This window comes from Anastrepha obliqua, chromosome 4 (assembly GCF_027943255.1).
Source record: "Anastrepha obliqua isolate idAnaObli1 chromosome 4, idAnaObli1_1.0, whole genome shotgun sequence".
Classification (NCBI taxonomy): Eukaryota; Metazoa; Arthropoda; class Insecta; order Diptera; family Tephritidae; genus Anastrepha; species Anastrepha obliqua.
Window position 1 is genome coordinate 4,614,424 of NC_072895.1, and position 72,089 is coordinate 4,686,512.

Consider the following 72,089-nt stretch of genomic DNA (forward strand, 5'->3'; position numbering starts at 1 on the left):
AGGTGGCAAGAGACACCAAACTCGTTCGTAGGTACTTTTGGTTGTGTGGCAGCATGTGGGTGTTGCATGTTCTTCACATTCGCAATACCGCACTACTAAGGAGAACAATACAACTTTTTTTCGCTTGTTTGTTGGGTTTTTAACTTATTGTTGTTGTTGTGAAATATTGACTGCGCGACTGTTATAAGATCGCTTTGTAAAGTCAGTCTAGGACAGCAGGCAGGCAGACAGGCTGGCAAGTAGAAGGCAGGCGGTGATATGTCAGGGTGGTGTTGCAGAATGACTCCCCCTCGTTGTAATGAAGTTTTTCATTTGAGTAGGGCGCGAACAATTGCCAGACAAGCGTGTTACAAAATGTTGAGTAGAATGCACCGTAGGAAATTTTTTGAAAAAAGAAATTAAATTAAATAAAATATGAAAGTTTTTAAAGTAAATAATTTAAATGGGCTGAAGTAGGATGGCTTCAATGCGATGCATTCAAAAATGAAATGGAAGTCGGAAAAGAAGTAGAAAAGCACTTAAATATAAAAGCACTTAATATGAATAATAAAAATTTAAATGTGGAAAAGTATAAGAGATAAGATTTTATAAAAATTTAAAAGTAGTGGTAATAGGTAAATAATACAAATACTAAAATAAATAAGAAATAATAAATATATATATACTATAAACAATAATATATATATGCAAGGGTAGTGATGTGCAATTTGATAGCTGCTCCTACGAAATGTTGCTTATCACCTCTCACTATCAATCTCCTAGCTTTTCTTTAACGTTGGTGGAGCTTTTCTCGAGGCTGAGTAAGCCAACATCGCATAAAAAATTCCAGTGGAGAGTAAGGGAACAAAGTAAAGTAAGGTCAACACCGCCCGGAGATGGACTAGGGTCTCGAGGCCGACAATCTCCTACCCCAAACTAATTGTCGTGAAACTGCAAAATTAGCCTCGGATTGATAATCGAACCCAACGATGCAGACCAACGCAAAAGCTAAAGGCCAATGATTACAGATTTTCAACATAGATTGAAGGCATGGAAAACCGTCAGAGATTGCAGATGAGCGGAAGCAGCGCCTCGATATTTTCAACAATTGGAGGAACCTACAGTTTTAAGCCGACTCCGAATGGTACTTAATTTTTATGAGCAACATCTTCTATCGATCACTACTTTTTTTCGATCAGTGTAGCTAACTACCGAGAAAATAATGTATTTCTTTTTTCCCAAAATAATATAAAACGCACGCACATCCTTTGTTGTCTTGAGAAACGAGCTAGCAGAAATCGGTTGCCGAGGGTTCTGTGACGTGGCAGCCGAAGTTGCTTGCACAATTTTGTTGTAGCTTATAGCCAAACCTGGTAAATCTACCATCCTTGGGATATTTGAACATATAATATATTTTATTATAACCTGACTCAGTTGCATTCATTTGCTTAAAATTTTCTACTGGACCCACCAAATTTTATACTACTTCTCGCATAAAAACCGCAAAGCTTTAGAAAAATGTTAACTCGGCAGATTTCTATAAATTTTTACAAAGGTACACCAATCAAAGTCTATTTTGAGAAAAACAAAAGTAACATTTTTGATACATAGAAACATACATAGGTATGTTTATGCATATTTAGGTTTATTTAATATCTGAATATATTTTAGTAAACTCCATTTAATTACTAAGTTTCTTACTTGCTTCATTTTTCAAAGTGCAATATTGTCTGTCAAAAACATTTGCATTTCCTTGCAGTCTACTTAATTTGCATGTTAACCTAATAACCTCGGGCAGAAACTTAGCTGAAAACGCCCTGAAGTACAAGAGCAAAAAGGAACTCCCTCGGATGGAAATAAAAACAAAAAACTGACCTACTCGCACCCAGCAAGAAAACTAAAATAAAAACAAACAGCAACCAGCACACAGCTGCCAATAGTGACAGCATGAAACCGGGTAAATAAATATGACTGGAAGAAAAGTGCAAAAAATAGTCAAGGCATAATTAAGAATTACAACTTCGTCAAATGTCAACATGTATAATTAAATACAGTTTTATGCAGCTTTCAATGTATGTGTGTGTATATATATATGTATATGCTTGTGTATATGTAAAGGTAGTGTGTGGCGCAAGAATGAATCCAAAAAAAAACCTTGCCAGCAAGGCTTCTCCCTGCCTTTAGTTCTTGTCCATCACAACGACGAGCTAATTATCCGCGGACAGTCGCAAGAAGTGCAGAGCACCTCGAAGCGACAACTGAAAAATCGCTTAAATCAATAATTTCTTATTTTTTTGTGTGAAACTCCCATTGCTCTGACTCATTGAAATTTTCGCTGCTCTACCGTTTTTTGGCAATGTCTCATTTCATAGCCGCCAGGCGTTGAAGGTTTTAAATGCAACTAAAAGTACCAAAAGGGTCTAAAAACTAAAAAAAAAACAACAAAATTAAACAATACAAATAGAAACAAAAATTAATTTATGAGTGCACAAAGGGTGTAACTGCAATTTAACTGCAACACCAGCACCAGCAGCAGCAGCAGCAGCAACAGCAGGAGCAGCTCCTTCTTGTGCACTCATCAGCATGGCTTATTTGGTGGCTTCACTTTGCGTAAATTATCGCGCCCATTGCACGTGCATTGTTGTTGCTTGGTTTGTTTGGTAGCGCGGTCACTTTCCAAACGCCAGCCAGCCGTCAGCCAGTCAGCCAGTTGGTGCTATTCACTTTATTTATAGCTTTTACTTTGTTGTGAATAAAGCAATAAAGAAAGCTACTGCAGGCGATAAGCGTCTTACTTACATACATACACGCACACACACACATACACATACGCATTTATATTATCATTTGACCGCGCGAAAGCGAATTCCTACGATCGATTCGACACTTTCTGTTTAGTTGAGCTGAGCGTTGTTGAATTGCTTCCTCATTGCACTGCGCTCTTCTTAGTGGCTACTGTTTTGTGATGGTGGATATTGTTGTTATTGCAGTTAGTTTATAGCCTCATGTGGCAGTAATTAAAACCGCCCTCTTGGTTAAGCGAAAGCGGAAGTCGTTTATTGATTGTTTTTTACTTTCGCATGCGAAGGGCGGACAAATTTATATGTATACCACCATGCCACGCACACACACACACACAAGCACGCATACTACAGGACAGCTATGAAAATGTTGCAGTTATAATTTACTATTCGTTTTTTGTATACTTAGTTAAGTTTTTTCTATGCCACTCGTACCTACCGTCAATATTTGCCTAGAGTTGCTCAGGCAAATAAAGTTAAGCTTAAGATTTGTGTCGGCGCGGGACATTGGCCTTCAAGAGGGCGTGTCTACTGCTTCTGCGCTTTTGTTTACATTGATTTAATTGTTTTGTTAACGCTTACTGCAGAGACTTTAATAGTACTTTAATACACACACACATGCACATGCATGTAAACATTTTCTTTAGTTTTGCTGTCCTATTAAATGCTTAATTGCGGCAGACTTTGTTTTGTGGCAGCCCAAAGACCGAAAAATCCATAGCGCATAAATTGAATTGGTTGCTATCCGCCGATTGCTTGAAAACATTTTGCATATTTTTCAGGTTTCACGAGTTTTTCAATTTTCTTAATCTGTGTGCACAGAGCACAGAGAGAACACATTTTATATGTGCAGATGTACATTAAGGCGTGGCAATTTTTTGTTTCTGCATTCTTTTTATTAGATTCGGGCTCAGCATACAATTTTTTTCGACATCGTTTCTAGCAGATTCGGTTTCTACATAGAATTCTAAGAAAAAAAGTCCATTAGAGCATAACTCTAAAGTTAATTTCGAGTGCCAGAAATTTCAAAAGAAACAGAGAGCTTCAAATAATCGGTGTTAAGGGGACAGATACCTTTAAAATTTCGAAAAAAAATTTTTTTTTTTCATAAAATGTTAATATAACCCTTTAAGAATATGTCAACCAATTTTTAGAACGTAAATTTAAGTATTTCTTATATTATAGATCGTCAACCGTGATGACTCTATTCATTGCGTTCGAGCGCTGGGAAAGAAATTTTCATGTATTCAAACTTTAGACGCGTTTTTCTCAAAACTATATTTTTCGAATTGGCGTACACGATAACTCGAAAAGTTATTGACCGATCTCCCTGAAATTTTGCACACATCTTTTTTAATATATGATATTACTTTCTATTTTAATTTAAAGTTTTCGAGAATTTTTCGAAAAAATAATTTTTTCGAAGCAAAAATAGTAGGAAAATTCGCCCCAAAATTCATTTTTTTTTTGTTTTTTTGAAGCATTTTATTCCGCGATTTTTTTTTTTTCATTTATTGTTTAATTCATATAGAAATTATGACATTAATCAACAAAAACAATTTTCGTTTTTTGTATTCAGGTCACTGACGCCGATGCTACAATGCCCGCCGATTGAGAAGCCCCGCTGCGACTTTACTGGAAGAATTGAGTGCACAATCGCCATTTTAAATGATTAGAAAGAAAAAATGGTTTACATTATTTTAATGTATAAATAAACTGTATGCCAATTTTGAAAAAAACATATCGACTTCTTCATTTTAATAATTTTAATGAAATTCACCTAAAATATGGCCGTTTACAGGTATCTGTCCCCTTAAGATGAAGATTAATGTTGATGTATTATGAAAGCTCGTGTTTTTAATAAAATTTTCATTTGATATCTATTTGTTTTAAAGAAGCCCATGATGGCGCGAAAAACAAATTATATGAGATTTTTTAATATTTCAATAAAAAAAGGGGCTGGATGTTAAAACAATTAAATTTTACACAAATTTTTTATATGGACAATTTTTTATATCAACAATTTTTTTATAACATTTTTTACCCATCTTCCATTTTTGTTTTTTTTACAACTATCAACATATTTAAAATTATTTTGATTTTAGATCCCTTTTACTTTCAACTCGAGACATCTCTTTTCTATTTTATATCTTCATTGCAATACCTCCGCCTCAAATTTTCGATTTTCCTTTCAAAAAATTTTCCTTAAGGGGACCTGGTGGTCTAGAAATTTCAAAAAATCGATTTTTAGGTTTTTCGATATGTCGAAAGTATAGTATCTTAAGAATATTCTGTGAAATTTTCATGCGGAAGTTCCCAATATTATAGCTTCTACATCCCATTAACTAGGTAGAGAGCGGTCCGCGCGCTCCTTTACCTCAAATTTTAAACTCATTGATCTCGAAACGTCTTTTTTCGGCACGGCGGCAAAAAAACTATTCAACTGAATCACTTGAAATTTGGATATGTTGTTTACAACATGTATCGCTATCGTTGGAACTAGAATCATAATTTTATTTAAATAATTTCCTATTTTTTTAAACTAAAAAACTAGTGAAAAAAATCCGATTTTACGAACTTTTTTTTTCAAAAGTGCGCCATTTTGTCAATTTTTCATTTTTTCGATTTGTTCTAGTTCCGACCATAACTGCACTCTTTCTGATTAAGAATCTTCTTGAATTTTGTGTTTCAGATGAGTAGAAGTCTCGAAATCATCTACGCCGTCCGGGTTCGATTTTTCGAGAGGGTCATCTTCAGCGACATTTTTATAATAATAAATATTGTTTCAAAAGTAAAAAAAAAATTTTTGTATGCTCAATAAACGTACTAATTAGCCCGAAAATTTGAAACATCGTTTTTTAAATTTTTAATGGCAAAAAAAAATCGTGAAAATAGGTGAAATTTTCGTGCTCTAGACCACCGGGTACCCTTAAAAGCTCGAAATAGACTTTAAAGTTATCCTCTAATTGACTTGTTTTCTTAGAATTCTATGTAGAATCAATGGAAGCAGTTATTCTAAGATCAAAGTTTGCTCAGGAATGCCTGGCAGTTCTAAATGATATTAGCACCGTCTTGCAGGTCAGCCTTATATGAGTTCCGGGACATAGAGATATTAAAGGAAATTGCAAGACCGATGAGCTAGCCAAAAAGGGTACTAATCTTCCACTACTTGAAAACAGAGGCAACATTGGAATCCCTATGGCAACTTGTAAATTAAATATAACAAATGATAATCTCCAGGAGACCAATAGGTCATGAAGAGAAGAAAATACTTGTGTTACAATGAGGCTAATTTGATCGCAAGTAGATAAAACAAAGCTCAGGAGAATTGCTCAAACTCTCAAGAGAGAACATCTCGAAGGTCGTGGGTTGTGCTGGCTATTATAGGATGTTAGGTGGGCACTCTTCTAGTCTAGGAGTATTTTCGTATGAATACTACAGAAGTTGTAGAGACGAGGAAGAGGAAGAAACAGCAGAACAAATACTTTTTTGACTCTCTTACGGAACTATCCGGACTAGGGATAAAGCCTATCCTACGCTTTATAAGAAAATCTAACTGGTTCTATGAACAAAATGGACAGTAAGGTTCCCTTGTTACACAGTTTTACCACAACGGCCAACAAAGGCTGCCACAAAGACCTAACCTAACCAATGTGGAATCCGCGTCTACTAGGAGCGATGTCGACAAAAATCGTTACATGGAAATTGACCCACACTAATGCATATACATACGTATGCAAGTACTTTTGATATTGCTTTTCTACTCCATTACTTATTTATGGAGTTATATCCAGATTTACCGGAGGCTTAGAGGTCGACCTATGCGATATGCAGAACTTAAAGACACTACTTGAAGCCGGCGAAGCAATGCAATTTTGGCCGAAATGTCGTATTCGAATAATTTTATTTTTATTATCAAATTTTGTATACCATATGTGTATATATATATATATTTTTTTTTTTTTGATTAAAGCAATGGCGTACGCTTCCAAAATATGTCGAATTCTCACGAATTAACAGAACATTCTGGTCCCACTGACAAAATCTACTCAAGAATTTTCCATTTCCATGCCATTTCTTCAAATTTTGAGCTTTCTAATTGCATTCATTGTGAGTAGAAAGTGTTTATGTAGATTGTAAATAAACAATTCATATTTTGATTGGAGCCACTCGAATCACCCATCTGAAATGTTACCCATCGATTTCCGATTACATATGGCATATCAGCAATCAGCCACTTTGTGGGTTTCATAACCCATTCAGTTTTATTATAATTGCATGAAAAAACGTAATAATCAACAATTTCCACATACCTGTGTTTGCGTGAGACCCAGACTCGCCGCTAATTCGGCTCGCTCTGGCAGCGCTAAATACTGGGTACGCTGGAATCGTCGGTTTAATTGTTGTAATTGCAATGAACTGTATATTGTGCGCGGCTTGCGCATTTTCTTGCCTTTACCATTGACGCGTAAACCGGAATCTTCGCATTTGTCGGATATGGAGAAATCTGCGAAAGGAAATTTAAAAAGAAGAATAAAATTAATTCAACAAGTTAAAGAAAATCTGTTTTATGAAAGGTTAAGAAAATGTGTATTTACATATGTAATTGATTGTCAATTATATTACCAACATTGCTGGAGATTTTTCCGATTTTAGGAGTGGAGACCAAAAATTACATTTAAAATTTCACAAAAATAAATTTTTGAAATTAATAAATATTTAATATGATAAAAAAATCGTTAAAAAAAGTATAATAAATGTATGCCATTTCATTTAAATCCTAATTACTTATATGTATTTTATGTATATTAAAAATCTGAAACTGGTTGAAAATCACTAAAAAAGCCTAGAATCACCGTCAGCTTCCACAACTGTAGATGCGTTGAATTTATGTATTTAGGTATGTGAAACTCGCGATCAAGCACCTCGGTGTTTTTAAGTGCCGAAAATCGTAACTATTATTACTTGAATAATTCATTATTTTGCCAAATTATAGTGTGGCAAAAATTGTGTCGTAAATATTGCAAATACCCGGCTTTCACTGCCCTGTCGTTAAGGCAAGGCATAAACGAAACAGCAGATATAGGAATCTTTGCTTCGCCTCCTAATTTTGGTCACTGTATTAGATCTAGTGGCTTTTTACGTTGCAGTCTTGTTTTCCATTGGGTTGGCTCAGTGAGGATTTTGAAAATTGTATGCATTATTAATTGCTTGCTGCTGTTGTGCCGTAGACTGTTTTCCCAACTGATAGGATGACTGTGTCTGAGGTCTGCGAATGTTACAGTGGTGCAATTTTCATTGCTGGGAAGGTCATAAGTGATGAGCAAATACAGCAGAGGACCTAGCACGTAGCCTTGAGGGACTTCAGCGTTTATTTCTTTGAGCTCAGAATATCCGCAATCTCGTTTGACACGGCAAAATCGATTAAACAAGTATAATTTCAAAATATAATAAAATTGTTTTGGTAGAATTGGGCTGATTTTTCGGAGCAAGCCATCATGGCACTCCTCATCATTATTATTATTATTATCTCACGCCAATCTCCGCCCCGCATACCGCGCGAGACGGGGTCCATTTGCACCAAGCACGACGGCCGCTCCGAACTGCAAGTCGTGTTGGCACTTTTATGTTTAGTGTTTTTTTTTAATTTGGTTATTTTATATAGAATTATAAAATATTGCTGTTGTATGGAGGTTATCTCACTTCTCTTTTTAATTAAAACTTATTATATTTTTTATTTGCTATATTTCGTTAGAGATTTAAGTTTTATCTTGCTATTCTGCATGTTTTAAGAATCACCGATTTTTGAATTTTCTGATGAATATTAGGGTATATTTCTAAATGTTTCAGAATGGGTATAAATGCTTTGTGTAATATCCCATTGGCTGATATTATAAATGGAATGGTTCGAACATTTTTTTGTTTTCATACACGTTTTATTTTTGTGTAAGTTCACTGTATTTATATTACTATTATTATTATTTATTAGGAAAAAAATATAGATATTAAGCCAAATTGCATATAAGAGTGCAAGCTACAATGGCCATCGACTCCGAATATATAAGTAAGTACTTAGTATTAGAATTATATTAAATTATGCAAGTTACATTCTACTAAAAAATTAAAAATTCTCAAAATATAACATTTACATAGGATGGTGTTCTTAGCAATTTTTGATACTGATTGATAATTAAATGTTTTTGCCTTATACTCTCTTAAACCAAACAAGTGTTGAATATATGATCGACGAACACAATATTGCTGCAAAAAGGCATGCTGGTTTTGGACTTCCGGTGAGAAGATGTTGGTGAGTTATTTGCGTATACCCGAACCTTAGTCATGTGAAAATGGTTGCTTGTAGACAAGTGACATTGCTGGGGTAGAGAAGTTTATCGCAAGTCGGGTTAAGGTCGGAGTATCGATGATGGTAATTTCTCCATTCTGGGAGTCTCTTTTGGTGGGAGTAATATTTTCTTCACGTCATTATAACCGTTTGTCTCATATTGAAAAGTAGGTGCTAATCCAAAGTATTTCGCTGCAGTATCAGCGTGTTCATTAGCAGGAATGCCGACATGGCCAAGTACGCCTTATCAAAAGCCTTCGATACGTACAAAAAGACGACCGAGCAAATTTTCTCTTCTCCAAACGCATTTTTGATCGTGCGGGTTACCCTGTACACTCGTTCGAGATGGTTGGATGTTTGGAACGGAATCCAAATTGGTGTGTTGGCATTATCTTTTTATTATTATTTATTAGAGAAATATAAAATATTGCACTGCCTGCATTGGCTTTCGGTGTGTCTTTTTATTTTCAATGATGTTGTTAATGCGCTTTATAAGTTTTGAGAGCGTTGGTAGTAATGAAATTAGGCGATATGATCTGACATCGATGGCTGGCTGGCAGGGTTTGAAAAACAAAATTACTTTTGCTACCACCCAATAGATTGGGACGTATTTTAAAATAAGAATGAAATTCATTATATGTGAGTTGTTAGTGTGGAGATAGTTTTTAAGGGAAGCAGTTTTGAAAATTCTGCAGTGATTAGATCGAATCCTGGTGAATTTTTAGTTTCATTATTTTTATTTCGGCGTCTCTTTCTTTGTATGTAGTTAAATAGACCTCATCAATCGCGTTATAACGCATCTGACTGATGTGTGCTACTTGTGGCGCTTTGTGGTGCATTTATTACAATATTAATTTTCGACAAACTTTAAGTAACTCGCTTAAATGCTTTTTATTTGCTTGAAAAGTGGTAGGCTTATTTAATTTCTACTGAATTTAAGATTCCGATTCCACATTAGAAACATCCCGAAATCTTGGAAAATCCATTAGCTGAAAAAGCGTTTCAATATTTTATTGCCAATGTGGAACACAAACATCTTCATGTCGAGTCGTAGGCTCTATGAAAACTAATGAACAATAAGTGTATTGCATTTACCTGAAGGTACATCAGTTGCCACAATAAGGAAAAATAGCCCACAACCACAACCGAAACGCAGTTGCTATAATTGCACTCATTAAAACCAAAGTTCAAAGCACTTGAAATGTAAACAAACGAGCATACACATACACACGCAAAGCAAACTAATAGTTTTACTTTTTATTTTTTAAGTAGTGTGCGTGGCATTAACACTTAAAATTAAAAAAAAATAGCAAAATAATTTAATAATTGTCAACAAGATTGCCTCGCTCAGTAGTTCGCTTGAGTTGAGTCGCCGAAGCACCACGATTGCTCTCCACACTACTACATTTCGCAGCAATACTCGTAATTAACCGTTATAGCGATATGTAAAGCTATTATTATACAAATCGACAGCCACTTAACAATTAGATGAACAGCCAAATTGGCTGGCGGACAGAGAGGAGCAGACAGGCAGCGGCGAGGTATATATATGTAGGTAAATTGTAATTGTGCGAGTGGATTCGTGCACTTTTTACTCGTGAAACAAATACTCCATGTACGAATATGTGAGCTGTTCGTTTACAGCTGTACAGCTTTATTACATTCGGCCTTCAGAAATTCCACATTGCCGCCTACGAAAGCAAAAGTCCGCTACAGTTCTGTTAGCCACTTGCAGAACGAAATAATTAATTGTGGCAAACAAAAATGTACAGTAGGTTCTGTTTTTATGCGGCTTTTTTTTATGCGGTTTTGAAATAGTGCGGTTTTTTTTTTTAAATTACAAAATGCATGTCGACTTATCGGGAATTGTACATATAAACAAGATTCTAAACCAGCTAAGCAAAAACTCATCACAGATTCATGCGGTCTATGGAACGTATCTATTGTTATAATATGGGACTAGTGCCCTTTTTTATGCGATTTTATTACATTATTTCAGATTTATGCGGTTTTAGCATTTGAAACGTATCTATAGTTTTACTATAGAACTAGTAGCTTTTTTTATGCTGTTTTTTCTTTATGCTGTTTCTTGCGGAACGTATCTACCGCATAAAAAGAGAACCTACTGTATTTACATTTACATTTATAATTACATAGACAAACTTTTCAGAGTGATAGAGGTGAGTGTATAATTTTGCAGTAATTCAATATGAAATGCAAGTGCAGAAGTAAACAATTCAATGTCTACAGAAACAAAACAAATTACATAATATGTGTTTTTTTTTGGAGACGCATATATTTGCATATAATGTATGTGTGTGTTTTCGCACATTTTTCTTCAAAAGTGGAATTATATGATGAAGGTAATGATAAAAAATGGGTTCAAAATATACAATGGTGCCAAAACGATTGATGATTTGTAATCAACATTTGAAGCTGAAACGATATGTTTAAAGTCCAATTCTTTTATCTTTTACTAATTCGTGCTTAATTTCATTGCTATTGATTTTTTTATTAGTTATTAATTTTTATTTACTTCACTTCATTTCGCCATATTCATTTTTTAATAAATGAATTTTATTTATACCAAAAAACTGGTTATAAATTCATTCATACACGACCAGTTGGAGGCATTCAACCACTTTTCTTTTTATTTGCAACTTCGAATAAATCAAACTGCCCACAAAGCAACATCCAACACTTGTTTACTTAGGCATTCAAACATAAGTTGGGACACCTGAAAACCCACGAAAAATTAGTAGCTGACATTTTTATGTGTATATTGACAGTAGCCCACTGTGTCGATCACAGCGGGGTGTCCACCTTTAATGTGCAACATGAACAATAATTCACTCATAACAGCAACAACAGCGGCTACACAAAGTAGTACGTACAATAAATTAAAACAACAAACCACAAATTCATTCAATAAAAATGAAGTACGGAAAATGCGAGTATGATTGCATAGGAGTGTGTGTGTGTGTGTTTCAAAAGAGTATTTGGTGCGGCGGCAATACTGCGCAGTAGCAAAAGTAGTAAAAAGTTAAATAAAAAATATTTGAAATTTTCAAAAACAATTTAAATTCATTGAATGATACTCTTTTGATATTAACGATCTATGAGTTAATAATTCATGTAAAGGATTTTTCAATGGGTGCATGACACAACTTAGAGTGCATGACACACAGAGACTTATGGGAGAAATTTCGGCACGTGAAATGTTAAGACTTCACTTTTGAGTTCACTTGGCGTTGTAAAGAAATAGATCAAGATTTTTAACCAAAATTCGCCGCAGGGTAATGATTCGTATTCTTAATCTAGTTTGTGATATTTAGAACCGCAGCACTAACGGATGCGCGATTTTCGAAGCTTCGATTGGTGTGTTTCAGTAGCGCAGCAATATTTAATAATAAATATTTTCACTCGAATTTATCATCCATTTATTTATTGTCCATTGTAGGGAGTAAGTCCGTCTGGCACGGCGTTTATTTTGGTGGAAAATTGCCATCACTGTTTGTCATCATTGCAACTCAGAATTGCGGCAGTAATTTTTCCAAATGTTGCTCGGAAATTTTATGAAGATAAGAATGTGAGCTTTGAATCCGGTTGTAGCATTGCCATAAAAAATTTAAGGATTTTTAATCCCTATTTAAATATATAAATTCGGACATTCAAACACCTGCACAAGTGCGCCAAAATTTATGAATAATCGAAAAATAATATAAATATATACCTATAGTATAATTGGCGCGTACACCCTCCTATTTGTGGTGTGCATCTTTATGTTGTTCCACAAATGGAGTGACCTACAGTTTCAAGCCAACTCCGAACGGCAGATATTTTTTTATGAGGAGCTTTTTCATGGCAGAAATACACTCGGAGGTTTGCCATTGCCTGCCGAGGGGGGGACCGCTATTAGAAAAATGTTTTTATTAATTTTAGTCTTTCACCGATATTCGAACCTACGTTCTCTCTTGGAATTCCGAATGGTAGTCACGCACCAACCCACCAAAAAATAGTAATACATTGTTAAATCCACTTTTATGCGGGTTTTAAGTATCAAATAGAGACTTAAACCTCAGTTGGGCATCCGGATCTGGCCAGACTTTTTCGGCATTGGACGTGAATTTAACATATTTCTATTATAGCAAACGACTTGAGCTTCCAGGTAGCTTCCTGAAATTTAATTTTCTATCGATTTATGAATATTAAAAGGACAGGGGGACCAACCGAAGGTCTTAAAAAAGGTGTCCAACGGAGGGTTAAGTATGATGTGTTTTTTTATTATTTGTATTCTTTTTTTTATTATTTTTACTATTTTCTTTTTATTTTTTTTATTATTTTTTTTTATAGTGGCAAAAAGCCTTAAAAGCCGAAAAGTGTGAGACTTGTCTTTCGATTCACCCACTAAAAACCCACCCCAGCTCCGTTTCCCTCCCGCGGGACGACCGTTAGGTAATACTTCACGGGAGGGACTATGTGCGTGATGTGGAAATATGTAAATGCGTTAACTAGCCGCCAAGGATGTGATTTCAAAAAGGTGCTAAGCTAACCACAACTTTATTCAAAAGCCTTATTTTTACAAATTTATTCCCAGGCTAGCATATTTTTAATATTTCGAAAAAATCGAAATTTTAATCGAGCTCGAAAAAAGTTGATCCCTGACTACAATTGTGCTACCGTACTATAATTAAGCCACTCTATTTTTTTACAATATTCGCAATATTTTTCGTGCTAAATTGTTTTCGTTAACTTTTTATAAAAATATAATTCATTGTATAACAAAAATCTTATAAATCAAACCTTCCCGAATAGAAGGCTAAAAGCTACTATAAACGATCTAGCGATCTTCTATGAATTCCATCATCATCTATTAGCGTTACAGCCTGGGGTGAACTTTAGCCGCCTCAGCAATCTTCCTCCATTCAACACGATCCAGCGCTAGAGATTTCACGTTTTTGACGCCTATTTTTAAGGGGTTCGTTGACGTTATGATGCCAAGTTGTATTCGGTCGGACGCGGGATATTGAGAATAAAGGATTAGAGTCCAGCAGATGTGGTCTACCGTCATTCGTGCGGATGATATGGTCTGCCCATCTGATGCCTTGCGACTTGATAAATATTTACAATATCCTTGCCATAGCGAAGACTTAGCAGCTCTTCATTGTGTCTGTTTCTGTACTCGCCATCTACTTTGCGTACCGGGCTAAATACTTTCCACAATATTTTGTGCTCAAATGTTGTTAGGCGCTCCTCGTCTGCAAGATTCATGCTTCAAATTTCTACGCTGTAGATTAGCACGGGTCAAATGAGTGATTTATAAATAGCGAGTTTGCACTTACGTGAGAGAGATCTTGATTTCAAGAAATTTATGTTAGCGTAGTATACACGATTCGCCGCCTTCATCCTGTCATTTGGACACTTTCTCAAAACTGAAGGCTTGGATGTCAATAACGCCAGACGCTTTCCTTTTCTTTTTTGAGACACTCATATATTTGGTTTTGTTTATGTTTATTGCCAGTCCTACCAATCTCGCATTTTTTTCCATCGCTAGGACGATATCGTCTAGGTAGCGTCTGTTACGGGCGACATGGCTAAATCTTCTGCGTATGCTATAGTCAGAGCGGACCCAGAGGGTTAACTTTTAAGGGCCTATGTTGAATGTGAACCACAACTAAACGTCAAGTTTTTTTCTGCATTTCATTTGACATTTTTCATTTTCAGACTAGACTTTACAAGGTTCAAGCGTCGTCAATGGTCAGAATGGTGGCTGGAAATGGCAACAGTGAATGAATGACCAATTTTCGAAGAAAATCATCTTCAGTGATGAGGCACATTTTCACCTCGGTGGATTCGTCAATAAGCAGAATTGCCGCATTTGGGCGAATGATAACCCAAGAATGATTGCCGAAAAACCAATGCACCCACAAAGAGTGACTTTTTGGTGCGGTTTATGGGCCGGCGGCATCATTGGGCCGTATTTTTTGAGGCGGTCAGGCAGTTACTGTGAATAGTGTTCGCTATTGTGAGATGATAACGAACTTTTTATGGCCCGAATTGGAAGATATGAATGTGGACGATACGTGGTTTCAACAGGACGGTGCCACTTGCTAACGAAATGGCTCTTTTGCGCGAAAAATTTGATGGCCGAATAATCTCACTTCGCGGCGATGTCAATTGGTCGCCAAGATCATGTGATTTGACACCGTTGGACTTCTTTCTTTGGGGTTATTTGAAAGAAAAAGTGTACGTCGATAAGTCAGCAACAATTCAAGAGCTAAAGGATGAGATAATTCGGCACATTAACGGCATACAACCTCAATTATGCCTCAGCGTCATCGAAAATTTGGACCATCGGATGGAGGTGTCCATAAGTAATTGAGCAGTATCAATTTTATCATAGTAAAGAAAATAACAATAATTTCCTAAAAAAATTGTATTTTATTCAAAATCAACTCCGGCCCTTAAAACTTAACCACCCTTTAGAAAATAGATGCCCCGATCTCGAGAAGTCTTTAATAGGGTAATGCAAAACTAGATTGAACGTGGTTGTTAAAAGGGAAACTCCAAGGCTTCAATGGGAAACTTCAAAGGCTTTCATGTAACAAAACTTAGTATCTCGCTTCGAGTCTCTCTCTATGTTGAAAATACTATTTTTCATTTAGCTGCGACAATATGAGTCTAAGGTACGAGCGCGCATTTGCGGTGACAAAAACTTTACTGACGCCCACTCCCACCCCAACAGCGCTATGATGTCATGCCACAGCCATGAACAGCGCTCCATATACTTGCGAGTGTGTGTGTACCTGTATGTACTCGTCTTTGACTTTGAGCAAGTAATGCATGTGTGCATATGTAGGTGTGTGTGTGTCTGTGCATACATATGAAAGTAAATATGTATAGGATTGTATGTAAGATGTGCTTATGTACCCTGTGTTTAAGTGGCTTTGTCCACGTTCACCGTCAAGGTTAATTGTTTCGCGATTGCCAAATCGTCAATTCGTGTTGGCGGTAACGACGACGACAATGTCGATTGTGAATCTCACGCTGCCGTTGGTGTTTTTTTTTTAGTTCAAGCAAAACAAAGCGTTTTTTATTTGTTTTTTGTCCGACTGCCTGCAATACTTTTGCGAAATTGCAAGTAAATTTTAGACAAAAATGTAGCCGAAAAAAATGAAATCAAAGCAAAGCAAAAACAAAAAATTGCAAACAAAAAAGTCGTCAAAGCTGCTCAAGCATGTAAAAATACGCGCACACTTTGTTAGAAATACAAGTATATCTGCAATTGAAAATGAGAATTAAACTAAACTAAACAATAAATATACGAGAAAAAGTAAAAAAGTGCAGCTACCTATACACATACACATACATACATACCTATATTATACGAGTACCTACATCCATATCAATGTATCTACGCGTGAAATCGAAAAACAAAAGACCAAAAACAAAACTAAAAATGTCACAGTCAAGCGCGCAATTATGTCACTACAAAAACGTGGCACATTCATATCTGTCTACATACATGTGTATGTATGTACACAAGTGCTGCTTACAAAATGAAAGAAAAAATAAATAAAAAAAAGTAATAAAAGATAAAAAATAAATAAAAAGACTTTTACAGTAAATACCTTTCACAAACAAAAAAAGAAAACAAAAACACCAAAAACAAAACCTAAGCGCCGATAGAAAAGATGAATCGTTTTTTCTAATCACAACGAATTCATCTTTCCACTTGAGAGCTCATCGAATGGACAATGCAGCAGCAACAGCAGTTCGGTGTTTGCACGTACGGAAGGACGTTTGTACCTAAGTATGAGCGCATGTACATATGTATGTATGTGTGTATGTAGGTAGTAAAATGCAACGCTTGACTAAATTCCCGATCAGTTAGACACTAAACGCTCGATTATTATTATTTGGTGACAACTATTAGGAACCTTTTAATGCGAGGGCAAACCGTTACCAGGCATTGCCGGTTGAAGAGCAGGTGAGCTAATCATATTCGGGTGTAATTAATAGGGCCGTTTACTGTTTGTGATCAGTTAAGCGTTCAGAAGCCTTTCAAACGCATAATTTTTTTTATTTTGCATTTACTTATGATAATTCATATTTTAAAACAAAATAATCTACGCATCTAAATGGATCTTACGAATCTAAAACGCATTGGAAAAATTCTCAAAATAAGAAATGTTACTGATATTTCTACTATAGCTTGAATAGATGTTTGTTAACTATTTTCAAAGAATAAAAATAACCACTGGGCGATAAGGGGAAGTGCTACATACTAGAAATACGAAATATCCTAGGTTAAGATAAATTGCTGCCCTTGCGAGGTGCCCACTTGGCAAAAATTCAAAAGTTTCCCCTTGTGATATCATACAGTGCGAGGGAGGGGTAATGAGAAGGGTTGGAACTAGACAGAAGTAAGATGGGGTTTTGGATTAGAGTATAGTATGATGACCAACAGTGGCGATTTGCACAATAGCCCAGCGCTCGCTGAGTTAACGTGAGACCCATCTTTCTGGTAGCAGACAACAGGCTCTCAAAAGGCAACCCCAATCCTCTCATTTTACGATGAAAACGTCTCTAGGGTGCCCTGTCCAGCCAGCTCATCAGCACAACAGCTTCCCTTTATGCCGCTGTGAGCGGGTCCCAAATAAGTCAAATATCGAAGTATTCGGATGCAATCTAGAGAGAAGTCCGACATTCCCCCGACCAATTCCGAACGCACAAGCAACGAGCCCAAGGTCCAAATTACTATTTGGCTGTCAGAGTAGATATTTACATCCAATGCTTCCTTAAACGGGGCTGCATCCGCTTGAAAAACACTACAGTACGCCAAAAACCTAAACTCGAGCTTGATGGGGAGCTCCTTGCAGCATACACCGCCACCAGTTCTTCCGTCCAACTTCGCGCCATCTGCAAACATGTTTGCCATGCTCATCCTAATGTTACACCCCGCCCACTCTTCTTCTTGAGGGAATTTGAATGAAAAAAGTTCCACTCGGATCTAGTGAGGATGTACATTGATTCAGCTCTTTGGGGATGAACACAAAGTTTTTAAGAATACTAGAGTATCTGCAGATTAAGTCTAGCTTATAGCTGGAACACCTCAATCTGCTTGCGGCGCCTGTATAGGCAGTTTTTCCTGCAATGTTATCGGGTACTATATTCAGTATAGCGTTAAGCGCTAGAATAAAAATGGCTCCAGCTGCTTAAATGATGTCATCCTTTCCAGTGATTTCCACCAGACAAGGACTCCGTGCAACAAAATTATAAAATAAAGACAAGCTATATAATAATATAAAAAGAATTATAAAGCCAAAACGTTACAGTAGGCGAGAGGCCTCTACAACCATGCATAAGAGGCGGCTGTTACATTTCAAAGGCAATAACTTTAGGCTAATTTTAAGAAATAAATTTATAGTAAAAAGTTTTCATCAGATAAATATAGGGTGGGCCATGTATAATTTGCTTTTTGAATCGGCTATAAAAAAAACTAATCAATATTTTTTCAAACTTTTTTTTTTATTTTGAAGATTGAACATTGTAATTTATGAATGAAAAATAATATCGTTCAAATGACTGCCACGACTGGCTTTACAGTAGGCCATTCGATCAACCCAATTTTTAAGCACATTTTCGATTGTTTGGGCTCCAATTTCATGAATGGCAACTTCGCTTTCGTGTTTTAAAGCATCAATCGTCTCTGGATGGTTTGCATAGCATTTGTCCTTAACGGCTCCCCACAAAAAAAGTCCAACGGGCTTAAATCACGGCTCCGAGGCAGCCAATTGATATCGAAATTCAAAAACCGTAGACAAAAGTTCGAGTGTAACTTTGGCAGTGTGACAAGTTGCACCGTCCTGTTGAAGCCAAATGTCGTCCATGTCATCCTCTTCAATTTTTGGAAACAAAAACTCCTTGAGCATGTCACGGTAACGCCCCCCATTTACTGTAACCGCGGAAGAAGAAGACGACTCACCACTTTGGAAATAGGTTTTCAATATTTCCCAATTTTGTTCAAGCGTGTAGCGTCCCATTTCGTAAATGTCAAACCGTTAAGTAAATTATGAACACATTTGACATGTCGTTTGTGTTACCATTCTCAAAAAAATAGGTGGTTCAAGAGCTTTTATTACATCTGTGGTCACTAGCAATAATCGCCTAAGTCAACTGAGAAAGATTTGAGATTTATGTAAATATAATATATTCTACCAATTTTTACACCAAAACTGTTGTTGCACTTACGTGAAATATCTACGGCACTAATAATGCCTTTTAAAATCATAATTAAAGTTATTCTAGATTATGTTTGATGTTTGCAGTGTGCCCTCTACTCATCAGTAGGGTATGAGTTTTCTAAGCCTCGCAATAGGGATTTCGCCTACCGTAGCCGCATTGTTTCGTACCAATTAACCTCCCTTAGCCTTAGCTCTTCACTCCTGAGCTTATCCTACTCCTGAACTCGGGCGCTACTAATAATGAGGCCAGAGAGGGTGCCAATGCATTTGCTACTTCGTTCCCAGTGTCCTGGGACACAAATTAGTGCGCTCCTCAAAAAATCATAATTTACTATGTATTACATTAATTGAATTTTTCATTGAAAGTTAAATTGTCTAATGTTCTAAAGGTCTTTGTGTTCGTTCGAGTGTATCCACTTAGGTTTAAGGCATTAATTCTACAAGTTCAACCTAGCTTTATTCACATAAATTTAAATTATTAACCATAACCCACCAGGTAGGCCAATTTTGCTCAACCCAGCGCGGCAAAATCAAAAAAGTGGAGATCAACGGGTTTGGATTACAAAATAAAAAATAATGCCCCCATTTTTGCGCATATTTCAAGTTCATAAAAATGGCACAAAACATATTAAAGCACTCTGAAAGTTCATAACGCCAGGTGCATCTGACTAAAACCAGTTTATTTCCTCATCAGGTTCAGCAGTTTTCTAGTCAATATTTGGTGCATTCAACTACTACTATCATACTACTACGGCTATAATCTTCTCCTAGTGGAGCATAGGGCTTCAGATGGTTTAAGTCTATTGTAATTTTTATGTCTTCCACTCTCCCTTCTTTTACAGGGATCTTCGTAAATACCCTTAAAAAATTTTATATTTTACTCTTTACCTTCATTCCGTTTTTTTATACTTATACTTTCAGCAAGTTATATATTTTAAGTCCTTTATGGAAAGTGATTTCGTCGAGAATAATTTAACCACAAATGGTTTGACACCCGCAACAACAACTCGGGTAACAGCATTCAAATCGAGACGAATACGCTTGCAAAAAGTGCTCAATGCAGAAGTTCGCTTGTTTGGGCGTTTTTGGCAATCTTTATTTATACGTTTTATGCATTGATACATATAAAGAAATGCACCGTGCAAGACAAAGCGAAGTGAAGCAAACGAGTAAACGAGTAAAAAATAGTCGTGCCACCACTAGTTTGGCATAATAATGAGAACTCCTTCCCAAATGAAACGAAGGCGACTTATGTACAGGCAAAATAACACTAAATCTGGACAAATCGAAATGATGGAAAAAAATGTTCTTCGCCAACGAACCACTGAAGAGGAGTCAAGCATGTAGTTCAAAAATTAAGTCGGTGTGACATAAAGAGTAAAAAAGAACGTCAGTTTCGAAGTATCGAAGATTAAAGCTGTTGAACTGTTGAGTACCAACATTTCACGCGTTTTAAGTTGTAGTTTTTGATACTTTCATTGTAAGTTTGAGATACCTTCGGTGAGTTTCGTTTTTTGTAGTTGTTGTTTGCGTTTTCTTTTTATTTTTTATTTCTTATTCTCGCTTATGTTTGGCGTCATCTTTAATTCACTTCATTTCGCCTTTTGTTAACGTGGCGCGCACTCGAGAATCACCCGCTAGCAGCAGTCGCAGCTTCGGCAGCAATTGAATAAAGTTGTCGACGTTGTTGTTGTACACCTTCAACCACAATCGTTGACAATCGTCTTTATGCTTTTGGTTTTGTGTGTACGGCAAATGTTCGACTAAATGGCACTCACTTCCAATTTCTTTGCTCTTCTATGGAGATTTGTGTTAAAATGCATGTCATTGTCATTTGCCACTCGAAGCGAGAAACAAACAAGCAGACAAATGCATAAAGCCTCGTAAGAAGCAACCTTTAAAAAAATAAACAAATAAATTCTCACCCAATCGCAGATTTCGATTATAGGATTAATCGAAAACGCTCAAAATTAATAAGAGAAAATTAAATGTAAGTAAAAGTTATTGGGCTGTGAGTGTGCGGAGAGAGTAACTGACAATGGCCGCACGATTAACCAAACGATTAGCACAATTGCTGCCACCATTTTTTGGAATCGGGTATTATAGCAACAAACATGCAAGTGAATTGCATGAGAATAAGCCCTATATGTATGTGTGTGTGTGTGTGTGTGAACGAGTGCTTACAAAGGGCACAAGAGAGATACATACGATATGACAAAGAAAACAAAAAAAAAACAGTAAACGTTGGGGAACATAAAAACAAATATAAAATATTAACAACAACTACAACCACTGAAATTGTCAACACAATGTCCCATTGGGCCGTGGTCGCTGAAGCCTTACATAAGAATATACAACCGTACATATATTTCATGAGTGATATTTGTAAGTGTGCATACATACGTCTCAATCGATCATTATGCAGGCAAATAGTATGTTTTTACCCAAACACAATGCACAAAAACTACAACAACCAATACTAAAAGTGCTGTACATTACACCAAAAAAAAACCATCTAGATAAAAATCTTGTTTGTCCTTTTCTCGAGTGTGCCAGCAACCCAAACTAAAACTGAACGGAATGGAAATGCAGACAAACTAAAAAAGTAAATGAAATAAAAATGTTGTTTTTTTTCTGTTGTCTACGAAAAGGGCGGCAAAATACGAACTAACGTGACACATTTGTGCAGCGCTAGAGCAAGCATAGAAACGAAAATGTATGTGCATTTATAACTTCATTTACACATATACATGTACACACACATACATATGCACCTTTATTACTTTATAAATATATGCATATGTACACATGGAACATTGAATGGCGGCCTGTAGAGTACTTTGCAATTGTCACCCAAACGCAGATGTCGCTCTCGGTTGTCCGCTGAAGCACTAAGTTAATTCCTTGGGAAATCGCGTGTCTGCCATTCGATTTGTGTTTTTATTGGTACAACAGAGGTCAATTGTTCGTTTTGAGTTCGCCTCACAAGGCTGTATTTTTTGAGTCACATTCATTTACTATGTAGTTTAGTGTATATTTGTTTTGCTACGTTAATATTTGTTTATTTGCGCTTATTCATCGCATTGCAGTTTGTTTACTGCTGGGCCAGTGTTACTAAGTATTTGTTTAATAAATTTTTTTATTTATTTATTTTTTCATATTGCTATATTTTTACTAGGTACTATTTAGTATTATATATTTTTTGTTTAATTTCTTCAATTATTATTTGGTTTGACCACTGACAAAAGAGGCTATGTAAACCTTCTTCACTGTTTTCATACTCACCATCTTTTGGTGGACTCGAGCAGGGCGGCGCATAACTGCCTAAATGATAGCCGGAATATGAGTTCTGATGCATGGGCGGGAAAGGATAACCTAAGGCGCTGCGTGGACTTGGAAATCCAGAGTCCTGTCCACCTTGTGGTCCAAAATGTTGATAACCACCACGTATGCCACCGTAACTGTAAGAAAAAGTGAAAATTGAGAAAATATTAAAATTATATATAAATTTTATATTCATTGTACATAAATTGCTGCGAAAGCTATAAGACACACTAGACAAAAAAAAAAGAAAAATAAAAAAAAATGTATATACATACACATTTGAAACCACATTTTCTGTAGTTTCTAACAAACAGATTTGAATTTTTTACATTGCTGTCACAAGCCCGAACAGAAAACTGTCGAACTTACTTTTAAAAATTGGAAGAAATGACGTTCAGTTGAAGAAATGTTGGCCATGACCAACATTAGAATCATTGAGGACCCAATTTGCCTGTCTTGTTTAGATGAGGCGGATTGCACTGAGCAGTTTCTCTGTGAGTGTCCTACCTTTGCTAGAGCAAGGCTACGAATTTTAGGTCCCAATGCCATGAGAATCAGTCAAATTCATTCTCTCAAACTTGTTTTTTTCAGATTTGCCAAAGAATCTGGAAAATTCTCACGGGACTAGCCATCTCTTTCTATACGTGGCTTCTCTCCTTTCCATCTTGACTATCTACCCTTTTACTTGCCAGAGCTTTGAATACAATTGGCTTTTTAGACTGAGTGTTCTAGGAGTTACTAATCTCCCAGTGCTTCTTGGCTCGCCTTTGTCAAATTTTAGTTTCAACCCAGGCTTCTTTGGCCTTAAAAAACACCAAATACCGGTACTCTAACTAGTTTACATTTGCACGCTAAGATAATATACATTAATCCGGTGATGATAAGTTAGCACAGACAGAAGTAAAGAAGGAAATATCCCGTCCTTTACAACCTTTGGTCTCATACTTTGCATTGCTCAATACTAATTTCAAAGGACACATGGCACAGATATTTGCCAACGCAGATAGCACGGCACTGTTTTTTTATTTACGGAGACTAGTGGAACCCCTAAGCATTGTTGACGAGACTGCAATGAAGATTGGCTTTAAACAGATTCTATCTAAGGCTAAGTACACGATTCTGTCGACATCCGAGAGCAAAAGAAGGCCACTGATTACAAAGTGGCTACAAGTTTGAAGGGTTAAAAACATTTGTGTATTCGGGAACAGCTCTATGCAATGAATAAAAAATTCAAAGCATCTATTCATCGATTTATGTTGAGACCTTGCTACGGCGCTTAAACGTTGGTAATGGCGACCAGTAAAGAGAAAGACTTGAGGAGGCTGGAAACTATAAAAAAAATAAATGGACGTATGAAAAAAAAAACACTAATGATATTACAGAACTAGTTCCAGGAGGCGATATGAAGAAATTCGTGTAGTTTTACGCGTGACGGGCTATGGGGCAGCAATAGTGAAATGAAGACTACTGAAGCCGAAATCGATGGTGCTACAAGAACAAGGGAGACTCGAATTGAGATGATAATGGCGAGTTTAAATAGAACCAACTTTAATATCGTCTTTCAAGAAATAATATTTCGCATCATGAATTAGAAAGTATTTTCTTGGTTGCTTGTTTATTATTCTTGTGGCGCCGAAATCACTTACACTACGTTTTGTCCACAGTCATAGAGAAGTTACAAAAAGGTTTTACCTATTCAATTTTTTTATACTAAGCCCCATTCTGTTCTAGCCAACTTAAAAGGAATTTTGTCACAAAAACAAAGTCTTTACTTTAAAATAAGGACAATGTGGTTAATTTTAAAGTAATGTGCGAAAAATTTAAAGTAATTGGCACGATCTTATTTAATGAAAAAAAAAAATTTATAATCAGGAATATTAAATGGTAAAGAGAATTCAGATGGTGTGGCCAGCATCAAACCGTTAACGTCTATTCTTTCCTATCACTTTCTCTGATACTTTTCTCCTTTTCTCCTTGACTATCTACCTTCTTTTTAGAGCTCTAAATACAATGGGCTTTTTGGCTTGGTGCTCCTTTGCACGACCTATTCAAATTCAAATTCAAACCGTTAACCGGTTCCCTGCGATTTTGAAGGAATGAACTGATTTGCTGACGTAACCAGGGTTATGACAGCGGTTTTTTCACCACAGAGGTCGGAAAAACCCGAGATTTCTTTGGTGATATATGTACGAAGAAATCAATGTAGCTAACGTTCATTACTTAGTTCCTTACAGTTTAGACAACGATTGATTGGACGAGCATAAGACTCCTAAGAGAACCCTCTATGACATGGCAGCCAAAGATACTCTCACAATTTTGCTTCGGATGACCAAACCTTGTAGTCTATCATCCTTGACTTCCGCAGGGTTTACTTATATTATTACAAAATAATAATTCGCGCATACACTTACGTTAAGCAAATGGTTCTTATGAGTAGCTTTTTCATGGCAGAAATACACTCGGGTGCTTGCCTTTGCCAACCGAGGGCCGACCACTATTAAAAAATGTTTTCTATCACTTTAGTGTTTCATGTACGGAGATTCTAACATACGCACTCCCAAATGGTGGTCACGCTCCAACCATTCGGCTACGGCGGCCGCCTTATGATGGCAGCACTCACCCACGTTATCATAGTTCCTTTCTGTTTCCCGTAGAATACACAAAATTGAGTAACACTTTTTCCCGTAGAAAACAGCTGATTTCCTTGGGTTACATATTTACGCAATACATCGGTTTGTGTGTGTTTGTGTTTTGTGGAAGTGACACAATGTTGCCATGTTACATACATCCGCGTGATCAGTTACAACATTGTTTTTAAGTTATTGTAATAAAAATTAAAATTTTTCTAAATTTATTTTGTAAATGATTTCAAAATGTACTGTTGGCAACACTGTGTGGTAAGACGGTACGGAACTGTGGTAATTTTTCATGTACATGGGGCTTTCATAAGGTTTTCGTGTCAGCTGGCACGGAACGTACGCTTGCGTTGGTGAATGTGAGCACCATTAGACTTACTGCCTTTATAGCATGTAGGCTGAAAAGTCCCGGTTCTAACAAAGAAAACACGTTTTGTTTGTTCAAAATTAACTTTATTCTTCAACGTAATTTCCATCAAGAACAACGCAATCATTCCAGTGCCGCTCTAACATTTCAATATCACTTTTATAGAACGATTTATTTTTTGCCCCAAAATAGGCCTCGGTTTCAGCGTTAATCTCTTCATTTGAGCAAAAATTCTTACCGGCGAGCATTTTTGGTCTGCGAACAGCCAGCAGTCGCTGGGAGCCGCCAAATGTTGCGATATGGCAGTCAATCAAAACAACGGCGAAACTACATGAATTTGACTTGTGCCACGGCGCGTTGTCTTGATGAATCAAAACAGTCAGCAAACACTTTGAACAGAGCTTTCTCATAGCCAAAAGCGCATGCAATAGCAAGCCAACCCATTCTTTTGGTATATTTACGTTTTCAGCTAACTCACGCAACTTCACTTTTAGGTAATTCAAAACGATTTCGTGGATTTTGTGATCGTTTTCCGGTGTTACCGCCTTATTTGGACGTCCACTGCGTTGTGCATCATCTCCGTGTGGTGTCTCTACAACCACTCTCGAACTCGATATACCATCGCTTATTTGTAGTTTCTCATGGAGCGGAGTCCCCACAACATTTTTCAAGCCATTGCTTCGCTTGAACTGTATTTTCCCCGTCAAAAAGTAGTATGAAAATAAAACCCCAAATTATTTTGATCCATTGTTTTGAAAATAACAAAAGTAGCGGCACTCTTAGCACAATAACTCACGCCCTAATGAATAGAATATCATGAAATTTCAACAGCTGCCTTTTTAAGGTTAGTACGAACTGGAAAACAGGTGAATGCAATAAAACTAGTGTCGTCTATGGGTTAGGCCCCACACTTTTCAGGTCAGGTCTTATGTCTGATTGTTAGTTTCTAGTTTTAAGTTTGCATTCTGTATTATAAATGTTGGAACTTTCATTCTTTACATGTATTATAAAAGATTAAAAAAAAGTCTTACATATACGCCCACACATCTTAGCTGAATAAATATGTAAATAAAAATCAAGTCCCTTTGGAGCGATACAAGGAACTTTCGTATTTCGATACAAATTTTGTAATTTTTCTCGCTACCTTTGATTTGGGCTTAGTAAACATATTAAATTCCATTTATGTTGTCCTACCATTGCGGTCTACCGGAGAATGGCTTGTGGGTATGTAAAAAGTTTTGTATAAATTCATACATGATTCAGTATGAATGTAAAACTTTTTTATGACTTCATCAAACTGGCTCCAAGCCGTCGGATTCACACACGCAAATAGTACATGCGTACATACATACATACATACAAATATACATGCGTATGTAGATACACACATGCATATGTGCAATACATACAAGTGGCCTATCGAACTTCTACGCTTCACTGCACGCTTTGACGAATTTTAATATTATATATGTGCGTATGTGTGTACAGGAATGATCGCGGCGAAAAATCAATATATATGCATATTCTTACTATATACACTCCTCACAAAAATTAAGGGAGCAAGAAAAAAATTCAAATTTTTTCAGGTTTTTTGACGGACTGTATCTATGTGAAAAATGATCGTACCAGAAATTTAAAAAAAGCATTTTGAAGCTCCAGGGCTCTACTTTTCGAATCCGTGGAGCAAAAATTTTGCCAGGCCACGGTTTCAACGCAATCTGAAAAAGTATGACGAAAAAAAAATTTTCCAAATTTTTATCTTTCTTTCTTGGGCTCCACGGGCTCGAAAAAAATTTTTTCGATAAAGCGATCATATGGACCAGAAAGCCTGATTATTCTGCTTCATTTTCCTTTTTTTAAATTCTTCCTACGTCCATGTGTCACGGAGATATCCGGAATTGAACAAGAAAGGACCCTTTTGTCCTCAAGCAGCGATATCTCGACAACGAATGGTCGCATCGGAAATTGGAGGACGGTTTTGGAATCTGCAATAAATTCCCCATAAAATTCCGTGTAGACGTTTCACGGCGAAATTTTTTTTTTCTTTCAGTACTTCCCTGCAAAAAGTGGAAAAAATTGAATTTTTCTCTTGATTTGGAAAATCGGCTGTATCACCGCAAATATTGAGCATTGAGCAACGGTTTTCAGGGTTTTTTTCACCTTAATGTATCCCTAATAACCCTGTAAATTTTTAGATTGATCCACTGAACCGTTTTTCCGGGCCGATCAATCAAAATTTTTAAAAAAATTAAAGGAACAAGATGTTTACCCTTAAACATTTTGTAATTTTTTTGAAATGGAAAAATCTTTTTTTCTCTCACTTTTTTTCTCAATTCTGCACCAGATACTGCATTAGTTCAAAAAAAGAAACACAAAAAAAAATTTCGAAAATTTTCGAAAAAAAAATTTTTTTTTTGAAAAAATTTTTTTTTTAAATTTAAGTCAAATACTGAAATTATTCCACATAAAAGTGGATTGGAACATCCACCGCCGGCATTTGCGTTACCCAAAGCGCACCACGTGGAGGTTGCTCGGTCGGATTCACGCTTCTTTTGTGCTTACGCACGTGTATGTGTGTGGTTTTCTCAGAGAATGAGACCCCGTGGCTCGTCACTTCCACAGTATTTTGAGACTCCAAACTCATTCTCTAAAGATTGTGTGTGTGTGTGTGTGTGTGTGTGTGTGTGTGTGTGTGTGTGGGCTAATACCGCGTATTGCCACCTCTGTTCCTCTTAACAGCCTGCAACCTTTGAGGCATATTCGAAATGCAGTTTCGAATCATTCTCTGCGGAATCCGTCGCCACGTTTCAACTAACGCCCGCTCTAATGCAGGTAAGGTTCTAATGTTGGGGTGAAACCGGGCGACAACGTTTGCAGGAATAAACGGTTCTTGACGAACACGTCGAACGATCGTTCGATCATCGCGAGGGGTGGTCACGCGACGACGACCTTGTCCAGCTCGTCGTTCATAGCCATCCGTTTCCAAATACCGATTATAAGCCCGAGATACGACAGAGGAGCTAACGTTCAGTTGTTGCCCAACTTCACGATAAGTGTGACCTTCTTCTACAAGAGTCACTAATCGAGCGACTTCTGGCGCGGATAAATGCCGGCGAGGCATGATGAAAAATTAAAAAAAAATTAAGTTTGCGAAAACTTTGAATTAATTTTTTTTTACCAAAAATTTAAAAATCTCGAGTTTTGACAAAAACTGTTGTTTGGTTTTTTTAACCAAGAAAGCAGGATAGTCTTAAAAAAACTGTTTTTTAGACACTTTGTGTAACGCAGAAAAATTAATTGCTCCAATATTCGTAAAACGAATATTCGACCTGCCTTGGGGGTATCAACTTTTAATTTGTTCGATAAATTTTTTAATACGAAAATTAAGGTGTAGACCTTTTTTTATGCTTTGTTGATAGGCTATAACTTTATGAAAAAAGAAAAAAAAAAAAAAAAATTCAAAAAATTTTTTCAAAAAAAATTTTTTTTTCGAAAATTTTCGAAATTTTTTTTTGTGTTTCTTTTTTTGAACTAATGCAGTATCTGGTGCAGAATTGAGAAAAAAAGTGAGAGAAAAAAAGATTTTTCCATTTCAAAAAAATTACAAAATGTTTAAGGGTAAACATCTTGTTCCTTTAATTTTTTTAAAAATTTTGATTGATCGGCCCGGAAAAACGGTTCAGTGGATCAATCTAAAAATTTACAGGGTTATTAGGGATACATTAAGGTGAAAAAAACCCTGAAAACCGTTGCTCAATGCTCAATATTTGCGGTGATACAGCCGATTTTCCAAATCAAGAGAAAAATTCAATTTTTTCCACTTTTTGCAGGGAAGTACTGAAAGAAAAAAAAAATTTCGCCGTGAAACGTCTACACGGAATTTTATGGGGAATTTATTGCAGATTCCAAAACCGTCCTCCAATTTCCGATGCGACCATTCGTTGTCGAGATATCGCTGCTTGAGGACAAAAGGGTCCTTTCTTGTTCAATTCCGGATATCTCGGATAGGAAGAATTTAAAAAAAGGAAAATGAAGCTGAATAATCAGGCTTTCTGGTCCATATGATCGCTTTATCGAAAAAATTTTTTTCGAGCCCGTGGAGCCCAAGAAAGATAAAAATTTGGAAAATTTTTTTTTCGTCATACTTTTTCAGATTGCGTTGAAACCGTGGCCTGGCAAAATTTTTGCTCCACGGATTCGAAAAGTAGAGCCCTGGAGCTTCAAAATGTTTTTTTTAAATTTCTGGTACGATCATTTTTCACATAGATACAGTCCGTCAAAAAACCTGAAAAAATTTGAATTTTTTTCTTGCTCCCTTAATTTTTGTGAGGAGTGTATTAAGCGTACACAAATGGCCTTTTATATTTACTATACCCGTGCATATGTATGTCTATCGTATACTCTTTACCGCAATGCTTAGTCCGTCTATAAATAAGCAAGTAAATATTATTCCAACACCTCGTAGATGTAAAACAAAAATTATGGGCGTCCAGAAATGAGTGGCTCCTGCAGGATAAACGCTAACATGAGAAACACTTGAGTTCACCACACGAAATTCTCAGCGACATTTGACGGCTCGCAGCGAGTAGTTGCCGCACACAGATGGCGTACAGGTGGAGGTGATTGCTTGTGGTTTTCGGTTTGTGGTCAGTACAAAAGTACTTGTATGTATTATATATAGCACATATGGGAAAGGAAATAAAGTAAAATGGTGGCGAAAAAGTAATAATAGAAAAACAACAACAACGAAAAAACAAAAAGTGAGCCGAAACAAAATCAAGAAAAATTAAACACTCAAAACAAACAGTCAAGAACCGATGTAGATACACACATACATATGAATAAAACATGTATATATTTACCATCATATATGTACATATATACATACATGTGTATGTACATTAAAATATATATTTGCATATTTGTTTAAGGTCATTAATTTTTGGTTGGTTGGCTGCTTTATTGATTAGTCGGTTTTTGGTTTGCTGTTTTGGCGTTTTGACGTTTAGAGAAATATATACAAATGCATATCTATGATATAGGCGTTTTAAAGGCATGAATCAGCCTTGCTTCGTCTTTGTCAGTTTGCAAACTCTATGCCTTTTATTGTGCTCGAATAATTTCCGACATACGAGTATATTTGTACTTATATAACTACCCAAGCTAGGTCTTATGAAAACCCAGCGTTCGGTCCAAATATGTGGCAACTTTCTCAGTGTTTCCTCGTTATCTCTCTAACAACTTGTATACATAGCCTCAACAGGGGCCTAGACTCAGTCAAGGAGCGGGCAAGTAACAATGGTCTGGTCTTGAAGCCAAATAAGTCGCAATGCATTGGTATCTTCAAAGAACATTTCGACTTCAATGTTTATGACAAAACTTTATTAAACAGATCGGGGGTACCGTGCGTCGATGTAGCTAAAAACCGAGACTTATTTACTTAATAGAACACTAACTTGGGATAATCATATCTATAGTACAATTGGTAAAGTATACGGAATGCTGAGATCTTTATGGCTGACACAGCACCTAATACTAATGGCCACAAAAAATAAAATTGCCGCAAATCACTAAAGAAACAAAAACCGTGTACATCGAAACTCTACGGGAGCGCCCGTTTGTCTTTCAAATTAAGTCTGAATATAAATTCGAAATATAAATACTTTCTACAGAATGTTTAGCAATATTTTCAGCATTTTGCTTATTGGACTGCTAAATAAAGTTCGATATAAAAAAACGAGTACGTGTACTCGTATACGAGTGCCAGAGAAAAATCAGCGCAAATCAAACGGGATCGCAGAGTTAAACTACAACACAATAAACGAATAAATAACAAAGTCAATAAAATGAGATGCAACTATGTAAGTTTTCATATGCGAATTATCTACATACACATATGGAAGCACTTATACATATATATGTAAATATGTAAACACATATTTGATACGCCGCAGGCAGACATTTTGTGGTTTTCGGGTTGGGCCTGAGTCGCGCTGCTCATAATGCGATTGCTCGGCTATTTCGGTGTTCGCACCGCACAAATACATGTGAAACCAGTACGTCTGCTAAATTACAGCATATGTTTGGCTGCACATACACATGTACGTGGGCATGTCATGGCCATTTGTGTGCGTGACCACTGTTATTGCGTGGAAGCCGCTTCTATTTCCGTGTTTTATTATTTTACTTTTGGCAAACACACGTGAAAACCGCTCAAAACAAGCCACAAATCCTAAAGGCAGACAGTCACATGTCAAAACCTGCACACAGCGTAAAACAAGCAGGATTCAAATGGCAAAGCGGCAAAATAATGTTCATAATTATAAAGGGCCTTTCAAAAGTGACTCCTAGATGTGAGTTCCTAGACGGTACCTCTTTTTGTACGGTACCTCTTTGACATTTGCCAAGTAGACGGATGCACAACTTCATGCGATAGAAACTAATTATGAAAATGGTCGACCTCTAAGAACAACATATCGCAAAATTCGTAATTTTTTTGTTAGAAATAAATTCCAACTATACCTGCTATAGGCACTCTCACTTGTCTCCGATGATTCTTCAAACCTTTCTAAAATCACCTTCATTTCCCATAAGATTTCTCTCAGCAGATGTGCCTCTAACTGTGTTGCTCCCGTAACTCCCGCACTCCTCCTCTTCAATTACGTCTCGAAGTTCTCGCAATGCTTTGATTACTTAAACGCAGCGAACTGCTTTGCTCGCTGACACATTTAAAATGAAATGGTATGCGATGAAATAGCTTTACGTTCAATTCGAAAGCTCTTATAGAGTGTAACAATGCACTCTTAATCAGGTTTGGGTATCAGGACATGAGGAACACGAAGGAAACGAGAAGGCACACCTTTGCGCCAAAAAAGTGGCGGAAGGGCCATTTATTGGACCAACCCAATTTTTCGGCTTCAAAAAAAAAACAACCTAAAACAAGAAACGAAAAAATTGTGGACCCAAATAGCACCAAGGAATACTGGAATGGCACAACGGCCTTAATCACTCCAAAAAGTTCCTGAACTTTCATACCAACAGAGTAAAATCAGCTCTAACCCTATACAAAACGCGCTTCAGCTTACTCTGTGGAGCACTTACAGGACACTTTGCCGGCAATAAACATTTCAAGCACGAGATTATGCAGGATGTGCTGTGATGAAGAAGTGTCCATGGACCACTTGACCACCAATTGTGAAGCATTAAGACACAGGTGACACAGAATCATGGAACCGTACCTACTGGCGGATGAAGACTTACTAATGCTCTCTCCTAAGGAGCTGGTTCGATTCCTCGCAATACTAAATAATTAAAATTGAGCCCTTCGAGGCGCACAAATCAATTTGGTCGCAATGTGTAAAGACCTTCGACTAACCCGTACAACCATTACCATTACCGTTGGTATTGCATTAAAGTTGCACAGAAATTAAGGTACCATTTTCATTATTTTATATTACCATGATCTGATTCCGAATTCCTGCCAGAGAAATCAACAATGATTAGGAAATGCCACACAGATTTCACTAAATGGAAATCATCAAACTTAGTAAAGTGTTATTCATGGCTTTTGCAAGGCAATAATGTATGATTTGACTTTAAAAATGTTTTTATAAAGCAAACAAACTAGCAAGCCCGCGCTCACCTTTCTCTCTTTTTTTCTTTTTCGACTTTAATTCTATTAAGGTTGGGCTTAGCTGTATTGCATGTGATGGAACCAATGTGTATAATAATCAATTCGGCCAAATTTTATTAGATTAGTAATCAGAGTTGGGCATTTTGCACTACCACCAAATTGCACTATCACTAATTTTTTAGTTGTTATTTTAAATAAGGTTTCATTATCACTAAATCTTCAGTTCACTAAATCCGCTTATTTCACTAATTATTTAGTGCACTCTGCTCAACCCTGTTAGTAATATGTTCACACTGTTTTGAAAGATTTTTGCGCCGGGAAAAATTAAGTCTCGTTTGGTGTCAAAAAAACTCAATGCAACAGCTCACAATGCACTGGTTTTTCGAGAGCATTCCGCTGAAAATTCACAAACTATCGTTCAACCCAAATTAACACCAAGCTCAAAGAGAGCGTACAAAGCTCGACACTTTTGAGACAAAAAAAAAAAACAACAACTGCGCATCCTAAAATTGCTCAAATCGACGTCAACAATTGTTTCGAGTATAGGAAAAGTAGTTGGTATACATTTCCTGTATCAGTTGTGAGCACTTTGTTGTTGGCAAAATAAATTTAGAAGAATTATTAAAAATTTAAATTTGTTTTTTTTTTTAATCGTTTTGTTTTTTTGTTAATAATTAATTATTTTTTATAAGCAATTGCAGCTAACGTTTTAATCACAGTATATTTTTGTTGAAAGCGACAAAATATATTTTGGTGAGTGAATTTTTTTTTTTTTTAAATAATTCAGAGCCTGATTATGAGTTCCATTTGTATACCGTCCGCGAAATAAATATATCAACATTTGACAACTCAACAACCACAAAATTTTGAAAACTTTTCACTATTTTTCTGTTTTGTGTTTTTAATGATTATAGTTTTTTTTTTTTTAGAAAAGGAAATAAGGAAATGATCTATTCCTAAAGAAACCATCCAAACCCAGATTTCAAGCATTATACAAAAATTATAAGGTAAGAAAAACTTTCATCAAAAGTTCAAACTATTTAATTATTATAGTTTAAAAAAAACGATTACGCAGATTTTTGGAAATTAAGTTTTAATTCAATAAAGTACAAGTTTGAAGTTTCTAGAATACTACATTGATTTTTATTAATTTTTTGCGCATTTTTTACATGTAAAAAATCCACGAAATGGACAAAACATAAAACACAGATAGGAATCAAGCGAATGATAACTCTTGCCAACAGGTGCTTTGGGCTAAGTGCGCAATTGAGTAGTAAAGCCCACCATCTCGACGAACGAAATCAACACTCTACAAGACGCTCATCATCCCGTCGTTTCTCTATAGCGCCGAAGTCTGGACAGTCAAACAATCAGATGCAGCCGCTGTTGGAGTTTTCGAAAGGAAAGTACTTCGCAAGATTTTTGGCCCTGCTCGCATAGAAGACGATTACCGCGGTCGAATGAACCATGAGCGGTATGAGCTTTACGAAGATATTGGCATAGTCAAACGAGTCACACTGCAGCGACTAAGGCGGCTGTGTCATGTCGTCCGTATGGAAGGAACTGCTTCGGCGAAGAAGCTGTTCCTCAAAATGGTAATTGGCGGTTGACGGCGAAGAGGACGTCCTCCTGTCTGGTAGAAGATCCCAGCTGAGGATGACCTGGCTTCACTTAGCTTAAGAAACTGGAAAAGGTGTGCGAAAAACAGAGACACCTGGGGAGTCATTACTCGGCAGGCTGTAACTCGGTAACGGGCTGTTACGGCCAATGAAGTAAGTAAGTAAGCTAGGAAAAAAAATTACCAAAACTCAAGGAGATATTTGAGCCACTTCGCTCATTTTTTTTCAAAATTGTATTTAAAATGTAATGAGTCCTAAAACTGCATGTCGATTTTATTATTTTTTCTTCTTGTTTTTTCTCTTTTTCTTCTTTTTTTTGTCCTTTTTTTGATTTCTGATTAAAAATTGATTAAAATTCTTCGATTTTTTATAAAGGGTTTTTCAATTGGCGCGGGTCGATTTTGGCGCCCTGTGGCAGATCAATGATAAAACTTTATTATCAAAATGAGTGTTCATTAATGCAAACGTTGCGCGCATTGCGCCCATTTTTCGGTAGACGTGGTGGCCCTTCCAATTTCTTATGGCCCATATTGAACCATATGGACCTAGACGACATGTGGTTCCAGCAGGACGGCGCTACGTGCCACACAGCAAACGCCACTTTATTCCATTCCCCTTATTGAAAAACCCTTTAAATCTTTTGAAACTTTAGTAAATGCTTTTTATTATAGGATAAACTATATTTTTATAAAAAAAACAATGATTTAAATTCAGAAATAAATAAAGCTTCCAAAAAATTGAAGTGCTATATTTTTTCGCGAGCTGTCAGACTGCATTGAACACTAAAACAAAAGTTCATAAAATATTTGAAAAACATTAACGAAAGCATTTTTTTAAGATAACTTCATTTTTCGGTCATTCAAACAGCTAAATAAAAAAAGTTAAGAATTCCGACAAAAAAACTGCGAAGTTTGTTCAAAAAAGCGTCTTTTTATTTTTACCGAAGAATGTTAATTTATTTATCCTTTATCTAGGTAATCCTTCATACCAACACTTTTTTCAATCCTCTAAACACCTCTGATATGACTTTTTTGGTATGGCCTCGAATTCGTCCGCGATGCGAACTTTATTTCCTTAAACGTGACAATTCGCCATCATTTCAAGTGCTTTTGGGTGCACTAAAAGGCGGGTGCCGTAGCCGAATGGGTTGATGCGTGACAACCATTCAGAATTTAGAGAGAACTTGGGAGTCCAAAATGAAGAAAACTTTTTTCCCTCGGCAGGAAATGACAAACATCCAGTTGTTTTTCTGCCATAAAAAAGCTCCTCATAAAAAATATCTGCCGCTCGGAGTCGGCTTAAAACTGTAGGTCTCTCCATTTGTGGAACAACATCAAGATGCACGCCACAAGTAGGAGGAGGAGCTCAGCCAAACAACCAGAAAGGGTGTACGTGCCAATTATATATATATATAAAAGGCTGCAGGGATTTCTGTCCGGCAAATACGGTGACTAAGGCGCTGTTTTTTGACAAAAAAAACGGAAATTCGTTAATCCATTTTTTGGATAGCGAAAATCGCTAAGAACAGCAAAACACGTCTAACCACAAAATCTGTTAAAAGCAAACAAAAAGTTAACAATTTGTGATCTTATCATACAAACATACTTATATGCATATACATACATATATGTCGGGGACAATGTAAGACTTTGACTGAAAAGTCCCCATTCACCTATTTTTCAGTTAGTGCTAACCTTAAAAAGATAGCGTTGAAATTTCATGATGTTCTATTCATTAGTGCGTGAGTTATTGCGCTAAGAGTGCCGCTACTTTTCTCATTTTCAAAAAAATGGATTAAAAGAATTTCGGGTTTTAATTTAAACCGCTTTTTTATGAGTAAAAATATCGGCCAAAATCGAAAATCAAATGTATGCATAAAATCCGCGAAACTTTATAAGTCACCTTCCCACCTTCCCTCAGTCACTTTCAAAAACATTTCATTTTTTTCGAGCTTAAGGCGCATTAAGTTTCTCTTCCACGTAAATTATATGAATTTCCTTAAATATTTTGTTTTTCATCTACGCTTCAACACTTACACTCTCACTTATAATTAACTCACTAATCTCACAACCTCGCATTAATCTCACCACTAAATAAATTTGACCTTTTCATTGAAGCCAACAAAACACTAAATTTAGTATTGACTTCAAACAACCGAAAATTTCCGATTTTATCGGGCGATTGTAAAGATGTCGGAAAAGTAGAAAACAGCACAATTTAAATTAATATAAGGGCACAATAATAATTAAGTGCTTCCTGTCGCCGCGATTTGCAGCACTGCCAAAGGAATCCAAATTCTAATCGAAAAATCACCATCAAAAGTCAATGAACAGACGGACGGTTGCTGCCTTGCGCCTGTACTTCGAGCTGCGACACACATGCACCACAAATAAATCACGCACAGAATATTTACAACAGTTTTAATTGAATCTACGCCACGCTACGTACATTTCCGTCACACACATTCCAACACACACGCGCCTCTACACACACTCATATATTTGAATATAAATAAAGAAAAAACTCGCGCGGACATTGCAATTGGAAAAAAGGAATAACTGAAAGAAAAAATGAAAAAAATGAGGGCACTCATCATTTGCGGACTTCATAAATTTGAACGAATTTTTATGACGCGCACTATGCGACCAAATAGGCAACATTTAGAGTATTCATATTAAAAATAACAAAAAATTAAATGTGCAGCAGCAATGCCAGTACAGCAACGTGGGGTGTAGAAATGGTGGCGGTGCGGTGGCCAGCGCGCCAACTCGCCAACTCGCCAACGCGCCAACGCACCACGCATCAAATGGAAAAAGATTTTTTATTTTATTTTTTTATTTGTGCGACTCGAATATTTTTATTATTAATTTACGCGCATTTCCGCCACATGCACAGTTTCCACGAGTTTGAAAAATGTAGAAAGGTGTCTGCGTCAAGAGTTCAAGTGTTTGTGCAATTTGCGTAGATTAATGCCAAACAGCAAGGAGTTAATTATTTAAGGAATAAAAAAGACAAAACATTTAACTATTAAGAAATTACTTTTTCGAAGGCTCTTAAAAGTCACATTTGAAGTTTACTTTTTGCTTTTTTTGCTGGCACACAACACAGCGCCGCATATCGCAACCCGAGCTGCCGTGGGTGTGTCGTCGGACCTTGTGTGCTTTTCTTTGGTTGGCCACTTGCTTTTCTGGCCAAAATGTCGTTTCTCATTTGTCGTACGCTGCCATTGCAGTTTTTCACTCGACTTGGCGGTTGTGCTTTTTCTGTATAATCATTTTTCATGCCAGCGCCTGCGCTTATGTTTTGCCACGATTTACTGATAACAAAGCGAAGCGTCATATTTCAAATTGGTTTTACTCTTTTTTACGCAAATATGTTTTTAATGTCCAGCTAATTTGTTATTTTGACAGCTTTTCATGTGTTAAAAACAAGAAAAAAAAAACTTTAAGGAGCCACGTTGCTTTCGAAATATTTATTTATACTCATTTAGAACTTTAAAAGTCATAGAAAAATTGTAATTACTGCGAAATTTTTTTTATAGACTGGCAATTGCGCTTGTTGACAAGCTTTAGCTGCAATTTGTTGCGAATCGAGATTCCACTGATTTGATATTTTTGAACTGAAGGCATTGGTTTTTATTTAAGGCGAGGTTCTAGTCAAAATCGAACGAAAAAACTTATTTTTTTGTATTGCTTTATTTTCCTAAGGTCTTAGAAATGAGTAGGCAAAAGGATATTTCCCTATCTAACTGATTTTACGAGTTATAGCGTATAGACGAGAGAGCGCGTCGGCTGAAAAACAGTTAGAAGCGCGCGCTCAGAGCCGCTTCGTGAAACTTTAAACGTGTTTTTCTCGAAACACCTTTTTTTTTGCGTGCGGGGCGCGATTCCGCTACAACGATTTCGACGTTTGGTGGCTCAAATAAAAGGCTATTCAATTTAGGGGGCCCTCGGAGCGCATTTTTTCGTAAAAAAAAATTTTAGTATTGTTTTTTTAACGTTAAAACAAATAAAAGGAGGCAAAAAAGAAGTTGTTTTTTCAAAGGGTCCCCATTTTTTTAAAAAGGGTTTTTAAAAATCGGAAACTCATAAGGCCCCCCAAATTTCATCTAATATAAGATTTTTTTTGGGGTCTTCGTTTCAGATCACTTAGCAGGGCTGTAGAGTGCCCCGCGCACACTGTCCACCGCCGCGCACGACCGTCGTCAGTGAGGGCTGGAGCTGCCATTTTGTATTATTTTTACTCGAACAATTTTTGTAAACTTTTTAAAATATAGACAAATAAATGCCACAATAGTTAAAAAAAAAATAAAAAGTATTTACTCTCAAAAAAAAATGAAATTACGCACATTTTCGGGCTTTCTGACTAGAACTTCCCCTTAATTCGTTTCTAAAACTTTCATTCTTTAAATTTATCACTTGCTCGTTTTTTCCTCTATTTATTACATTTGATTTTTTTTCATGCATATTTTGCTGAATTCAGAATTTTTCAAAATAAAATAAATAATAAATAAAAATAATTTAGCAAAATAAAAAATATTGCGGTTTATTTTTGCATTATAATAATTAAAAATGGTGGCAAAAAAAATGATAATTTAATTCTGACTCTTGCCAAGAGGGATCCTTTTAAGTCATCAGAGGCCATTGCAGCTGAAATCAACAACGTAGTATCATCGAGAACTGTTCGGCGTGCATCGAGTGTACAGCATCAACCCACCAGGCAGAAGAGGTCGTAAAGTTCCGCTGTTGAAACAAGCAAATTTAAGGATGGCAAAATGGCGCTTTCTCAAAAAAAAAAAACAAAATCGATTTTTGACCAAAATTTCGGCCTTAAATTGTTTATAAGAAAAATATTTATGGGTGAGAAAAAATCTTGGATTAATTACTAAAAAATATATAATAAAGAAACTCGTGTTTAAAATTGAGACTAATCGATTTTCGCTGTTTTCAAGTAAAGCTGGTCACCGATTTTGAAAACACCATTTTGAGAAAAACGCGTTTAAAACTTGGCTTTGACTTTCAAGCACTCTGAAACGCCTTTTGAAATTTGCGTGAACGTCGAAAATATTCACCGGAACGATATAAAATTTTCTATGTGTGTTCTAAAATATATACACATTAAGAAAATAAAATAAAATAAATCGTTTTCTTGAAAATTTTAACTGTATATAACCTTAAAGAAGAGAAAAAGTTTTACTCAAGAGCGCAAGCCATGGTGTGAACCAGAGGGTATGAAAAAATGATATTACATACTTTGGCGCGGTGCAACAAACTAAATTTAGTAGGAAATGATACTGGACGAAATGTCGGTCGTCCTAAAGGACACGAGTTTTCACTGCGGTTCACAAAACAAAGCCCAGTCAAGCACTTTGGCGGCAACTTAACGATTCGGAGATGCTACTCTTGGCACGGAGCAGGACCTATTCACCTCATAACCATTGAAATGGAGAAAGTTATTTACAAGGGCATACTTCAAGAAGTGATGCCATTTGCTGTGGAGAAAATACTACTTGAATGGCGCTTTATGCAAAATAACGACCCAAAACACTCCTCAATGTTAGTACGTGAATGGTTTTTACAAAATAATGTTAAAGTAATGGATTGGCCCAGCCAGTCACCCGACCTAAGCCCCATTGAAAAGCTTTAGGGAGATTTAAAGAAGCGAGTCGGGAAGGCAACATTCAAAAATAAGAAGGATTTGTGGCAAAAAATCAAAGAGCTATGGTATTCCACACCCACAGAAGCCTGCAGTAGGGTTATCAAATAGCAATAATTTAGTGCGAATGTTTCCTTCCGCTGTGCACCCTAAATTTTCCCTTCAAATGGAAGGGCCTATTTTTGGAACACAGCGAGCAACCGCAGATGTTTTCTTAAACAAGTTTATATTACAAATTGTGAGAAAAAACACTTTGAGTTCTATAGCTTTAAGTCCACAATAGGTGCGCAAGCTAGAACTTTCTTCCGTCAGCGATAAACTGTACAGCCTACGGCGAGCGCAAACAAATTTAAAATAAGATTTAAAATTGAACATTTCGTTTTTGGCGGTTATCGCAGACTTTTATGTTACGATCAGGCTATAGTGGCTTTGAATACAAAATAGATCCTTAATTGATCCGCTTTTGGGATGTTACATCCCAATTTTTTTTTACAGTTCTTGTAAATATTATTTTATGTTACTGAAATAAGATAAACGTTGGAATTCTTTTTTTTTGGGGGGGGATTTGTTTTGTTTGACATTTGGGCTATAAGAGAGAAAAAATTAAATTTTTTATAAAAGCGATTACACGCACTTTTTTGACCCATTCCATTTTACGTATGCGCACTACTAAGATTTTGACCACAGCTGTATATTTATATTTCTATAGGAATTTTTTTTTATTGGAAATTCTTTTTTTTTTATAGAAAATTTTTATTTTTTTAAGAAATTAAATTTTTTTAATTTTTTATTTCTTCTTTCATTTTTTCAATTGTTGTTTTATTATTATCATTTTTTTTTAATTAAAACAATATTCTTTTTTTATTTTTATAAAAACTTTTTTTATAGGAAATTTTTGTTTTTTTTATTTTTATAAGATTTTTTTCATAGGAAACTTTTATTTTTATAAGAAATTAAATTTTTTAAATTTTTTATTTCTTCTTTCATTTTTTCAATTGTTTTATTATTATCATTTATTTTTGTTAATTAAAACAATATTTTTTTATTTTGATTTTTCTTATAGGAAATTTTTATTTTTATAAAATTTTTTTTCATAGGAAACTTTTATTTTTATAAGAAATTAAATTTTTTTAATTTTTTATTTCTTCTTTCGTTTTTTCAATTGTTTTTTATTATCATTTTTTTTAATTAAAAAAATAATTTTTTGTATTTTTGTAAGAATTTTTTTTATACGAAATTTTTATTTTTTTATTTTTATAAGATTCTTTTTTATAGGAAATTCTTATTTTTAAAAGAAATTTAAATTTTTTAATTTTTTATTTCTTCTTTCGTGTTTTCAATAGTTTTTTATTATTATCATTTTTTTTTAATTAAAGAAATATTTTTTTTTTTATTTTTATAAGAATTTTTTTATTTCCTTTTTGTTTTTATAAGAATTTTTTGTTTAGGAAATTTGATTATTTTTTTATGAAAATTTTTTTTTATAGAAATTTTTATTTTTTTATCTTTACAAGATATTTAACTTTTTAAATTTTTTATTTCTTTTTTAATTTTTTCAATTGTTTTTTATTATTATAATTTTTTTTTAATTTAAAAAAGACATTTTAGTATCACATTTCCAATAAATAAAGTAAAAAGTTACACATTTTGTGGACTAAAATTGATTTTTGCGTATGGACGAGTACATCTGTCAAAGGATTCAATGAGGCATGACGGTATTTTAAGTATTTTTATTTTTCCGGGTTGGAAACGGACATTTCACAAAGATCGGTTTTGTTTTGTCATTTCATTTTCCATTCCCATTTATTGTCTTTTACACCAAATATCCAGAAATTAAAAAGCAAACTCCCAGACAATGGCAAACCTCCGAGTGTATTTCTGCCTCGAAAAAGTTCCTCATAAGAAACCATTTGCCGCTCGGAAACGGCTTAAAACTGTGGGTCCCACATTTAAGAAAAGAGAAGACTTAATCCAAAGAGTGGTAACTCACCCAGCGGCGGCATGTTGCTGCAGCTCTACGAACGCCGACTTGCCCGGCATCTGCACGCCCGGTGTGCCGGTTGTTGTTGTACCACCGTCCATGTACTTGGGTGTGTGCGGAGCATCAGGCGCGTCCATGCCGGATTGCGGTGTACTGGGAGGCCCCTCATAGGGGCTCCCTAAATCGGTGAAGTTGAGCGTGTTGGCGCCTATCGAGGCCACTTTATCAAGAATTTTGGCGGCTTTTTGTGGAACGCGTGCACAAAATTAAATATTCTTAGTGGTTTAGGAGAAGGGGTTCTTGTAAATTTATTGATTTTAGCTTTTTACTTGTTTATTTCGAACGAATGATCTGACATTAATTTTGCAAAAATCTCGCCAATGATTTCAAGTATAAAAAATACACACAAAGGTGGCAATATATAATTTGGTTATATGTAAAGGGACTATATTTGCGCACAGGTCTGCAGCTCCCGTAAATTTGAAATTGGTTCGCAGTCACTACTTTGTTGCTGCTGCTTTTCAAGTTGTTCGCTACTTTTTATTATTGTAAACAATGACACGCACTTTAAGACAAAAGTGAAGCAATTCTTTCAGCAACGAATTTCCAATTGCAACAACAACGCACGCATACAGTAGACTTACTTTCCAACTACACTTGCAATTAGTGTATAATTTGTGTCATTTTACTTTCTACACTGCAATTAACGATTTGCTACGCGGCGGCGATCGCGGACGCTCTTCGACGAATGTTTCTAGCCGTTCATGAATTGGTGTGCATTTGCGTATGTGTGCGTGTGCACTTTGTTTTTGTCTATTGTAACTGTTGGCGTGGGCGGAAAACTAGTTGGGGGCTGCTGACTTGGTTGGGCACGTGACTTTTGCAACTATTTTAATTGTTCCCGATTGATAAGGTTTTTTTTTTTGTCAGATAAGAAATGGTGTATTCTACCGCAGAGTTAAGCACTTGGTGAATGGAAAATATTCGAAATATTTGCTTTTTAGTTTATTTGAATTTTTTAATTGTATTTTCAAATCGGTTAGCTTTTACAATGAAAAATGTTTTAAAATTATTTATACAGCAGTTTTTTTACTCACTTCATGATTTTATAGCTCGCAATTTCGTTTCCGTTTTAATTTTCACTTGTTAAAAACTTTTCTTGTTCCACACTGTTTTTACTTAGTATTTTCTTTATTTCTTCTTAGTTTACGTATTTTCACAGTTTTTTGAAGAATTCGTGTTTTTATGCATGTAGCTTTGCTTGACTTAATCCGTCCTTCGCAATGTTTTCAAGTCATCAAAATCACTCAAAATATTTGTTTTCTATAAATCAGCGCATTTTGCACGGAATTGCTATTTCTCAAATATTCCAAAAATTCGCATCGATTTTCAGTTGTGCGTAATTCTATTTCGAAAAGTAACAATTCGCTTTTTTTTTTTTGTTTGTTTTTCAAATAAATCAGAAACAATATTTTTTAATAGGTATTTTAATAAAAATCCGCCGACGATAATCGCGCATTTGATGATAACGTTAATACGACGGCGATACCTCAACGGCGGCGTTTACACTCTTCTAAGCGCGATATCAATTTTTCGAGGTAGCCACCACATACAGTAAAATCACCCGTCGACTCAAAACACTGCGAACGAATTGTATGCGCGACCAACCACAAACAAAGTGCGTGAATGACTACGTACGACCTCAACGTGATTATGTGATCATTTGCTGCGCTGCAAATCGCTCGCGAATACACAATGCTGCTGCTCACTCCAACCCGACGATGACGACGACAACGACTACTACGACGACAACGACGACGTCTGTCAGTCCGATAGCCAGTTAGTTGGCCAACGAGCCGGAAGACCGGCTAAGCAACGCTCGCAATACTGGTTTCGTTTCTTACTGCACAATTTGTCGCTTGTCGCTGTCGCGTGTGCAAGCGAGCCAGCTGAGACTTGTGCTAATAAGTAAGTGCGAATATAAAAGCTGCTGGTGGACTGGAAAAACCAGTTAGCAAGCATTCCAGTTTTGCGCGCTATACCACGAGAACTCTGTACCACTGCAAGGTGTGCGAGGGAGAGAGCTGTACTTTTGCGAGCAGTGATTCACACTCACTCAACATATTGCAGCTTTTTCACTTTGGCTGCTCACCAATCAGACTGCAAGCAGAGCAGTGTGGTTAGTTTAGTAACGCAGTTAAATTAGAGCTGCAAGCGATGGGAAGAGCCCGGCTGCTTCCATGCACGCATGTTGCGCTCTCATTTACACCACTGCTGTCCGAACCGGTTCTTTGCGATATGGCGCATGGTGCTGGCGTATAGTTTTATCAGCACTTGAGAGCTATTGGGATCTCCTTCTAACATTTAGAGTGTGCTTTGTGCTCTCACTTGTTCTGTGCATAGATTTTTTGTTTTGCCCTTTTCATTATACAAGTGTTTTTTCTACGTCTCTGTGTAGTCACTTTTTTGTTGTTGCTACTTGGCATGGGTGCCCCTGTAAGCAGTACGTTGTACTTCACTTTGTTGCTATATTTTTTATGCTAACTTTTGTTGTATTTTTCTTGCTGCCTCTACGAAATATGCGCTTATTGTTGAGGCGGAGTTTTGAAAGCTGCCGCTACTTATTTTCCTTTCCCCTGTAATCCGCTCTTCTATCTTACTCCAACCTGCTATTTTATTTTTTCTTCTCTCACTACACCTCTCACCTTTTGCTTAAACACCCCTTGCTTGGTTGAATACGAATTCACTTCAGCTGCTTTTCTCACCATTCCAGCAACAGCAACAGTAACAGTAACAGTCGCTACCGCCACTCAGTCGCTGTCGTTGCAACGTCACTATTTGGTTTCAGTTGTTTTGTTGCTGCTTTGCCATTTTGGCTTTCGGATTTTGCTCTCAACTCAATGCTTGGCTTTTTTATTGCCGACTTATGCAAATTTGGAGTTAAAATTTACGCGATTTGCTTGAATGTTTGGACTGCAAGTGCAAATATTGTGACATAGGGGGGAAAATACAGTCGAAAAAAACAAAGAATTACTTAAAACAAGAAATGCAACAAAGACTGAGGAGATATAAAAAAAATATAATAACAATCAGTCAGACCCATTAAAATTGCATATTTTGTTATTCAGCTTGATTATCGCCTGGTTGTAGTAAATATGTTAATTAATTGTGGACGAATTCTATGCATGTGTGTGCGGTGCAACAGACATGAACCAATAAATGAAATACACATACGAAAAAGTGTTAAATGTTCACGCAATCTCAATGAACACAAGTTTAGGTGTTATCACGAAGATCTTTTTTGAGAAAAAAAATTTCCAATTACATCCTCAAAACTTCAAATATCTGTGCTTGATATGCCGTCGCCATGTGATGCAGGCCATTTATATATAAAATTTGCGCTTACACTCTTTTTGGGTGTTTGGCCGTACTCCTCCTCCTATTTGTGGCGTGCGTCTTGATGTTGTTCCACAATGGTAGGACCTACATACAGTTTTACGCCACCTCCGAATGGCAGATGAGTTTTTATGAGGAGTTTTTTCACGGCAGAAAATAGTCATTCATTTCTACATTCACGTTCTCGTTTGAATAAAATCTTTTTCCCACCAGTGATTTCTTCAAAAGGGAGGGAGCCAAGCCTGAAGAATGCGGTGTACGTGAAATGAGTTGGAGCCTTATTTCCATTAATTTTGCGACCATAACTGCTGAGGCGTGAGCTGTTGCGTTGTCGTGATGGAAAAGGAAAATCGCTCGACTTCCTCGATTCAAACGAATACCAAACTCAAAGAAATAGACCGATCTGATGCTACGACGAAATGCTACTAACCAAGCATGGCCTCGATAAGCGCCAGTAGTGCCATCTCTCTACCATTTCCTAGTATCTCCATTGCTAGGTTAGGTATATCTGGCTAATTCGAATAGATCCCACATAGACCACAAGGGTCCACTGTGTTAACACAATTGTGTTGTTCTCGTCCCTAGAGAAGCGCTCTCGAATTCTTTTATTTGTTTCGTTGGCCCACCTAAGATCCTCCCGTCCGGTAGGCGTAAGAGAGCTCTTGGTTCTAAGCCTCGTTTCGATTTTAATTACCGCCTTGTATTCGGAAAGGGCTTTCTGACCTTCCTTACTCGGCTTCTTGCTTGGTTCGTTCCTGCCTTCGGAAGCAGTACCTGGAGGGTTAGCCTTTAGATAAGTGAGCACAGCTGTATTTAATGTCGTCACGCTTTCTAGGTCCAAGTCTGTTTCGACTGACCACTTCGATTGTTTTGCAGTGGCATTTCGACTGCTGGGACCTGCAACCACCTCAGCAGATGTGTGAACGCTGGCAACACGGCGGGGAGAATCAAGCTTCCCCCGTGCCCGCTGTTGGAAGTAGCCGATTATTATTATTATTATTGATTGGCTGTTTGTGCACTGCGAGCTGAATAGATCTATTGTGCAGTCATGTAGCCTACTGGAACAGTTTTAGGCTATTAATAAATCCTAAAACTGCTGCAGGCTTATTTTCTATCAGGAGGTTTGGATTTATAGCCCCATTACCCAGGTGGTCTGCGTTGTGCCACTGCTGGGCAATGTCCTGTTAGTAGTTCAGTGTAAAGTTTTATGTCCTTTCTGCTTAGATTAAGGATTGCTCCCGTCTTTATCCGTTATGGATCTATGAGTCTTTTAGATTGCCACGATTGGGTTCTCCCGCAATCGGTTAGGCCTTGTTGTTCTTGTTCACGTAGAAAGGCACTTTTGAAGCTGTTATTTACCCCACAGAAAGGTTCAGGACCTATGAAAGGAGTGTTTGCACCCTTGTCTGTGTGTCCGCAACTTTATTCCCTTCCCGGATTCCACATTAAGGCAACAAAGTTTCTTGATGCTAGGGTGTTGAGGATTTTAAAACATTCCCAGACCAACCTAGATTGGAATGAGAAGCTATCCAGCGATTTTAGAGCTGCTTGACTGTCAGAGAGAATAATGACCACTTTGAATTTCTTTGAGAAATCTAGCAGCCGATACTCCGATATCCGATATCCCGACCCGAATTTCATCCTTTCTCGACGTCATGCTGATTTTATTGTTCAGGAACTCCTCCCATCGCGTTATATTCCTACCCGCTAGGCACCTCTTGTCCATGACTGTAGGTGCTGGAGGAACACATACAGACTCTGTGTACCGCATTTGCTATATCTCTTACCGCCTTGCACCTCGCATCCTCGCCCATTTTCTGATATCAAATTTCGAAAATTCGATTTGTAGAAGTGAAACGGGGGAGAAAAGAGCAAGGATTTCGAGACCCATTGTCCAGGCGGCACCCTCCCGGAGGGTTCAGTCAGAGGATTTTTGCCACTTTTTGAGGCTACTAAGTACACAAACAAATTTGATGAGCTCATTATTTGAAACCTTAGGAACGCAATCTATATTTTCCATTAGCCAATAACAGAGAAATATTTATTTTTTGTGGTCAGATTTCAATGCAAGGCCGTAAAGTATTTTTTTGTCAATAAGCTCGGTTTTACTTAAGGCTAACTAATTTATATGAAGTTTGGGCTTTGGTTGCAGTATAAAATCCCCGAAGCCAATTGATTTATTCAAATTTGAAGGACGACAATAATTTATGATGAATAATACCAAACTATTTTTACAATGTTGATAAGGGATACGTTCCACAGTTAACAAAAATATTTAAATATTTGCCAAATTAATCATACAAAACAATAATTTTTATCACAAAAAACAAAACAAATTAGAATTCTTATAAAATTAAAACTCAATCCATAAACTCATACAACGTATAAAAGTTTTAATTGAAATTAGAAATAAAAATTTGTTTCGCATCTATTCATATCTGCTTGCATCACTTAGCAAGTATCAACGTTTTTTGTATGCTGGATTAAAAGGTCTATAATCAGTAGATGCATCAAATAGTATACAAAAACAGTTTTTGTTTTTCTTGACATATTTTTTTGTAGTAGTGTGGCACCAAATTAAGCGTCTTAAAAAAAGATAGGTGGCTTGTCAACAGGATTTTGGCTTTCAGGGCATATGAAACGAAAAAGTTTAACTGATTATTATTCTGTAGGCTTGTCATTCTAGCAGGTGCTACTTTCGTTTCTTTTCAGCCCTAACTTTCCATTCATTTTTTCAAAAGTCCGCCATTTTGTTATTTTTCAAACAAATTTTCCCATTACAGCGCCTTAACAGCAAAAAATTGTTTATATGCACACGTAAATTCCTTATAAGGAGAGCAAGTGTTACCGGATTCTTACTAGAATACAGCAGACCTGTTCTCAAAGATACGGTCTTTTTTGGAAAACCGAATTCTGTCCGCACGTATGCTATATTAATTAAACTGAAGTTATTTTATCAAAATAAAGCTACGTGATTTAAATTGAAAATTTTAAAATTTTTAGGGGCTTCAACAGCCCAGATTGGGGTGCTCAAATAGTTCTTAGCCGAAAAGCCAAAAATCTCTTTAAGAACATCCAACTCTTGATTAAATTATTATTTTATTTATTTTAAATTACTAAGGTTCACCAATGCATTTTTTTTCACAAAATTTTCTTTCTTGTTACGAGTTTAAAAAAAACAAATATATTTAAAACACATATATTATATACATATATATATATATATATATATACATATATATATATACCTTTAACCGATCCAATAAGTACTAACCAAGTCCGACTCGAACTGGAGTCAGGGTCTTGGCATGGAGCGTGCACTAAAATTTCAACAGGTTACGGTCTTGTATAGCCTATTATAAACAATTGTATAAGGGGTTAGGGGTAGTCAGAATTTTCAAAAAATTGCATTTATTTTGCATTTTTTTAAAGTATAATAAAGAGGTTATGAATGAATGGATTGCGCTATTAAAAGATGATTTACAATTTTTTATGGCCGGAATTGATCTGGACAACGTTTATTTTCAACAAGACGGCGCCACGCAAGCAAACGAAACCATTGATCTTCTACGGGAAAAGTTTCCGGACCGTGTTATCTCTCGGAGAGTTGACCACAATTGGCCACCGAGATCTTGTGATTTAGCACCATGTGACTTTTTTTTTTGGGGCCACGTGAAAGAGAAGGTATATGTCAACAGCTCAGGGTCGATTCAAGACCTCAAAGATGTAATTCGTGAGGCTATCGAGGACATCGGACAGCCACTTTGCAATTCGGTTTTGGAAAATTTCATGAAAAGGATATTGTCCTGTAAGCGTGGTCGTGGCGGTCGTTTGCCTGATGTTATTTTCCACTATTAACGGCATACTTTCCTCTTTATAATGAAATAAACATCCGATCATTTTTATTAATATAAAATAAAGCATTTTTCTTTGAATATCAAAATAACACCTCTTATTGGAAAACACTTTATCTGAAAAATTTTGTGTGAAAATTTGAAGTGAATCCACCAAATATGTACTTTTCGAGTTATTCAACAACTAACAAAGGGCGTTCGGGCGCTCCGAAGCGTTCGAGAACAAGTAGCTAGCAGCAATATAATTTCAATAAAATTTATACTGCTTTTGAAAAACATAAAAAACTCGTGCTTTTTTTCGTGGATTTTTTTTTATTTAATTTTTTTTAAACAATTAATTGTCGGTTTTTTTCTCGAAAATATGAAAAATATTTCCTGAGGTCGCCATATTGTTAATTTTGAAAAGTAAAGCTTCTATCAGGAACAAGATTATCTATTAATAAAACTAATTTCTCTTGTCCGATTGATTTTCGATGAATCTCCAAAGTCTTGTGATGATCACCGCAAGGGACTGCTGGAGAAACTTTTACAATTATAAATTTTTTTTTTTTAAATTTTGCTAAAGTCAAGTCGAAACATGATGTATTAATGCTATGTTTTTATTTTTGTAAAAGAAAGCAATTGACTAGCAAAAAAAAATTATTGAATATCACAATTTTTTCGGACCGCATAAGCAACTTGAAAAACTAAAAAAACAGTCGCTACTAACCAAATCAAAGCAGACAGATGGGCTGGTCATATCTGACAGATCTTCTGATGATAGCCCTTTTAATCCAGTACGAAAAAAATGTGCACACCTACCATCAAGTGGCAATGCATTGCGAAACTTATTTTTATTCCTAATTTCAATTTAAAATTTTATATGTTTTTTGTATTTTTGAATTAAATTTTAACTTTTTACAATTTTTTTCTTCTTTAAGAAATGTAAATGAAATTCGGCCGCCGTAGCCGAATGGATTGGTGCGTGATTACCATTCGGAATTCACAGAGAGGTCGTCGGTTCGAATCTCGGTGAAAAACGAAAATTAAGAAAAAGTGTTTTTCTAATAGCGGTCGCCCCTCGGCAGGCAATGGCAAACCTCCGAGCGTATTTCTGCCATGAAAAAGCTTCTCATAAATATATCTGCCGTTCGGAGTCGGCTTGAAACTGTAGGTCCCTCCATTTGTGGAACAACATCAAGACGCATACCACAAATAGGAGGAGGAGCTCGGCCAAACACCTAACAGAAGTGTACGCGCCAATTATTATTATTTTTTTTTTTATGAAATTTGTAATGTAGTTGTTGTTGTTGTGGCTTTAACAGTAACAGTTTGTAATGTAGTGGAACATAACTGCTAATTTAGCATATTCAGCTTTTTTACATGATTTTTATTTTTGTATTCGTTTTTTATCCTTCTTCCTCTTCTTAGCATCACAGTCCTTGGTGAACCATTGCTTCATGCACAACCTTGGGCCAACTATCTCTATCTAAGGCGACCTCCTTCCCCCGCCGCACTTTTAGCTTTTCAAGGTCAACTTCCACGTCTCTCCATCCCTTTCCGGGGCGTCCTTTTCTTCGGCCTCCAACAGTGCATAATTGAACTGCCTTTCAAGTTGTGCTCTCCTTGGGTTTTCTAAACATGTTTCCGAGCCATCTTATCCCCTGAGCTTTTATAAATCTTATCACAGTTTCGTTTTTTGCTAATAGTTGCAGCTCATGATTATATATAATACGTTAGGTAACGGCTTGCAGTCTTGCAGGACCATATATTTTTCGCATAATTTTTCTCTCAAATACTTTCTTACAGTTAGCTGATTATTGTCAGTAGTTTCTAGCGTCCATAGTTCGCAACCATTGGTAAGCACGGGGCGGATCAAGGTTTTGTATATCTTTAACTGTTGGTCGCGAGATAATAATTTAGACTTAAGTATGTAGCTCCAAATTATAAAAGTAAGACTTATTTGCTGCTAAAACTCTATCACTTATTATCAATGATGTGTCCTTTTTGGCTGATATTTTGATACCCAGGTAGGTAAATTCTGCATAGTCGCCGATCAGCAGGTCGTCATGCCTTAAATCGGAGCTGGATCGGACCATAAACTTCGTTTTCTCTGTGTTGATTCTTAGCCCAGTATTTCGTATTATTTTTTCTAGTTTTATGAAGGAACTCTTTAACTCACTTCAGCTTTTCGCCATAATAAGTACCTATATCATCTGTATCATCTAGGCACAAAGCTGGAACGGATCGTTGTACTTATATTTAGTCCCATTTGGATTTATTTCGGGTATTGCTGCGACGAAAGGTGTCCGGCGTGTAAAAAATGGGTTGGTTATATAGAACTGGTTGTTGTAGGAATATATGTAATATGTACAACGTAGAGAAAAATAAGGTGGCGACGATAGTGGTAGCACTACTTTGCCGTCTGAACAGCGACTGATTGGACGATTCCCTCACAATTTTGTTTTTTAACCATAGTTAATGGTCAAACCCAGTAATCTATCATCCTCGATTCTTGTGTAAGGCGGATGTTCGATTACTTCAGGAAGCATCTTCGTGGTAGTATACCAGCTACCCAGAGGGGCATCTCAGTGAGCTCACTCACTCAAACTCAAAAATAGTTACCGATTACTGATACGACAAACTTACCGCCATTTATTGAAGACAAAGAGCTTGAGGACAGGTGCATGAGAACAGGATAATTGCTCACTTTATCACGCACGACGCCAACCACTTTTTGGCATGCTCACTCTAATAAAATATTTTAACACCATTTTTTCTTCGCGCGGCCCTACTTAACGCGAATGTCTTCTTATTGACCTCAACTGCAATAAGGTCTAAATCATAGAACTTCTGAGTTATGCTACTACAGCAGCAACAACATCGGCAGCCGGTCTCTGCGCTAGTGGCTTTGATGATGTGAAAAATAAACTTTTAAAAATACATTCAGATTTTAATACAAATTTTAGTATTTAAATTTAAAAAGCTTTATGTGACATCCGAAGAAAAGTACGCCTAGTACCATAAAAAAAACGATTTACGTTTGTAAAATTGCTACCGGCGCATTATAGGACCAAAATGACTGATATCGTCTATAAGTGCGTATTTGCGGCCTTGTCTTATTTTATGACTTCACCAAAGCCTAAATGCAGAAATTCAAATATTATCTAAAAATCATTTGCTTCACACCCGATGGATTTCACCGAACAAAGAGGTTGTCCATATCTTAAAAAAATATCATTGAAACCGTTTAAACTCTCTCGCACTACTGACATTGAATTTTTTTTCAACGACTGAGAAGTAGAGAGTCGTTTTTGCACTTTCCTGAAGAATGTCGCCCTTTAAATTTATAAATACTAATTTGGTTAATTAATTTTCCCCTATTTAATCTTAAAGCCAACACAACACATTTTGGTACCAATAGCGCCATCTGTTGGTGTGTCGTATGCGCACATTAATGCTGTTCGAAAAATTGGTCTAAGAAAGACAAAAAAGGGCGCCAAAATAAAATATGCAACAAAAGAAAAATCATTGCAACAACCACAACACCAGCAAGAATAAAGCGCTAGCCGACAGCAGCAGCAAAATAAAATTTAACAACATGAATGCGAAAAGCAATAAAAATAACAACGTGCAATGAGGTAACAAAAACAAGAACTACCTACATGTGTTCTTGTTGTTGTTGGGCGCTGGTGACGACAACACCTGCCGCTGGCTGCGGTAGCGGTCGACAGGCGGTTGTTTTATTCCCCGCAGCTGAGGCGGATTGCATACAAAGCAAAAACAAAAAACGGGTAAAAAAGGCAGTCAAAAAATACAACCAGCCACCCCTCACCGATCGGAAACGCGCATGTGAATGTGGTTTCGAGCGCGGAGATTGGCAGGCAGTTGAAACAAAAATCAAGTTTTTATGCCCAAGCGACAAAGCTACAGCAACAATAAATTTACACAACTTCCAATAAGAAAAACAAAGGAACGCCCCTTCCAATACTACTTCCAAGCGACAATGCACCACTACTAACAACGCCAGCGCACTGACAGACTGCCTTTGCCGCCTGAGTGAGACACGTAGCAGTTGTAATCTCAACAACAACAGCAACAACATGAGTGGCGAGCAAGCAGCAAATGAAGGCACGAGCGCGCTCCGAAGCTGATTAAGCGAACTAAGCGCAATGAAGAAGCGAAACAAAAATGGCGTACAACAGCAATGGCAAAAATAACAAAAACAATAACGACAGCTGTGGCTGTAGTGGTTCATGCATTTGGTAAAAGAAAAGGGAGCAAAATCACTACAAACAAAAACCAGTAAAAATTTGTCTAAGAAATTATGCGTTTGCGCGTAAATTTAACACTTAAGAGCCGCACTTTATTGTTGCTCTCGTAATTAGATTACCATTCCAGGCAGACAACCAGCCAGCAAGCCAGCCAGCCGTTGAGCCAGAGACAATTTCCAATGCGAGGACACAAGCTCAACGTCTTTCAGTTCCTCTTCAAGTTGTATACGCCTAATCTGCCGGACAACGCGGACAGTTAGTCCACCGCATAGAGAACTTGAAACATTTCATTCATTCAATTCTTACGCTTAGCGACCACTGCCGACCAAGGCAAACAAATCAACTGTGTGAGAAAAATGAAACCGGAAAACCTTTGCAGATCGAAGAAGACAACAAATGGACAACTGAAAATATAATAACTTACCTAACAGCAGCAGTAAAAACAACAGCAGCAGTTGGCGTGATAAAATATACACAAACGCAGCTACAACAGTACTATTAGAGGCATATTTGTTGTAGCACTAGTACCTTGAAAGCCAAGCCGACATTTTGATTAATGTCAAAATAGACAGTGAAATAATACAAAACACAGCGCCGCATGTTAACAAGAAGTAGTAAGCGACAGCAGAAATAACAACGCCTAATCTTAGCTGTGCGATAACAGAGTTTAATTGTTTAGAAATACGGATATATTTATAGAGGTTGGAAATAACAATAACATAAAGTCGTAAAGAAATAACAGTAACATATTTATGTGCATTTAGTGGTAGGAGTGTTCGCACATTGAATAGACTATCTCCTTGAGTTGAAGAGGCAGTTGAAATGGAGAGTGTTTGAAGCGCTCACTGGACCTCCGTTGTGGTCGGTGAAAAAGTACGATCGATAGTTTTTTTATATCCCTTTATAATTTTTGAAAACTTGCGCTTTTTGTTACCCTAAATTTGTGTTGCACGTAGGTTGTAAAAAGTGAAATCAAGAACTCGGTAGCGTTAAAGTTTTTTGGTTGCAGCGCCGACGCAAGTTTCTTCAATCTTAACACTTCAGCACTTCAACGGTTGCTTCAAAAATTGCATCGCGGTGAAAGTAGTAAATGATTGCTCTGATGCTACACATTTTTTACACTCGCTTAAGTTTAAAAGATAACACGCGATAGGTCAGTTCTTCATAAATAACGCCCACTTTAACTTTCAACTTTTCATTACCTGATTGACGAAGCTGAATTAATTTGTGCGTGTGCGGCTGAGTTACTATTATTATAGATTCAATTTCATTTGCTCAGCGCTTGTTTTAAAGAAAATATGTAAATTAGCTGCGGCAGTATAATGAAAGAATTAAGTCTACGCAGTATAGCACCTTAAGGACGCTAGCTACCACAGAGCATTTGCATTAACTGCAACTAATTAGCTGAGAAGCTTTTCAGAAAAAGTTTAATGTACTCTTGCAGAATTAAAGCCAACGAAGAAAAACATTTTTCCCTCACATGGGCCTCTAACTTGGTGCACTCTCCGCTTACTAACTAGAAGTGCCTGGTGGTTTTGGCAGTGTGTAATGCCACTTCAAAGAATTATATGGCTGACTAGCTGATTGGTATTGGAAAGGTTCTGTTTTGAGAATGAGTAAATTCAGTTATGGCAAAGGTACCAGAATATTTTATATCGTACAATCTTTAAGAGCTCGATCGTCCGCGAGTCATCGGAACGGAAAAGCTTATTTTAACGGTCACGGCCTACTGGCAGAGGCAAACCACCACACCGAAGTTGTTTATGAACTTTTATTAATATTTCAAAAATATTTTTTTTTTCGAAGCGGCTACCACTCAACGCAGAAGATTTGTAGCTAAAAAAGTTGTTAAAAATTTAGCTTAAAAATTGAGAATTATAAAAATTTAGCTAAAAATTTGATAATTATAAAAATTGATGTTATCGTCTTCTTATGTTATGCCTTCTTTGCAGACTAAAATGGATAGTGAATTAGTTTAGAAGCAATTTTTATATAAAATTTCTTAACTTAAATTTATAAATGGAATCAAGAAAACCGCAGAGATTTATATATTTAGCTTAGAGTTATAGGCAAAGTGTAGATAAACAAATTTTGTATAAAACTCAAAGGTTGGACATCGACATGGAGAAGCTCATTGTCGAAATTAAAACAGAACATCTAATACAATTTGGAGGATGCTTCTATATGTAGAAGTCCGCGCAAGTGGCGAAAGTTACTGATCGCCATTCACTTGGGAGTGGCCAAGACGATGCTTCTGCATATGGTTCAAGCAGCTCACAACTGCCGGGATTAGCCCAAGTATCCTCTGGGTAGAACATCTAATACAAGATATTGAGCTACAATCAAAATGTACTCCCATTAAATTTGTGCATGCAATGCTCTTCGGCAATGTTAACGGTATTTTGGCAATCCAATATAGCTAAATTATAATTAGCTTGCAACTTCTTCAAATTGGAAGTATGCATAACATTTCTTTAGATGAAATGTTACCAGCGGCATTGATAAATCCTTATAAAGAGCAACTAGCTAAATAAGATATTAAGGGGTACCGGTGGTCTAGAGCTCGAAAATTTAGGGCATTTTCAGAATTTTTTTTTTACAATAAAAAAAAAGAAAAATGAAATTTAAATTTTCTAGGCTTTTTATTTAACTTTTTTTACATACAAAAATGAAGAAAAAAAATTTGTGTTTAATACAAAAATTTGTTTTTAATACAATTTTTTGTACATACAAAAATGAAAAAAAATTTTTTTTTAATAATTTAAAAAATGGCGCTGAAGTTGACCCTTCCGAGATTTTAGACCTCGACGGTGTTGTCCATTTTGGCTCTTCTATTTATCTGAAACACAAAAACCAAGAAAATTATTAATCAGTATGGCTGTAACTATGCCCCGCTACTAGAATAAAAAAAGAAAATTTAATAAAATGGCATGGTTTTGAATTTGACACTCTAAAAATCGGGGTTTTCTTCAGTTTTTTAGTGAAAAAAAAACGAAATAATTGAAATAATAATGTGATTCCAGTACGTTCCATAGCCATTGATGTTGTGAACCACATATTATTATAATTATAATAGTTTCAGACGATTCGGTTGAATAGTTTTTTTTTTTTTGTGACAATACCAGGCCGAAAAAAATCGTTTCGAGATAAATGAGTTTAAAATTTGAGGTACAGGAGCACGCGTATCGCTCTCTACCTAGTTAATGGGCTGTAGAAGCTATAATATTGGGAATTTACGCATGAAAATTTTATAGTATTTTCTTAAGATACTCTGCTTTCGAAATATAGAAAAAACAAAAAATTGATATTTTGAAATTTTTAGACCACCGGGTCCCCTTAATTAGACTCTGTTCACAAACGGCGGTAATAAAAGTTCATTTAGTTGTAAAAATATACAGGCAGGTTAGGTCAGGTTAGAATGGTTACCCAAGGAATGGGCACACTTGGACGAAGATAAACGGATTCGCCCTTTGTGAGACTCCTTTGCGACACCATTGTGAACCTCATGAAGGTGAAAGAAAAACCCGATGGGATGAAGGGAGAGGGTGGGGTGAGTTGGTGGTGGGATAGTTAGGAGGATGAGGTAACATTTTTTATTTTTTTTATTTTTTGTTGCTTTAGCTACGATACTCGAATTTGGCCTACTGCAATGAATGAAATTTTTTATAAGGGGAATTTTATACCTAAAGAAGAATGTACGAGATAAGAATACATAAGCAGTAAGTAGAATAAACTTACCTATAGCCACGGGGCGACACGCGGTATCGCTAGAGGCCGCTCGGTAGAAGACCACCCAGAAACTTTCCGTCGACTACTGTTGCGTAGTTTACAGAAGAAAGCAAGCCTTTTCGAATAATTTCGTTTACTTCGTTTATTATAAGTCTAAAACCTAATTATTGTTTTTACAGACCACTTTGATCTAATATGAGCTTAAATTACTACTATATTACTATAATTATTAAATAAATTAGTAAAAAGAGTTTAGAAATTTATAAAATTCATTCTTTGAAACCGAAAAGACAAGCGGAATAGAACTCGAGATCTCATTGAGTTTTCTTAAAGCGCGGGCAATAGGAGCATTACGCGCATAATTCGTGTTAAGAAATTTAAGATGAAATGAATAAGTATTGCGTAACGGTCTAGTAGGAATATGAAAGTAAATGCAACGTAATAGGGATGAACACTCCATTTCACCTTTAATTACACTAAAAACAAAAGACAGAGAGAGTATAGACCTTCTACTCTCTAGAGACTTTAAGTTAATTAAAATCAAATGGGAATGATAGGAAGGGATAGGATTTGAGAATTTTAACGACCTGAGAGCATATTTAAAGAACACCTTCTGTGCACGTTCAATTCTCTCAATAGCAAATTGGTGGCAAGGCCTCGAGATAAAAGTTGCATATTCTAATCTAGAGCGAACAAAGGAAGTAAAAAGTAATTTATGAGTGTACGGGTCCGAGAACATCGAGCTATTACGCCGTATAAAACCTAATATTGAGTAAGAAGTGCTCACAATAAAGTTAATGTGACTGTTGAAAGAAAATGGTGAGTCAAAGATCACCCCTAGATCTTTGAATTCATGAACAGATTGAAGTAAAGTATTATCAATGCTGTAAGATGACTGGAAAACATTTTGAGTTTTAGCGAAGGTGACATGAAAACATGAGTGTAATTGATTTTTCGGCATGGTTTAAAGCATGGACCCAAAATAACAGTTATCACATTCCTGTAAAAAATAAAAAGGGACAAAATATTGTTGCAGTTAAAAATCTTCATTGTAATTGAGTTTCCTTGAGGTCCTTCTCCATAAGGTTTGGTTCGTACAACTCAACAAACGAGACACAGACTAGCTACGGCCTGATTCTTGTAAGCAGTGCACTAAATACGTGAAGCGCAGGCATTTATTGGCTCGTTTTGATTATTTGTTTCTTATTAAATTTTAATAGTTTTTTATGATATAGTACAAAAGCCGTACAAATCCAAGTTTTGGGCAAATTTAAAAACAAATATTTTACAAATTTCCATCAAGATTTCGCGCTTCTTAAGCAGAAAACAAATGTCGCGCATTCATTAGATGAAGAAAATACACAAAACCATCAGGCAAAAAAAGGGTCGAAAATCAACGCGATTTTTGAGCTACTTCAAACTTGCGCTTTATTACACCAAAATTCATTTGCAACCGATATGGATAGATGAATTATGCCACCAAAAATGGCTGCTATTTTTACAAATCATAAATGGTAAATTTATCATTTGAGTCTAAATATTATTTTAGCTTTTTTATATTTATTTATATTTTTTTAGCTTTTTTTTGTTTACTTCATAAATTATTGCTTCTTTTTAGTTACATTCTGCGCTTGATTTTCCAACATTTAAAAAACATTTTCGTCACAGAAGTTCTTTACCGAAGAATTGCTAAACAACTAAAATATTTTTCATGGTAGTGGGCCGCAGCAATTTTAGCCATAAAAGTAATTAAAAAAAACAATAAAAACAAAAACACAAAACAACAGTAGTTAAAATAATAAAACTAACAATTAACTATAACAACAATAACTAAAAGCAAAATAATATTTTCCATACTTTTAATTCAAGTTTTACTCGAAGTCCCTCAAAGCCCTGCCCAATGCAGAAAATAGATCGAAAATTGTTTTTGTACAAGGAGATAATAAAACGAGGCGCAGAAAATATTTAAAAAGCTAAAAAAGAAATTTTGAAGGTGTTTAACTTTCTAGTCATTGAGATCAGCTGTAGCTGACAGTCTGCGTTGATGCGAAGAAGCTCATCTTGGCAGCCGGAAGTTCTTAGCTCTAAGTTGCTGCAACTTTGTGGACAAAAGTATAACAGAATTATTGCATTATTACATCATTGTTCTATTGCATTGCATTGTATAAGTAGTGGTCGCCCTCGGTCGGCGCCGACAATGGCAAACCTCAAAGTGAGTTTTGACAAAAAAGCTCGTCGAAAAAGACCCATCTGCTTTTCGGCGGCAGCTTAGGTTCCTCCAAGACGCACCTCCAGATGCACACCACAAATTGCAGGAGCAGCAGGCTGAACGATTATACACACACATGGTTCAGACCATGGCGATACTGCATAATTTCTTCTCTAATAAACTGTTAAGCCCATTCGGTAACAGCCCCATGGGCAACCAAGTCGCTCGAACCTACCCCTAAGGACTTGTTTCTGTTTCCTAATTCCAAATGAAAATAATGTCAAAAAAATTAAAAAGCTTACAACTAAGAAATTTAAAAAAATAAAATAATGAGAAAATATTTTAAAAAATATAAATTTAAATTTTTTTGACATTTCGTTTTTATTTGAATCACCGTAAAGAAGCATTTCAAAGAGAAATAAGTGATTTGCTTTTCAAAATTATTCTAAAGGGTGGTTAAGTTTTAAGGGCCGGTGTTGATTTTGAATAAAATACAATTTTTTTAGAAAATTTTTGTCATTTCTCTTTATTATGATAATATTGATATGGCTCAATTACGTATGGTACAAAATATCGGCCAAATATTGCCGAGGCCGCGGCGGCATACCTCCATCCGATGGTCCAAATTTTCGATGACGCTGACGCATAATTGAGGTTCTATGTCGTTAATGTGCCGAATTATATCATCCTTTAGCTCTTGAATTGTTGCTAGCTTATCGACGTACGCCTTTTCTTTCAAATAACCCCAAAGAAAGAAGTCCAATGGTGTCGTTGACGTTTAGGTGTGGTTCACATTCAACATCAGCCCATGAAATTTAACCACCCTTTACAAGAAATCCACTAATTTATTAATTTTATTTTGCCTCTGTGCTAAATTCATACCTAAAAGCTGGCCACAATTTTTATCACTCATTTTTTTAAAAGGTTATTTCAAAGCATTTGTTTTCCTGTTTCCAAAAATCGACAACACAACGTAGTTTCCGTGAAAAAATTGCAATGCAATCAACGGAAGCCTTCATGACTAACGAACGGACAGTTGGGTGACTATTTTTTTTTATAATTTATCAACCGATCTTCGCTCATAAAGGCTAATAAAGTGTTCATATATTTTAATGATTAGTAGTGAGTTTTTGTGTAGTTTTTCTATTTGCTAATTTAATACCAACAAATTAAAATGTGTACATATGAGATATTTGTTGGTTTGTATGTATGCATAAATATAATAAAAAAAAAACAATCAATAAATAATTGCTGACTTATATTTCTTTAAAACAGGTTTATGTAAGTGTGTGTATGCCTTCGTAATGTAAAACACAGTAAGCGAATATTGAAAAGGCTTAAGCAAACAAGTTTTAATGACAGCTAAAACGCAATCGACGACTAAGTCAGCTCAATAGAGACAAAAAAATTGACAATCAAACAAGTTGCCAAAGTCACAAAGCGCACTAGCCAAATAGCGCCAACAACAAATGTTGATTTACGCGCATGAAACACCTCAACATTTGCGCGACTTACATACTTACGTGCATATAAATTTCTTTGTTTATGTGTATGTGTGGGTTTAGTGCGCCAACGGGCTGAGGCCATCAATCATGCTGGCACTATGATTTTTTTTCTTCTCTTTCCTTTGTCTTACCAAATTCATTCATTCATTCATATTTATAAGTTGTTGTGTGTATAAAAAAAAACAACAATAAATTGAAAGTATTAAAAAATAGATCAGAGTGCGCGTTGTGCGCTAATTAACCCTTTTGTAACAAATGGATATCGAATCGAATAATGGAAATTCACTATGCAATTCTCAATACGCGCACTGTCAGCGCGCATGGCTTTTAGTTTTTTGTGTTTGTGTTTTTGTTTTTCTTTATTGAGGCAAATTAATAATTAAAGAAAAGTTATAATAAATTGTTTATAAAGTACGTATTTGCCTCAGCGTCACTTTAGAGCGCTTAATTGTTGGCTTAGCTCCAATTCAATTAGCGCACAATAATAAAAAAACAAAGCAAACGCAAATATTTACTCATTTCATAGCAGTTGATTTTAAAGGCATACTTGTGCGAAATATTGCCAGTCAAAGCACTGTTAAGTGGAGAGCATTATGTCGTAGTTGGTCGCTCGTTGCCGCATGCCACCGAGCACCAACCACCGCCAGTGTCCACCGATCGCCGCCTTCACTGTGGTCACTACCTGACTGCTAAAGGCGCATTCGAAATGAGTTTGCATTTGTCAGCGAATAATGAGTTCGAGTTATGAGGAACAAAGCAGCACATTTTTACCTACATATATATACATGTGTGTGTGTGTGTGTGTTTAAACTAATAATTTGCAATAGATGCATTTATTTAATTCAATTACGCTTAATTGAGTCGTCCAGCAATGCAATGCCGATTGACTTTATTGGAGTTTTTCTTTATTGCGTTGCAAAAATCATTAATAATAAACTGTTAGACTTTTAATGAAGAAGTGTTAAAGTTATTATTAAAAATAGAAAATATTAATTATATATTATTAATTCTAGCGGTAGATGAATTCTGCTACCTAGGCAGTGTAATAAATAAAAACGGCGGTTCAGCGGCTGACATACGTAACCGGATATCGAAAGCTCGCGTAGTGTTTGGCATGCTTGATAAAGTTTGGAGAGCAACGCATATAACGAGGCGCACGAAACTGAGAATCTTCGAGTCCAATGTGAAATCTGTCCTCTTGTATGCATGCGAAACGTGGAACGCGTCAACACGTGACATACAAGCAATGCAAGTATTCAGCAACCGCAGCCTTCGCAAGATCACGCGCATTTTTTGGCCTAACGTCATATCAAACTCCGATCTGTGGACTATAACGAAACAGATACCAGTCTATCTCGAAATTCGACGCCGCAAATGGAAATGGATCGGTCACACACTTCGAAAGCCATATGGTGATATCACTAGAGCAGCCCTGGATTGGAACCCCCAAGGCAGCCGCAGACCTGGCAGACCATCTAACACGTGGAGGCGACTAGTAGAAACAGAAGTGCAACAAGCAGGCCGCTCCTGGCGGCAAATAAAATTCCTAGCTTCTAATAGATTTAACTTTAACTTGTTCATTGAGGCCCTTTGTTCCACCTAGGAACCACGGGAAAATATATATATATATATTAATTCTAAATTGGTCTTTACTTATTTCTGCATCACTTACGAAAATAAAAATAAAACAAAATACAGAATCTCATAAAAGTGTTAGCTGTGCATTTTCATTCTTAAGGGCCCCATGGAAATCTTTAAATAAACCTACAATAACTTCACTAATGTCAAAAGTCCAAACAATTTGTATTAAAGTCTGCATTACAGCCTGCATAACTCAACGCCACAGGTCGATACGATGACGGCGCCCAAAAGGCAACTTAAAGAAACGGAAGCCTAATCGATTTTATTTTCATATGTTTCTCATTACACTCATTGAAGGCAGACAAATGAAACGATTAATTTACAAAGGTCTGACCTCCCTCGCACCACAGCGAAAAAAAAACGCTGGCAGCAATCAGGACTACAATAAAAGCAACATTCACTGAGCGCAACAACAACGATAGCCACACTGGTGACTGGCGACTGGTGACTGGAAATGTGAACGGAAAATGCACCAGTACATAATGAACGGAAAATTTGAGCGCACGGCAAACGCCCACACGTTAAAAAGGGAAGCGGAAACACCTACCACTACCACTACCACTGCTAGCACTAACACCACCTACTACCAGCTACAGCAACAGCAACAGCAACAATGGTAGTCAGCAAGAGGAACAACATTAGCAGCGAGCTATTAATGCTATGCAGCAACAACAAAAATGTGCGTTCATCGGCAGACTCCCCCAATAAACTGGACAACACGCAACCCAAAGGTCCTCTAAAAACTGTTGGATAAATGTTTGCGGCAACTCAAATGGCGGGGGCATTGAAAACACGGCAAGGTGATTGCTAAAGAATGCAACCCTCAAAAAAGAAATAAAATAAAAAAAGTGAAAACAAATGGTGAAAAACACAAGTATATACAATTTATCAAATAAGTAATAATATGCCATAGAAATGACGGGCATATGGATGGATGTACGGAGTGACTGAAAAGTACGAGGAAGCAGGCACATTGCGTAGAGATACAGAGACATGCGGTGGGTAGAATACAGAGTATGTACGACGGGCAGGAGAGAACTATGCAGATTAGAGTGAATTGGTTGATCAAACGGTTTATTTGCTGGCAGGCAAGTCGATTGACAGACTGAATGACTTGCTTGGTGCAGTTGCTGGTTGACCTAGAAAGAATGTTTACGTAGATGCTATAGCAAAGATTGCCTGATGGGCTGTGTAAAATCAGTTAGGAACATAGATATCAGTACAACCTTGCCGAGTAGTGTGGTGAGGAGTAGCGTTTTGGAAGAACAACTATAACTAATAACTAACAACTAACAATTACATGTGAAAAATGACGTCATCCACCTTGAGCGCGTCTACAGGTAAAATACGCCAGACAGTCGATTCATGAATGCCGAATTGTCCAATTGTTGAGAACGTCGAGATATCGATGTTGAAGGCTGTTCAGCAACACTTTGCGCAATATGCAGCAATATTCTCAACAGAAACTCCAGTTTTTGGTCGGCCAGTCCCTTTTCTATCCTCGACAGAACCAGTTTCTTGAAATTTTTATTTCCACCAAAAAAAAAAATCACGAAATTGCGATATGTTGTTTTTAAAGATCGGCCATTTCCATAATAAGTTTCAATAGTTTTAAGGCGTTGTTCTATCGTATAAAACTGTACATTTGTCTACTTGAAAATTAACGAGGAATGAAAAATAGAAAACTGAATTACTTTTATTTAGCAAGTCAAGAAATACAAGGTTTCTTACAGACTTTATAGAACTAGGAGTATTTCTAAGAATTATATATATGTTTCGATACTATTTAAAGAAATCATTAAGTGATAATGTAAACTTAAATATAGATAACGATAAATCAGAAGCCAAAAAATTTGAAATATGGTTGAGCTCATTCAGTGTTCTAATCATAGGTGCTTTCGAGGCATAAACAGAAGGCATGGATTTCGATCTAACGATTCTCTCCATGCCCCTTGACTCAATGCCATCAAGAGTCGTACTTGAAAAGAAATAGAGTGTAGTGCTTCCAGAGGCTCAGTTGTGGTCAAACTCAGAAAATGAGCCCAGAAAACACTGTTCTCGCATTTTCACGAATGGCTCCAGGAGCGAGCATGGCTCCGGCTCTGAGTCTACGTCGCATCCTGCAGGACAAAACTGCAGTTTACTCTTGGAATGCATGCATCTGTGTTTCAAGCGGAGGTGTATGCAGTTCTAGAAGCGATTAACTGTGTTGTGGAAAACCGATGGAGAGGCAGATCTATATGTGTCTGCAGCGACAGCCAAGCTGCGCTCATGGCTTTAGACAGCCCCCCAATCACTTCAAGGGTAGTCGAGTCCTGTAAATCTAGGCTGAACTATGTCGGTAGACATAATAGCCTGATGGTAACATGGGTCCCGGCACACGTGGGTATCGCGGGTAACGAGACCTCTGACTCCTTAGCTAAGATGGGCTCGAAGGCCAACTCCTTTGGCCCAGAGCTCGTTTTGCCACTCCCTTCTGCGGCCATCAAAGCCACGGTAAGCAAATGGGTTACTAGAACCCACAAGCGAGATTGGAAGGCTGAGAGAGGCTGCAGATGGACTAAACTGATGTTACCTGTCATGTCCGATCGACTGTCGCAAACCCTCCTGTCACTAAGCAGAGGGGACTGTAGAAGGCTGGTTGGACTGATGGCGGGTCGGTGGGTGGGACGGTGGACGGTGGGAATCTCAGACAGTGCCTTCTGACCAGCTTGTGAAGAGGAGGATGAGACGGCGGACGGCACTTCCTGTGCGTCTGCCCCGCCTTCGCTCGAATCAGGTTTGAGGTCTTTGGCATTGATGTGTTAAGGGGGGAGCCTGGTTTATAAGGTCAAAAAAATGAATTTTTTTTTCGTTTTAAGCGATTCCTAATATATTTCAGAATATTCACACAAAGTTACAGAGCCTAATTCTCAATATATCCGCAGATACAAAGCCAAAGGTAGGCGAGCGTTAAGTAGTTACGCTGTGACCAGACAGCTATAGTACAAACTTTATCTTCTTTTCTCGACTTTTCATTTTTATGATTTCTTTGAATTGGCGTACATGAATGAAAAAAAACTAATGAACCTTTTGAAATAAATCATAGCTTGTTCCCTTCAATATTAAATTCTCTTCTATCTGAACTAACAAAATAGATTAAAAAAAATTTTCAAGATTTTTATACCAAGTTGAAGTGAATTTTTTTTTATAGAAAGGCATTTTTTTCTTTAAAACCTCCAAAAAGTTGAAATTTTGGAATTTCTCTCAGTTTTCTTAGTTCATCTAGAATAAAAAATCATGATAATTAGAAATCCATTTGAATTTTTTGCTTTAGATAATAATTACGAGCTGTATCTTGTACGCCAGTTGGAAACTCCAGCGTTGCAGAGCTCTACTAATTTCTATGTTAAAAATTTTTTTCAACTTATTTTAACCAGTACACAAATTTTTTATACTTTTTAAATGTTCATTAAAAGATAGAAAAAACTTTGCAAAGAGATGCAATTTTTAGACCTCATAAACCAGGCTCCCCCCTTAAGAAGCGACCACCTTGGCTCCTTGGCACCACAAGATCTACTCAGATCGGAGATCGAAAAGATTTAAAGAAAATTAAAAGGGAATCCAAGTGTAGTACAATGGACTTAATTAATATCTGAGTGCTGTACTTGCTTGTTGCCCCGATAAAAACAAGACAGTATACCCCTTCTACTTTGTAACGATTTTAAGTTTAGTAATGCCCACCTTACATTATATGAAGGAATCGGAGCAGTAAAGTTCAAAGATCTGAGTGCAAAAAGAAGAAATTTCTTTTGAATACGTTCAAGTCTATTGATATGGCACTGATGATAACGCCTCCAAATAAAGACGGCATACTCCAACTTAGATCGTACGAGTGAATAAACGGTGACTTCAAAATCCGTAAAGTCGATAAATTAGACTAAATCGGCTAACAGGTTCTCCCAATGCTACAATTATTTAGAATCTATCTTTTTTCTCAATCCAAAACCGTTATTTAGCAATATCTCTAAAGCTACTTATATATGACAAAAAAAATATGTAAATTTTCCGATTCAGCGAACGATTTGATACAGGAATTGTATGAATTGGTTCTAGGGTTAAAATTATTAATTTCTTTTAAACCAGTGTTACCAGAAGCAAAAAACATTTGCATATCCTGATATCTGTCTGAATAAATCTATACGAGGTTGGAGCGTTTTGTGCTAAGGGAATAAAAAAAAGTTCATCATATTTTTGTTATTACAATATATTTTCCGTTAATTGCCCACAGTTAATTAACTTATTGGCGCACCTCTTGACGAGTGTTACGCAATCCCACTGACGGTCATATCGAATCGACTAATTAAATGAAAATAAATTCACGCGAATCTCAACCACCAACTGAGGCATCAAACTTCAAACAAGACAAATTGCAGCGTGAAATCAAATCGAGCCAATAACAAACTAAATTTGTTTATGTGGAATATTAAACACAGGATGGCGAGGTGTTTGAGTGGAAGTGTCCGTGAAATGAATGAAATCCGCGTGGTGGTCACGCTAATCAGTAAATAAATCAAGTGCCATGGCTTGGCATGGTTGCATTGTTGTTTACGTTTTGTACGCCAATGAAATTGAAATTGAAATTGAAATTGAAATGTATGAGGAAGATATTGAAGGCGACATGGCTATTCTTTACCATACTTAGCCATGCATATTTTTGATGTGTAATATTGTATTGTGTGTGCGTAGGTATGGAAGACTACAGCTTCGCCAAAATTATATCAATAATGCCTGTATATATATTTCTTTCTTGAACATTTTTGAGAAATACTAAATACGGTATAGGTTCCATATGAAATATATTACAAAACTTTTAGATCAAAAAAATAGGTTAGTTTGGATAAAGTTGAAGTTAAAAACAGGAACTGGTTTTAATACGTTTCTTTAACCAACCAGTTGTGTGTTAATATCATAAGACTGTGCTCTGCAAAACTTAAAAGGCCTTCAGTTCTTCTTTAGTATTACTTCAATGTTCAAAACAAAATCAAATATATGGGATCAAGAATGGTACTGCAAATGGAAAGACAAATTGCCGTAACTCTACAGTTCATAATATTATTCACTAACAGATATTCGTAAATATATACTATGTTTCTCGTTTTGATACAAAAATTACCACTGCTTCCTTAAAATTGTACCTGAGACTATTTACTCAGCAAATTTACTCATATGACATATACAGTCAACGTCAAGTGAAAATGTACGCCATATACTGGCCTTTATAAAAACACAGTTCATACCACAACAAAAAGAATAGTTTAGAACATTGTAGAAATATTTGTAATAATTTGGCAAGTTTTCATACAAATTTTTACTCAGAATTTTTGTAAAAATTTCAAGTATGAGAACCTGGACTTCGTCGATGACATCTGTCTCCTTTCTCACAAACTGTCTGACTTGTAAGCGAAGGCGGACAAACTAGTCGCGCTGGCACGCACTGTCGGACTGAAGGTAAACATCGCCAAGACCAAGGCTATGAGAGTTAACCACACAACAACGCAAGGCAAGCTTCTGCTACCTCGGCTGCATCATCACGACCGATGGTGGAGTAGATGAAGATGTCAACTGTAGGCTAAACAAAGCAAGAGCGGCATACAGTATGGGTGAGTTTGCAAATCTCCAGGCGCACTAAACTACGAATATTCGGCTCATGCGTGAAGTCCGTATTGTTGTACGGAAGCATCAACACCATCACACAGAGGCTACAATCCTTCATCAACAAATGCCTCCGCATCATCTGCAGAATATTCTGGCCAAACACCATCAATAACGACTCACTGTGGAGATTAACGAACGAGGATCCCATCCTTAGGCAAATCAAACGCTGAGAAACATTGAGAAAACCACCAGACAGCATCACGAGAATGGCACTGAACTAGAGCCCGCAAGGGAGCAGAGGTCGCGGTGGACCAAAAAACACTTAGAGGAAGTCGATGCTACGCGAACTAGCAGACACCGACATCTCATGGGATGGTACGAAAACAACAGTACAGAACCGTGTACGATGGAAGAGTCTTGTCGAGACCCTATGCTCCCGAGAGGAGTGAACAAGAAAAAAAATTAATAGCTAATTAAGTTTTGGTATAGTAAAAAGCAAGTATCAAGTAAGTCATTACTTTTTGAGAATTTTTTTCGGTCGCTGTGGTTGTGTATTTTCACCATTTAACGCCTACCCCACATTTTCTTTTATATAAAAGAAAACACCCAAGAACGTCTGCAGAAAAAATTGTCAAAATCAAAGCGATTTCCGAACCACTTGTATCTTCCACTCAATTGCACCAAATTTCAATGATCTATAAAACCGGGTACGCGAAATTTTTCTAGAAATTCTAAGTAAAAAGTTAGAAAGTGATGAAAATTTACTGAATTTTCGCAAATTTTATACAAAGTTCTAAACTTTGCTTTATATAGTTCTTGTTGTAGTAAAAACTAAATTTAAAAAAATAATTGAAATTAAAAAACAATAAATTTATTGGTTTGTATTTAACATAATTAGTTTTTACAAAACTCTAAGCTCGTAAAACAAAAATAAATAATTGGCGCGTACACTTCTGTTAGGTGTTTGGGCGAGCTCTTCTTCCTATTTGTGGCGTTCGACTTGTTGTTGTTCCGCAAATGGAGGGACCTCTAGTTTTAAGCTGACTCCAAACGGCAAATGGTTTTTAAGAGGAACTTTTTCATGGCTGAAATACACTCAGAGGTTTGCCATTGTCTGCCGAAAAACGGTTTTCTTTTAGTGGATGTCTATGCCCGGAGATTGGAACTTATGCACTTCCCAATGTTAGTCACGCACCAACTCATTCGTCTACGGTGGCCGCTCGATGCTTATTGATTGACTTAAAAATACTCGATAGACTAAAAAGACTTGATAGGAGAATAGATCTTGTGTCCTTGTGATCTTGTACCATTACTGGGATCAAAATCTTCGACAACTTGAAATTCCTAAGAATTAGCTTTTCGAAAATGCTTCTATTTCTAGGTCATGAGCGGATATAAATATATTTTTGTATTCTTCAGGTGGGTATTTTACATAGCCGTATGCCAACTTAAATCTTTTTTTAGTAATTACACAGTCCTGCGTATACATTGGGTATAACTGAAACTGTTAATTTCAAAATGTCATAACTTTTTTTTAAAAAATCGTACAATAATTTAAAAAAATGGGTTTTAAAGCTAAAGAGTCTTACTATGCGACCTTTTTGTCGAAAATTGAAAAAAAAAAAATTTCTATCCCAAAAAAAATTATCAAAAATGGCTAAAATGGCCATTTTTTGACCTTTTAGGCTTCATTTACCAAATATCCTGACGTGATGGAGCATTTTGAAGGTCAGATTCGTTTTCAGCGCATAAAAAACTACAAGAAACAAGTACAGCCATTCTAGAAACTGAAAAAAGTTAAATTTCGCAGGCCTGTGTTATTATTGTGCATTAGCTTAATATAGTCTGTAAAAATCTGTCTATTCAGCTACTTTACATACAAAAAAAAAAAAAAAATAAGCAACTGAAATGAGATAGGCCCAATGCGATTATGAACGAAAATTTGTGGTACATACTAAAGGAACACATATTCGTATAGGACTATTTTGAGACTATTTTGGGCCATATTTTAGCAAAAATATACATTCACATATATAGTACATTCCAATCTTTTGAAGAAAAACAATCGGTATCAATTAAAAATCATTTCTATTTATTAGATCAATTCTTTATATACAATATTTTTTCCAATGACAATAATAAAAAAAATTGATTCCCCTCTTGACGTAACACATGCCACTGGCGTAAGTGATTGGGCTGCACAGGTACGTCTAAACAAAAAATTCGGTCGATTATTCATCAGGAAATATGTCGCTATGGTGGGTAGCAGATTTACAAAAAAAAAAAATGTTTCTATATATTTTATCTGTTTATTGGCGGCCGCCGTAGCCAAGTGGGTTGGTGCGTGATTACCATACGGAATTCACAGAGAGGTCGTTGGTTCGAATCTCGGTGAAAGCAAAATTAATAAAAACATTTTTCTAATAGCGGTCGCCCCTCGGCAGGCAATGGCAAACCTCCGAGTGTATTTCCGCCATGAAAAAGCTCCTCATAAAAATATCTGCCGTTCGGAGTCGGCTTGAAACTGTAGGTCCCTCCATTTGTGGAATAACATCAAGACGCACTCCACAAATAGGAGGAGCAGCTCGGCCAAACACCCTAAAAGGGTGTACACGCCAATTATTTATTTATTTTTTTTTATTGGAATAACAAAAAAGAATAATTTTTTCACGTTCTCGCTCTTAAAAAAATATAAAAATTGAGTATAAAATTATAATTTTCCTACCCGCGAAAGCCACAAGTCTACTCAATAACATATTAAAAATTCAAATCAATCGGTTCAGTACTTGAGAAATACCAACGCCAACTCGGAAAAAATAGTTTCGAGAAAAACACGTTTAACGCCCTGGGCGTTTTACCTGGGTGTCGTACTCCAAGTAGGTCTCGTTTTAAAGGACTGTAACGTCTAAACTACAACGAATTTACATATAAAAATTTACAAGCATATTTTTGAAAGAACAAACTATCATAACATGAAAAAATCGATCTTTTCGAAATTCTAGACCAGAAAGGTGCCTTAAAACTGCGAGTACCCAGGTAGCATAGTTTAGTTTTCGAGAGAGCCGGACAGCGGCATAGCAGATGCTCCAGGGTTTTCTTTTTACCCGGCTTATTACATTTCCTGCAAGCATCGTTAAAAATCAGATTTAGCTTGTAAACTTGCGCTACAACTACCTGTTAGTACACCAGCTAACACATACATACATAGCTTTACAAAAGTATTGGTGATTGCTTTCACTACTTCCACGTTCATAATTTTTCTTGAAACTTAATTCAAACT

General features: G+C 36.4%; 1 protein-coding gene across 1 annotated transcript; it reads right to left on the bottom strand.

Moving 5' to 3' along the window:
- Positions 1 to 3,521: 3,521 nt before the first annotated feature.
- LOC129246384 (homeotic protein distal-less-like) lies at positions 3,522 to 44,367 on the bottom strand. The gene is made up of 4 exons (XM_054885159.1): positions 42,595 to 44,367; positions 22,656 to 22,831; positions 7,094 to 7,287; positions 3,522 to 3,590 (listed from the first exon to the last, which is right to left on the bottom strand). Exons 1-4 carry the CDS (start codon positions 42,720 to 42,722, stop codon positions 3,522 to 3,524), a joined length of 567 nt encoding a protein of 188 aa, XP_054741134.1. The 5' UTR covers positions 42,723 to 44,367.
- Between the last annotated feature and the right edge of the window lie 27,722 nt (positions 44,368 to 72,089).

Coding starts and splice junctions, on each gene's coding strand:
- LOC129246384 (XM_054885159.1), bottom strand. CDS start 42,722: ATGGACGCGCCTGATGCTCCGCACACACCCAAGTACATGGACGGTGGT. Junction 7,288..22,655: donor CTCGAGTCCACCAAAAGATG/GTGAGTATGAAA, acceptor TTCCTTTCGCAG/ATTTCTCCATATCCGACAAA. Junction 3,591..7,093: donor TGGGTCTCACGCAAACACAG/GTATGTGGAAAT, acceptor CTGTGCACACAG/ATTAAGAAAATTGAAAAACT.